The sequence below is a fragment of the Lycium barbarum genome, chromosome 11 (assembly GCF_019175385.1).
Source record: "Lycium barbarum isolate Lr01 chromosome 11, ASM1917538v2, whole genome shotgun sequence".
Lineage (NCBI taxonomy): Eukaryota > Viridiplantae > Streptophyta > Magnoliopsida > Solanales > Solanaceae > Lycium > Lycium barbarum.
Genome location: NC_083347.1, coordinates 24493249 through 24564438, shown reverse-complemented (window position 1 = coordinate 24564438; position 71190 = coordinate 24493249). Strand labels below are relative to the sequence as shown.

Below are 71190 nucleotides of genomic sequence, written 5' to 3'. Positions count from 1 at the left end.
TAACAACTGGATTATTATTATGGTGGAAGCACCCCCTTGTTTTTCATTATCAGAACCTTTAATATCCAGGTCTTTGTATCCCAAGGTCAAATTAGCCACCAAAAATAATTATCAATTGCACCTCCAAGAATGGAGTTCTAATGGAAGCTTAACCATAAGGATCCTTTACGCTATTCTCAAGTACTCAGTTTTTAATTCTCGATATGCTTGAATTCATGTATGTTTAGTGATACATATTGCAGCGGTAAATCTTGATCCTGCTTTTGTGGTATCGCAGATCAACCAAGAAAGGTGGTCCATAGGAGCACGTTCAAAATAGGTATGAAAGACCAATATTACCAAATAATCAGCGGACATGTCACTCCTATGACCTCGCTCTACATAGCGCTCTTTTTCTACATAGCACTTGTTAAATTAAATTAGATATGGTATTCACATATCATCGCAGCCTACAATGTATATTCAAGTAGAAAGACCTGAATTTGAGATAACGAAGGTGGTAGGAGTTATTCAAGAACTATGACATTATTATGTTGTATCATGCTGGCAAGGCCAATGTGGTAGAGGATGTTTTGAGTAGAAATCAGTCAACATGGCTATATCTTTCATTCTTGATAGTTGAGGAGAGTCCTTTAGCTAAGTGTTGAGTAGTTGCTGGCTAAATAATAGATGATGAGCTTATAAAACAAGAACAAGAATATTGTAGAGAAAGAGAGAAGAGAGGGGAGTTCTTTATTTCTCTTAAGGGATTCATTTACAATGAAGGAGAATCTCTATATTTATAGGGAATAGTGACTTGATCCTAAAGTCACTAATCCTAATATTTCTCCTACAGATAGACATCCACAATAATAAATAATATTTATAACACTCCCCCTTGGATGTTTATTTGATAGATAATGTGCCTCGTTAAAACCTTACTAGAAAAAACCCAGTGGGAAAAATTCTAGTGAAGGAAAAGAGTACACATTTCTAATAATACGCTATTTGGTTGCCTCATTAAAAACCTTACAAGGAAAAACCTAGTGGGACAAAAACCTTAAAAGGAAAAAAGAGTACAACACGTATTAACTCCCCCTGATGAAAACTTCAATCCAAAAACTTGAATCTTCACATCTCAATCTTGTGTACCATCTTCTCGAAAGTTGCAGTTGGTAGAGACTTGGTCAATAAATCAGTCATATTATGGCTCGAACAAAGCTCTTGCACGTTGATATCACCATTCTTCTGGAGCTTTTGTGTCAAGAACAACTTTGGTGAAACATGCCTTGTGCTTTTATGAATCCTCTCTTTAGTTGGGCTATGTATGCTGCTGCATCTTCAGTCTTTGGATAGAGTTATAGTGTTGAAATCACTACAAGTGCATTCCTGACTTGCTTTATAAACAGATGTTATTTTTATATGATTTGACTGTCATGTAGAACAACATCATATGACTATAATCCCCCATAGTCATAGCAAAATATATAAATGCATTAATTGTATAAAGATATGGCACTTCAGGACCAAAAAATTCTGCAGTTTCTCATTTCAACTTCTTTCAGCAGATAATCTATTTCTTTCGAAAACTCTTCAAGAGTTTCAATAATTCTCAAGTCATCAACTTGCACTAACAATATGACAGATTTTGATTCATAAAGACGTAAGGATAAATAGATTCATTTGTACCCTTAGCCAGTAAATATTCATTAAGGTGATAAAATCGGGTTCACCTTGCTTAACTTAATTCATATAAAAATTATGAACAAATTTCTACAACTTGTATATGCTTCAGGCATTTAAAATTCTTTAGAAATTTTCATATAATTTTGTCAAGTAATTCATGTAGGCTGTGACAACATCTATTTCTTTTTAATATGTGACATCTTCTGGTGTCTAGACAACAGGTCCAATAAGCTTTACGCTTACCAAGATGAGTCATTTCACTTGATAATAATTTCTACGTTAGTATGCTTTAATAGACGTAGAATTTAGATCCTCACCATCTTTTACAATATTGCGCTATTTTGTACCAAAGATATCGTCGACGATATATCATTTGTATCGGTTCGCAATGTGACATAATTTATTGAGATCTCATCACTTCCATTATTTTTAGGTACCTAAACCTCTCATGAGGTTTCATGAAGTGTTATGTCGTAGGTTCTTCAAGAGCACATTGCCTCTTTATAATGATTATTGATCATTTTCTCCTCTTTCTTTTCAATGATTATTGCGTTTGGAACCGATTAGTCTATCACGCTTCATGCATGCTGTAGACTCTGTCCTTCAGGAACATGAATTTAATAGAGCATTTTCCAGCTGAAATTAAAAATTAATTTTGGGTCAGCAAATGCTTCTAGCATTTGAGTTGAATTATCTTTGAATGAGCATCATACTAATGATAATTCATAACATATTCCTCAGCTGCTTATTCTCTCCCCTAATGTTAGAAAAACTAACATATATCCCATCTTCTTTGGAGGAATCCATCTTTGTACATCATGGCAGATTAATTAATCATATACCACACATAAAAAACTATTAGATGGAAATATCTGGTTCCTAACCCTAAACCAATTGTGAGGGGAGAATTTATCATAATTTATTGGTGTGGAGCATACAAGTGATGTATACAATATATCATGTCTCAGACCAGCACATGAATCATTGTTCTCATAAGCAACGATTTAGCTATTTATTGGAGGCATTCAACACCAAACCAACTTGGATATAAACTAGCATTCACAAGATGAATTATCTTGATTACATAATCTGAAAATTGCACTCTAAACTCAATCATTTTTTAGCAAGTAACTTTGCATATGTCAAACTGCAAGATGACAATAAACGCACATGTGATTGTCTTATCGATGTATCTATTTAAGATATCACATAACAGGTGAATGAGCCCATATCCACCTTTTATATTTTTTCAGAATTTGGGGAATTCAATCTCAATATTTACTAGTATAATCAACTTATCATGGGAACAAGCAAAAAAATAAATACTTAAAGAATCTTCTAGTTCTTCAATATATGTCAAATACTCAATTTGCATATCATATTTGAATCGGAATGGCCAAACCGCTCATGCCGACTAATAAACTAGTAACTTCAAGTTTACCATGCCATGTGCTATTTGTTTTAGTAAACTTCTGGTTTACTATAACATGAATTCATTTTTGTATCAGTAAACTTCTGGTTTATCATGGCATGTGATTTCATCATGCTTATATTTGTGTAGTACAATTTGGAGAATAAAAAGGGTAGCATTTCCCATCTATATTTCTTACCTACTATGATTTTTGAAGATATTTAATCCTCCAAGCATCTATAGCTTCAATATGATAGTCATTTACTTTAGTAAACTTCGAGTTTACTATACTTATGTTTCGATCATAACAACTTCGTATATTACAATCTAGAACGAATGACCTAATACTATCTAATCTCTTCAGGAGCTTTTAATTTATTCTCCATAATCACATATTGTTTGGACACTACTAGTGTCATGGTCTTCCAGATAAATAGTTACCTCTTCTAGAGACCTTGATAATTAATTTTGTACTACCAAATATTGCTTAGATACTGCTGGTATCATAAAAGAGTTTTAGTTAGATACTGCTGGTGTCATGAAATAAACATTAAGTTCTAAAATTCAGTATTTCAAACATCTCCTTCAGGGAGATTTGCTTTTAACGTCTGAATATCTTAGAAATTACCTCCTTGATCAAGAAAAAAAATATGAATTTGTTATTTCCTTCAGGGAAATCAATAACAGCTAATCATACTATATCAATGTGGTTATAATAGAAAATATTCTACGAAATCTAATTCATTTTCCTTGGAATGACACATAATGAAAGTATCCAAAATGATTTGACGTACATCAGGTACGTGCAGCAATAACCTTCATACCACAAAATAACATCTATATCGTTTGCTATTTTATCTCTTCAGGAGATGTGTTGTGGTATTTCTTCATTCACTTCGGGGAATGAAACTTGATCATTTAGATGAGCTTAATACATAATGTTCAATAGCTCAGTATTTCTCTCAAGCATAAGAAGACGCCGCTTCAATATATTTCTCAAAGTTTTTCTGCTTCAAGAGAAGATTTCACTATTTTACTACTTTGCGGTTCAAAGTTCTACTACTTCGAGAATAGATTTCAGAATTTACTACTTCCGGAGTAAATCATATAATTTTTTATATTATTTCTTCTAATTTTTCTACCTCTTCTGGAGATAAATCATGATATTTTCATAATCAAGTGCACGTTCGTATTATAAGTTTTACTAAATATTGTCACATTCACTTCTGGGAATGGATCTATGTTTATAACATTGTCAAAAGTTCTCATTATTAGGGAATGAAATATATCTGAACGTGTCTTAATAATATTAAATAATGATAGCTTCAAGCCTATTCTAAGATATTGCTACTTCAGGAGCAAATTGAGACACATATATATGATATATAAAAGTTTTCTCTAACACATCTTTAATTGTAATCACAACAAACCTATTAATAATATTACCACTTTGAGGGATTATAGGCATAAATGAAAAATTATCATGTAAAAGCATGAAATAAATAATTTAAAGTATTCATGGCATTCTAACCTCCCTGCTACAGAATATTGGTACTATGCTTTTGTCGACTTTGGTATCAAAGCACAAAGGAGATTGAAATGTATAATATACCTTTAATTATCACATTTAAATAGGACACATTGTACCTACGGTGATGTCCATTAATGAAATCTCCTTTATGGACACGTATGAATACAGATAGTAGTTGTACCCAAAAAGCCTTAAAGCAACTCATTGTAATGGAAATCTTGAAGTCCTTGAACGCGTAGTAACATAAGCAATAAAATTTACTATACCGATTTGAGGTACATATAGCAATAAAATTACGAGACACAAACATACTTACTTTTAACAGTAATTCAAACATTATTTAAATTCAAAATCTTACTACTTCAGGAGTAAAGTTCAACGTCTTATTGCTTCAAGAGTGAAGTTTAAAGTCTAGATATTAAAGTTCTACTACTTCAGGAGTAAACTTTAGAATTTTTACTACTTCATCAGTAAATTCAAATTCTTACTACTTCAGGAGTAAATTTCAGAGTTACTACTTCAAGCGTAAATTTCAGATTTACTACTTCAAGAGTAAGTTTAAAGCTTTACTATTTCGGAGTAAAGTCCAAAATTTGCTACTTCGGGATCAGATTTCAGGGTTTGCTACTTCGGGAGCAGATTTTTGAGTTTATTACTTCAGGAATAAAACATAGAATATATATATATATATATATATATATATATATATTCTCAATTATTTTATCTCTTTTGGAGATGAGTCGTTATAACTCCACAACTAACCGCACATCCATAGTTATAAGCTTTACTACATGATCTCACATTCACTTCAGGGAATGAATCTTTATTGTAAGATTTATCAAAAGTTTCCATTATTCAAGAATGAAACATATATAATCATGTGAACGTGCCTTAATCATATTAAATCATAATAGCTTATAACCTCTTTTAAAATATTGCTACTTCGGGAGCAAATCGAAGTATACATATGATGCGAAGAATTTTTCTCTCACATATCATTAATTATAACCATTACAAGATTATATAAATATTACTAATTCTGATGATTAGTGAAGTCTAATTATGCTAAGATATACGAAATATAATATTAAGGACATGATTCCCAAAGCGTTAAAAAAAAAACTTAAAAATCAGTCAGAAGCAAATAGTGATGGCCGTATATATGCTGGTGATATACCCCTTGCACGGGATCATCTTTGTTATAATTCTCAATTTACAAAAGTCTTTTCCTTTTCAAAGCTTGAAAATGGTCATTCACTTTAGAACCAAGATACATGATTAATAATACAAATCATACCTGTAGGTTTAGAGACGACATGAAGACTGACAATCAACTTCAAGAATTATTATTCAATTTCTCAATTGGTTAGAGTCTCGTGCTCATAACGTGTTATAAAATAATAAAACAAGAACAAGAATATTGTAGAGAAAGAGAGAAGAGAGGGGAATTCTTTATTTCTCTTGAGGGATTCATTTACAATGAAGGAGAATCTCTATATTTATAGGGGAAAAGTGACTTGATCTCAAAGTCACTAACCCTAATATTTCTCCTAAAGATAGACATCCACAATAATAAATAAAATTTATAACAGTTTTGATTATTTGACAAACAATGTTCCCAATAAAAACTAAGAGAGATATAAGGAAGACATTTGAAGAATCAGATATCCAAATAGATCTCCAAGGGATTCAGTGAAGCAGTCATATCAAAGGAACAACTCAAAGTAACTGATCCTTATTTACACAACATTGGAGACTGCAAAAGCTATTTCATGCCAATTAGAAGGAAACAGAATATTGAATAATTCCTTAGTTGATGAAAGGTTGGAATTCAAGTTATAGATATATTACCATAATTAAGTTGATCAACAATATATACTCGTACTAACTTTACATACATAAACAACTATTAACTCAGAAACATTTTTTGTGTAAAAGTAACAAATATTAATATTAAAAAACCTTTATAATAAAATTTTCTTGTCATTCATCCTTAATAAATCGTGTTCTCTTTCCTTCCTTTGTTGTTTCTCTTTCCCCAATTTGTTACTTCCTCCATCACCAAGATACACTTTCGATAAATCCTTTTGGGACATCTTCTAACATAAACAAAACAAAAAAAATATTGTATCTAAATCCAGTGGCGGATTCAGGATTTTCATTCAGGGTGTTCGGAAAAAAAAAAAAGCTAAATATACAATATAATTTTTTGCTGAGGGTGTTAAAAGTTAATATATGCACATAAATACAGAAAATTTACCCTATATATACACTGTAATTTTTTGCCAAGGGTGTTCGGGTGACTTAGACGTAGATCCGCCCCTGTCTAAACCAAATTCAAATGGAATTTGTGTATACAAAAATAAACTCTAAATCTCTAAGCGGAAGATGACAATGGTCATGTGGTGAACTCGTACAGGATGGTACTGTCTATAAGAATAAAATCATAATTTTATCGGCAATCTGATGGTATTGAATATAAACAAAACCAAAAGAGCACTGTATCTAAACCAAATTCAAATGGAATGTGTGTAAACAAAAAAAACCCGCAAATCTCTAAGCGGAAGATGAAAATGGTCATGTAGTGTACTCGTACGGGATGGAAATGTATATAAAGCTAGTACAAATTGGATCTTTGAGAACAAAAAAAAAATCTAAATGTCGCGAATTCTGCGAGTAAGGAAATAGCGTTTAAAGGTGGAGGGAACCTGTGGTGGAGAACCTTATCTAATGAAATAGTGCTTGTAAAGCTGCTCAACGTACCTAAAGTTGTAAGATAGTCTAAAGTTGTCACGACCCGTCTAGGGGGCCGCGACGAGCGCCCGGTGCTAGCCCACCCGAGCACCCCCCCCCCCCCCCCCAATTGGCTTACTCTTATGCTTATATCTAGGTGAGCCACATAATTAAACGCATAATTCTATTCATTCATCATACTAGTCCCATTGGACAATAATGCCTTTACATTATCATTGGCATCTATGCCACACCAATGTACATGAGCCGACAAGGCTATCAAAATGATATACAAAATATAGGCCGACAAGGCCAGACATATCTAACCATATACACATGTCTACGAGCCTCTAAGGAGTGTATAACATATCATATAGGCGGGACAGGACCCCGCTATGCCCATAATTATGTACACAAAAGAATAAGTACCCAAAAGCTATGGCTCCGAATGAAATGGAGCTCTGCTATGTAGTCCCTGAGAATGTAGCTATCGATCAAGCCTGTCTCCTTGTGCACCTGCGGGCATGACGCAGCGTCCACAAACAAAAGGACGTCAGTACGAAGAATGTACTGAGTATGTAAAGCATGATCAATATCAATATAGAAGCATAATAAGCAACATAAGAAATAGCATAAGATGAGAGATAGTAATATCATCGTCATGGGCACTTACTTGCCTTTCATAGGGACTTTCCATTTCTAGCACATAATTGTGTACATATATCCGTATCCGTATCTGTACTCATATTCGTACTCTTTTACATTTCGTATCCATAATTGTGTTCATATACATATTCTTAGTCATATTCGTATCATATTCGTATTCATACTCATATCAATATCATATACATAATCATATCATACACACATCGTTTACATAACATACCCGACCTCGAAGGTTCGGTGTTTCATGTACCCGACTATAGCTAGGATCGGTGATCATACATACCCAGCCAACCAAGGCTCAGTGTTATACATACCTGGCCCTACCAAGGCTCAGTATCATACATACCTGGCCCTACCAAGGCTCAATGTCGTCCGTACCCAACTGCAATGGTGTGCGCGCTTTACATAGACATACATACATACTCATTTACATATCCTACCCGGCCTCATAAGCTCGGGGTTCCACAATAATCATACATAGATACATATACATAATAACTCATAAGCGTCTTTACTATTATCATTACTATCATCATCTTCATCGTTATCATTATCATTATTATCGTCATTCATCACATCTATCTTTATAGGCTTACTCGTCATACGAGGAACTTAGTACAATCGTAACATATCGAGAATCATAAGCTTAGTAGCTTTGAAGATAAAGGCATTTGGGGAACATCATGAGCTCGTAGAAGATTTAGATGGTTGGCCAAAGAACCATGCCTTATGAAAGAAGGGTTAGCCTTACATATCTTTCCGTTGAACAATTCTACACTTGCACGTTCTCCTTCAACGCTCGCGTTTCTACCTTCATTAAAGTCATACTATCATTAGAATCGATAGCTAGCATATATGACTAAAACTAGAGAAAATCGGACAGCATCTCCTTCATATATACGACATTCCTCCATAACGTATATCAACTCCCAAACGTCAATGATACATTCACAATACCATAACAATAGTCATTATCCATCCACATTATCCGCATTCCTCAATTTGCTTTCAATTTCTCATATCCATGGCTATAACACACGACTATGTCCATTCACATACATTGCTCATCTCATGTTCTCAATGTCATTTATAACATATTTACATCACAACACATCAAGAATCATGACTCAATTCAAACTATTCCTCAAAATGACACTATTCCACATTCATGACCCATTTTTCTATACCCTTCTACAATCCAAGTATTTCAACTCTCAAATACCTTTAAACAACATAGAAATACCATGAATCTTACCTTAGATGTCGTAGGAACAAGCCTTAGTTAATGATGTGGCGTGATTTTACGCCACAATCGACGCTTTTCGGCTATAAGTTTTACTTGTTTTTAAGCAAGTCTATGTTATTTTACATTATTTTTAGTATGTTTCAGGTAATACGGGGTCCCTAGAGCCAAAGTGTGGAAAACAAGAAAAAAAGTTGCAAAACTGGAAACAATTGGACATTCTGGAAAATTTCGTGGAAAAATACTCTGCGCGTTCGCGCAGGTATGTCACGCGTTCGCGCCCACGCGCGTCTGTGACTATGCGCGTTCGCGTTATAAGATCACGCGTTCGCGCTGAATAACGAACGTGATTCCACGCGTTCACGCAGTATGTGGCGCATTCGCGTAGAAGGATTTTCTGCCCAGTTCGACCAGAACTTGGGATTTGACGATTTTTTGCCATTCCAGTTCCTATAAAAAGCCAACTAGGGTTTTCTAAACACATCTTTGGCAGTTTTTCATCAAGTTTTGGAGGCTAGGGTTTCACCAACACCATTGGAGGAGAAGATTGGAAGCACTTTAATGAGATATTTCTTAATCCTTTCTTCAATTCCTTGTTTTGTATTGAATATTTATGTGTGTAGTATTTCATTTCAATACTCGAACATTGTTTATGGAAGTATATATTGTTTAAGTTTGGATTGAATCTCTTGTTTTGCTTATGTGTTGAATGATTTTATTCCTCATGAAGTGGGTTATTGTTTCTTTAATTAATCTCATTTTGAATGATTCTTAAGGGAGTAGCTAACCCTAAGACTTGCCCATTTATTTCGATTTAAACTTGGAAGAGGCAAACTCGGGATTGGGAAAGATTAATTAACAAGAATTTGGGGCGTTAACCCTCATCTAATGGAAATCGACCTAGGGATAGGTGACACCACTTGTAGCCATATTCGGGTGTTCTTAATGCTCCTAATTGCTTTAGGGATATTCAATTAGGTAGTCTAGTTAGTCTTCGGAAGAAGCTAATTTAGAGTCATTATCCGAGGCTAAGTAATATAAACTCACCATTATTTGTAAATCATGAAGTACATTGGATCGTTACTTGAGCGTAGTTTCCCTTATATCCATGCTTGTGGCCATTGATCATTTTACTTGCTTTCTAGGTTAGTTTACATTTTTGCATTAGTTATAATTTTCTCTCAAACAAAACCAAAATATTATCTATGGTTTGGCTTAGCTATTATTGATGATAATTCCTACTTTTCCTAATCGCCTATATATTGTTCTCTGTGGGATTCGACCCTGACTCATAGTTGGGTAAATTATATTTGCATACGACCGTGCTCATTCTAATTAATAGGGTGAATTTGGACGTTATCAGTTAATAATACTCCACTTGAGCAAAACCCTAGTTCATCTTCATTGGGATTTCTTAACTTGAATGATCTTTGATGGGTTTTCTTACACTTGATTAACTTGATTTATGTTGTTGATCACTAATAATCCTTGAATTCCTGTGGAATAAATGTAGAGAGATGTTTTAGAGAGAAGGGGTGTGATGTAAAAGTGAAATGAAATAAGACTTGGTTCCTTAATTTATTGAGCAAAATCTGCCCCGACCGTATATATAGACCAACATACGGTCCGTATAATTTATACGGGCCGTATGTCTGGCCGTATATTTGGTCCAGAAACTTTTGCCTTTCTGGGCTGATTATACGGTCCCCAACATACGGACCGTATAATTTATACGGCCAGTATGTTTGGCCGTATAACCCCAGTGGTTCCGAAGTTCGTTTCGTCGATTCGTTTGATCTCCAATCCTTATGGAACCTTCTTAACACTTGTTCAACACTTCAATACCAATCTAAGGGACGTTATCACTCCCCTCCAAGACATCATTAAGTCCTCGTTAACTCGTTACTCTTATTTCATTTGCGATACCTATCGCATGCCTCGCCTTCTCTTGGCCAACTTTCTCATCTAACATCGGATGCCTTTGAAATCTCACTTAGGGTCATCAAATGTCATTTCTTACTCATGGAAATATCGTATACTCGTATTCGTCACTAGTTCATTCATTTGTGCAACAACGGAAGATTTTCCGAGGTGTAACAAAAGTGTAAGCGTATCGAGGCCACAAGTATGATTACAGGCCGAGTTTTATCGGCAATCGGAGGGTACAATATATAAACCAAATGCACTTGGAATTTGTGAAAACAAACCAGATGCACATAGAAAGTGTGAATTCAAGAAGAAACGCTAGAAGCCTATAAAGCCAGGGCAAATGGAACACATTCAGAATTTTTTTCGACAATCGGGAAGGAACGGCAGACAGGCTAAAGTGCAAACGTATCAAAGACACAAATATGAATATAGTTAGAGTTTTAACGGCAATCGGCCTGTACAATATATAATCCAAATGCACATGGAATTTGTGAAAACAAACCAGAAACACGCGGAAAGTGTGAATTCAAGAATAAATGCTAAATTCCTATAAAGCCAGGGCAAATGTGTTTACCCCAAATTTGGATAATCAATTAAATTTGTGAGTAGGTATAGGATATGTGGTTAAGCCTCAATCTATTTGGTGGAAAAAGATATGTATGGATATGATATGAAGAAAGTAATAATGATCAGAGATTCTCTATAGATCTTTGTTTCTATTGATATATGAGTATTACTTAATTGAACAACTTAAGAGATGAACACAATGAATCCGGACCAAAATCAGATGTTAGAGAGAGAGATTTTATATATTTTGCTATTACAAAAGTTCTTGATCTGAGGAGCCAACCCTTCAAAAGTGGGGTAATGACCGCTATTTATAGTATTGCCCCATGGGCTTCATACAACAAGTGTTTCTAAAAAATAAAGAAAAACTCTGAAATGGATTAGGTTGGATTAGGTTGGTCATACGGTCTAACACCCGTACGATTGGCAGTTAAACATGGCAGGACGTTATCGACGCGTGGCAATCGCGTAACGGATCTCCCGGACCAACGGCCACGATAAGACGGACTAACGGCCACGATCAACTCGGCTATGGAGAAATCGGACCAAATAATGTTCTTCCCTCTCTTCCTTCGGTCTCTGGTCTCACCGGTTTAACATATATCCGGTTTTTACCGTATACAGACAGTCCCCACACTTTCCGAACCGTAGTTTTATCGGAGTAACGGGAAGTGGATGCACCAAGAAACTGGTGGCTCAATTTATCCGTTGCTATATTTTCATTTTGGCGGGAACAGTTGTGTCACGTCCTTCTGTCATTGGCCACGTGTTCTTATCCCGGATGGTCAACTCTGACAACCGCCGTAACGCACGTCGCTTCAAGTTATTCCTCATTATGGGACACATGGCACTCCCCGGTTGGCTGGGAACTGTATGTTATATCCCGCATTTTGTGCAATCGGATAATTCAAGACAATTGCGGGAAGACAACAAGCAAGGCCATATTTTATTTTGTTTGGCATATGAGTTGCTTATGAAAAATTTAGAAGTGGAAATAATGAGGAAGGTCAAGGGCATAAAGGGAAATTTGCAATATGACTCGTGGATATACGGAGGAAGACGAAGGGTAAATTTGGAATTTGGAAAAAAAAAAAATCATGAAGTGCAAAACACAAAAAAATGGGCTTGGCTAATTGGGCCATGTTTGGCCATCCACCTAGTAGTGGGCTTAAGCCCACATGGGGCTTTAATGAACAAATTTAAAAGATGACTAAGTCATCTTTATTTGTCATAATTCTCTAGAAATTTCAAGAGTCTTGAAGAATAAGAGAGAGGGAGAAACACTTCAAAGGTCATTTCGGCCATAACAAGAGCAACAAGAACTTTGGGAATTTTTTCATCAAAAATCTACCTCTTCTAGATAAACAATTCCTTGAAGGGTTCTTAACATAGTGAAGAGTTCTTTGGAGCAAGGGAAATACAAAGCTTGACAAGTCTTCAATAGTAATCCAAGTGAAGGTTCAAAGTAAAAAGGTGAGGTTTGAACTTTTTCTTATGTGTTGTGGATGCGTAAGTATGTGGTGGTGTATGAAAATGGATGAAATTTATGTGATGGAAGTGTGTATGTGTGTGGCCGTGACTTGCATAGTCAAGCCGTGTGTGTGTGTTGTGTGTTGTGTTGTGTTATGTTGTGTGTTGGTTATTGTTGTAAAGTGTAGAAAATATGGAAATTCATGAAAATATGTATATGGGGTGTGTTGGCCGAATGGTGTGGGTTATGGAAAGGTGTGGTGAATTAATTTTACTTAGTATTGTAATTGTTGTTATGGTAAGTTCCATGATGTAAAATAAGGATTTAATGGTTAAGGAGTGAAATTGTGTTGATTGTGGATTCTAGATTACTAATGAAAAGCTTAATGATCTTAGAGAAATCATGGTAGTTGGAGACTTGCTTTAGAGATTATGTAAATTGAAAATAATGTTCTTGAATGTATGGAAGATAATGTTGTTAGTGTGGTGTTGTTGGTGTATGAATTATAATGTTGTTAATGTTCTTATTGGAGTTGGAAGGTTTTGAAGGAAGTAGTATATTGATTGAGTTGTTACAATGTAACTTGGAATGAATATGGAAATTTTTAGTATGGTCGTTGATATTGTGTTGTTAGTTTGGCCGGGTCGAATTCCCGGATTGTTGTTGATTGAAATTGGCCAAGTTGAACTTGGTGGGATGGAGTAGTTTACAGGGGAAGTGCTGCCGAAATTTCGGTAGCCAAGTATCATTTAAGAATTCAATTCTAAAGGCACAAATCATGTTTGGTAAACTTGACCAATTTGTAGATTTTGGCGGATTTGCGAGTTGAATTCGGGATAGCCAAAGGAGCGGAAAGAGGTATGTAAGGTCTCACTTTCCTTCTTCGGCATGTCTTAGACATAATAGGGTTGAATACAAACTTCGGGGATGATCCTATTCCTAGAAACCCGAGATTGAAATTAACCCTTTTTCATTCAATAGAATTGACTTAAATTTTTCATATCTTGTTGAAACAATGGCCCCTACTTCTATAACTTGCCAAATGAAACCGGATTTTGATAAAACCTTCATAAGTGACTCCATGAACCTTATTATATGCAATTTGGATGCGCCACCCCGGTTGACCCACTATTCCTAAATTCCCTCCTATTGTTCCATTTAGCTTATTTTCGTACTATAATCAAGGGGAACTTTTATATTACTATTCCGACTACTAAACAATAGTTGTTTAACTAATCTATTGACCCTAAGGTATGATCTTCTCCCCAATAGCTCAAAAAGTTTTCCAAACGCCCGCATTTTCCCAAAACAAATTATGTGGCAAAGTAAGTTTTTTTGTCAATTACGATGAGTATGTTCTACAATGACATGGATGATGTCAGGGAAGGAAATGTTCATATGATGAATACGACAATGATGATTCCATGATTAAAGATTCCAAAGTACATGAAACGATACCTTATGATCCTGTTCTATGTTCTCTCATGATGTTATCCTTTATGGATAGTCTCGCCTTATAATTGTTGTTCCCTCAAGGTGAGACCTGACGACCATGACGATTTCATAATGTAATCGGAGGCTATCGACCTTACGTCACTCCGATAACGTTATAGCTTCTTTTTGGGCTCGCTTGCATGCTATGGTATATATGTATATATGTATATGTACACGGGGAAGAAGGGAGCAGGGCAGAGCGCTATAGACGCGGGGTTACACACGGTACATGTAGCCGTATTTGACTTGATATCATCCCGGACGCGGGATGCCCGGACGCGGGATATTTACACACATTCATGGTTAAATGGATCGGCTGCCGACGCCTCGGCAATATATATTATGTTTTATTTTCATATATGAACACGAAATATTTTTTTTAAAAGACAGCTTAGCATGCATGGCATCTGCCCTGGGTGGCACATACATGTACAGGTTACTCTATTATCGCTCTATATGTCCTATGATTTCATTATGTATTGATTGCAATTTATATTCCTCTCTTTACTATTTTCATGCCTTACATACTCGGTACACTATTCGTACTGACGTCCCTTCTTGTGGACGCTGCGTTTCATGCCGCGCAGGTAAGCAGGTAGACGGATCCGGTTCTTAGAAGCTCCACCAGCGGTTCATAGAGAGTGCTCCAGTTGTTCCGGAGCCACTGTTTATTGGTACTATTTTGTGTATATATATATATTCGGGCGTGACAGTGCTTGGCCCTTCTTGTGTATATTATGTCTAGAGGATCGTAGACAGATGTGTACAGTTAAATGTTTTGTACTTTTAGAAGTCCTAGTCGATGTATAATGTGTTAGTAAAGGTTGTTCGCCTAGGTTCATAACTATGCTACTAATGTTAATGTTAAGTAACAAAAAAAAAATAGTATAGGTCATACGACCCACTTAGTAATAAGGATATGAGACAAGATAAGGGGTGCTCGGTACAAGTACCGGGTACTCGTCACGGCCCCTAGTCGGGTCGTGACACTGTAACCGCCTCGACCCCATGTCTATATAACGTCTTCCATACTTCATTTTTTCATTTTACGATCCCTTTAATCTCATCTTCAATCCTTCACTTCATTTTCTTACAGCTTCAGTTCTTCATTTCATCTCCTCACTTACTATCTTCCAATTCACATCTCTCGTTGATTTGTTACTTATAGTACGTAAAAAGGGAACGATTCTGCCAACTTCACCACTGGTCGTTCTTGTGTGTTGCTGCTCCTTCCTTTCGTTCTTTACCATTTTTGAATTCATTGACTGTCCCCTTCACTATTTAACTTCCTTTTCGAAATCACCCAATCTCCCTTTTCCATATTTCAAATGTTTGCCAACACCGAAACTACTTCCCACGACGTCCCCTCGGTTTCTTCTCAAGGAACCGAGCCAACTTCTCCAGCGAAGGGGAAGGTCTCATTCGAACTTACCGCTTCGGACATTGTACCGGCCAAGCCTAATTTCAACAAAGACTTCGAGGTTGAAAAACCTTCTCCGGTATCCGATAGAGGGTTCGATGTGACACAATATCCCTCATCCATTACCGAAGATAAGCTTGACTTAGTCTGGGCTGATTGTGGATGGGACAGCCGTTCAGTCCAAGTTTTTGCCCCCGGGCCGAACGAATCGAGCACCGACCATCGGGAAGGCTTCTTATACGTTTATACTTACCCTTTCACCCTCAAGCTCGACCCCCCGGTCGATCTAGTCATCTTAGACATGTGCCGGACTTACAACGTGACCTTGGTACAGATTGGTCCAATTGTTTGGAGGGTCGTGGCCTGCCTCCGGCTGTTGGCCAATAATGCAGAAAAGGAATTCACGCTGGCCCACTTAATACGGCTATATTCCCCGAGGTTGTTCCGGGGTGGTGTAATAAAACTCACAAAGCGTAGCCAGAATCCAATTTTTTCAAAAATGGATGAAGATAGAGACCGGGGCTGGTTAGAGCGATATGTCTGGGTGCAGACCTCGGACATCATTCCGGATAACTACATGCCTTTCCCAGAATGGTGGAATAATAATCGTAAGTCTTAACTCTTTTAATGATTGCTTTTGTATGTTTTGTCGAACTTCAGTTCTTCCACCTTCTCACTACTTTTCTTATTTATATTAGCCGTGGGTTGGATTCCTCCGGTCGTCCGGGATCTCAACGAATGGGTTACTGCCCTCCTCAGCCAATATGCCCACGACGATTGGACGTGGGGACACCTGTCACGTCGCCGATGGGTCGCCCAGAACCACGGTAATACATTGCTTCTATCTGTATTCATTGCATCTTCTACCCTTCTGTAACATCTTCAATTTTCAGGTTTACCTAAGGGCTAGGTGGATCCAAGGACGGAGTCAGCAGCAGAACCCGCAACGTTGGCACCCGAGTTTGATTCAGCGGGTGCATCTCGTATCCTTGCTGCCGCCGCCAAGAGAAAAAGGCCCTCGGACAAAGGGCAAAAATCGAAGAAGAGGGCGAGGAGCGTCACTACGGCTTTAAGGGATGAAACAGAGCCCGAGCTCCTCGTCCGGAGGATCAGTGCGGCCCCTTCCGTGGCTCCCATTCCGAAGAAGGGTATCACCGTGTCACCACTTCCTTTAGCCGGGGAGGAACCTTCAGCTCCGGCATTACGCACAGGTGGGGAATAAATTCATTACCCGGCTCCTTTAAGGTCAATTGAATTCGTTGATATTTCAGGTGATGCTTCTTCCGAAGAAACCCCTCTTCAAAGGATAAGAAGATCCGGGGAAGCACCTGCTGCCGGGGCCGGCCAAAGGACTGAGCCGGTCCCCGAGACCGAAGTCCCCACGGATGTTGGTCCGACGCCCCACTATGAGATTGCCGCAACTTCGGAGATCCCTGCTTTTGCCGAAGCTGCTGAAGTTCCTCCGAGTTCTCCAACTCCGGCCTCAAGACCGGATGAGTTTGATGAAATGTTCGCGGACACCCCTCCTGCCACCGGCGAAGCTGCTGGTTTCGGACATCTCCCGATCCCTCGAGCCACGAGGGCAGCTAGTCGGACCACCGAGTTCGGTGCCAGAGATAGCTCGGTGTGCACCTTTCCGACCCCAAGTGTGGAACCGATGAGGACGAGATCGGTTGTGATCACCGTTCCCGAGGATTGCAGCTTTCTTTGTCGCCCGGTGGGTGTGGCAAGCTACCTGAGGCTCCTTGTCTCGGATTCGGACAAACGAAAGATGAACGGAGTCCCTTGGCAGTGCCTCATTAACGAGGGTATGCACGCGGGCAATCGAGTAAGTTTATCAGCCATCCTTGCATGATTTCATTGACAATTTTTATCTCGTTTATTCAAAGTGTTTAACTTGCTTCATTTTGCAGAATGTGGTGCTCGTTAATGAAGCCTTCGTCCGTGCCCAGCAAGAGGTGGACGATCTCAAGGGCCAACTGGATGCTCAAGGCCGAGAAACGGAGAAATATCTGCACCTTCTGCGGGTGAAGGAGGATGAGTTGAACCGAGCAGTTACCCTTTCCAACCTCCAACCCGAGCTCGATACAACAAAGGCCGAAAATCATCAATTAAAGGGTGATCTGGCCGAGATGGTTGAATATAATCGACGTCTCGAAGCTAACAAGATCGGCCTTAGCCGAGATAACACCCGTCTTTCCTCAAGGCTTGGTGAACTCGAAACCACCATTTCTCAACTCCAGGAGGAGCTGGACTCTGTCAAGTCCGATGCTACGAGTATGGTCGAGAGGCATCGGCTGCTCGAATCTGAGAATGCCCGGTACAAAGAGCGGATGAGGGTGCTCGAGAAGAAGGCGGAGAAGAGGGCCCAAATATGTGATGATCTAAAAACCGAGCTTGATGAGACGGTTGATGCTAATGACACTCTCAGGGCCGAGCTCGAGTCGGCCACCCAAATGCAAAATGTTCTCGAAGAGGCTCGGGATGTTCTGGTGGCAAAGCTGGCCCAAACCGAGGCTGATTTGGAAGAAGCTCTAAAGAGCGTGGAGGCCGCCGAGGCTCATGCCACTATTGCTGCTGAGTATGAAAAGTGGAAGTCTCGGAGGATCACCCTTGAGCAAGCCTCGCATGGCTTTGTGGATCTTCCGGCCCTAATACTCGAGGCTAAAAGAGTCGAGGAAGAGGCTAAGGCTGCCCTCGGGGCTGACTCCGACGACTCCGAGCGGACAGTGTCCGAACACTCCGGATCCAGCCATACCGGATAGATTAGGGCCTGTACTTAGCCTTTTATTTTTCGCCTTTGTAGGAGTCTCCGATGTAAAATTCTTTGTATAAATAGAACATGTATTTTCCTTGATTCTTTACTTTGTTTGAATATTTGTTATGACTTCCGCCCGAATCGTCGGTCCGTTTTAAGGAGTCATTATTTCTGGCTGTGCCTGAATATAGGCTTTTCTCTTCATCCGGTACATTTTTTCCGGGAATTTTATGGAGTTTTCGTCCGTGGGACTTATCTTATGCTTTTGTGAATTCGGACGTCTCCTAATCACGACGGGCATTTTTAGGGCCGGTATTTTTCGGACACCTGAATCTCAGCCTTAGCTAAATTTCGTTGTAAGAGTCCCCGTTTGTGGGATTAACGATTTTGGCTCGGTTCACTATGACCTTGTTGCCTTTGTCGAATTTCGATCGTAGTGCCCGGAATAGGGTATATGAATGAAGTGATGCCGAAATACAGCGATAATCAATGGGGTAAAGTGTTTTAACTGGAAGACATCCGAGATATCGTTATCCAAACTTTCGATAATTTTTGCATTGCAAGTATTTATATACATGAGAATGAATTTTTTCTTTCTGCCTTTGCCGTAGCAAATACTAAATGGACACGATTCATTCTGATCGTTTGGTCCTTACATCGGAACCTAATGCAGAAGGTCCGGTTCTTAGTTTTGTTGTAGCAAATATTGCGTGGACACGATTCATTTTGATCGTTTGGTCCTTACATCGGAATCTAATGCAGAAGGTCCGGTTCTTAGTTTTGCCATAGCAAATATTGAGTGGACACGATTCATTCTGATCGTTTGGTCCTTACATTGGAACCTAATGCAGAAGGTCCGGTCTTGATTTGTTGAGCTTCTCCGTCTTCCGTTGACCGGGGTAAACTTCGATATGGGCGTAATAGTCCTCTAGCGCTTATCCGAGCTGCAAGATCGGGTAAGCGCTATTAAGTCCCCATTCGTAGGGTCTAACCCCGAGTTTCCGAGCGTTTGTCCTTGTCTTCGTCGAGTAACATGTTGTACTTGTTGCCTCATTAAAAACCTTGTCGGAAAACCCATTTTGGGACAAAACCGTACTAAGGAAAAGAGTGCAACACGTGTTTTCGGACTAGATTCTAACTTTATCCGGTACTTGACCTCCTGCAAAAGAGAGAGGTTAACAGAAAAACACGAGGAGTCCATACCTTAGCAGTAGTGTCTTTTCAGGTGAGCCACATTCCGGTTATTGCGCAACCGTTGCCCGTCCATGGATTCCAACTAGTACGATCCTTTTCCCGTTATCTCTGTTATCTTGTACGGTCCTTCCCAGTTCGGACCCAGTTTTCCTTCGTTGGGATTCTTGGTGTTCAAGGTAACTTTCCGAAGCACCAAGTCCCCAACTTGGAAATGCCAAAAATTGGCTTTCCTATTGTAGTACCTTTCCATTCTCTGTTTTTGGGCTGCAATACGGACCAACGCGTTTTCACGGAGTTCATCCGTGAGGTCGAGTTTTACGGCCATGGCCTCCTCGTTTGACTCCTCGGTAGTATAGCTGAATCGGAGAGTCGGTTCACTAACTTCTACGGGAATAAAGGCTTCGGCCCCGTAGACCAACGAGAAAGGAGTTTCCCCCGTGCTAGATTTTGATGTGGTTCTGTAAGCTCACAATACCTCCGGTAATATTTCCCTCCAGTGATGCTTTGATGCTTCGAGTCTTTTCCTCAGATTTTGGATTATTGTTTTGTTCGTGGATTCCGCCTGTCCGTTCGCACACGGGTGATACGGATTTGACACAATTTTCTTGATCTTCAACCCTTCGAGGAAATCATTGACTTTGCCGCCCACGAACTGGGGGTCGTTATCACAAGTAATCTCGGCAGGGATGCCGAAACGACAGATGATGTGGTCCCATATGAAGTCAATGACCTCCTTTTCTCTGATTTTTTCGAAGGCCTGTGCTTCAACCCATTTGGAGAAATAGTCAGTCATAAACAAAATAAATTGGGCTTTACCTGGTGCCCATGGCAATGGACCAACAATGTCCATTCCCCACTTCATGAAAGGCCACGGTGACACTACCGAATGCAGCAACTCCCCGGGCTGATGAATCATCGATGCATGTCTCTGACACCCGTCACATTTCCGGATAAAATTCTTTGAATCTTTCTCTATCCGGTTCCAATAATAACTGACCCTGATAATCTTACGGACCAGAGCTTCGGCACCGGAGTGGTTGCCGCAGGTTTCTTCGTGCACCTCTCTCATCACATACTCCGTTTCTCCGGGACCCAAACACTTGGCCAGGGGTCCGAAGAAAGACCGTCGATACAATTGGCCGTCTACCAAGCAGAAATGCGCAGCTTTCGTCCTTAATGACCGTGATTCTTTTGGGTCGTTCGGGAGCTTTCCCTCACGCAAATAATCGATGTACTTGTTGCGTCAATCCTAAGTTAAACCCATTGTGTTTATTTCGGCATGTCTGTTTTCTACCGTCGTATTCATCAAGTGTACCGTAGTCCCGGGGTTGATTTCTTCCCCTTCGATCGAAGATCCCAAATTGGCCAATGCATCGGCTTCACTGTTCTGCTCCCTCGGTACATGTTGTATGGTCCACTCTTTAAATCAGTGTAGTATCACTTAGATTTTTTCCAGATACCTCTGCATCCATTTGTCCTTGACCTCGAAGACGCCGTTCACCTAATTTACGACTAAGAGCAAATCGCACTTCGCCTCGATTATTTCGGCCCCCTATACTCCAGGCTAATTCCAAACCTGCAATCATAGCCTCATACTCGGCTTCATTGTTAGTCAATTTAACAGTTCTAATGGATTGTCGAACGGCATCCCCAGCCGGGGTTCTAAGGACGATTCCTAGCCCGGAACCTTTGAGGTTCGAGGGTCCGTCCGTATGTAGCGACCAAATACCCGAGGCTTTCCTCGAGGTTAGCAGAAGTTCTTTCTCAACCTCGGGGACCATAGCCGGGGTGAAATCCGCCACAAAATCGGCCAAGATCTGGGACTTGATGGTCGTTCGAAGCTTGTATTCGATATCATATCCGCTAATTTCTACGGCCCATTTAGTTAGTCTACCCGGTAATTCCGGTTTATGCATGATGTTTTTTAGGGGGTAAGTAGTCACTACACATATCGAATGGCATTGAAAGTAGGGCTTGAGTTTTCTAGAAGCACTTACCAATGCCAATGCCAATTTTTCCAAGTGGGGATAACGGGTCTCCGCATCCCCCAAAGTTCTACTTACATAATAAATAGGGAATTGCGTACCTAATTCATCTTAGATCAAAACGCCACTTACCGCTACCTCGAAGACAGCAAGGTAGAGAAAAAGATGCTCGTCCGCTTTTGGTGTGTACAACAGCGGTGGGCTGGACAAGTATCGCTTTAATTCTTGTAAAGTTCTTTGACACTCCGTTGTCCAAACGAAATCGTTCTTCTTCCTCAGTAAGGAGAAGAAACGATGACTCTTATCCGAGGACCTCGATATGAAGCGACTCAACGTCGTTATCCTTCCGGTGAGCCTCTGCACTCCTTTGACGTTATTCACTACCTCGATGTCCTCGATGGCCTTGATCTTGTTCGGGTTGATTTCAATCCCCCGGTTTGACACCATGAAACCCAAAAATTTGCCAGACCGGACACCGAAGGCACATTTTTCCGGGTTGAGCTTCATGTTATACTTGCGGAGTATATCGAAGGTTTCCTGCAAATTTTTTAAATGGTCCTAGGTTTTCAGGGACTTGACCACCATGTCATCAATATAAACTTCTATTGTTTTCCCTATTTGTTCTTCGAACATCCCATTAACTAGGCGTTGGTAAGTTGCACGGGCATTTTTTAGTCCAAAAGGCGTGACATTATAACAATAAGTCCCATATCGGGTAATAAATGATGTTTTATCTTGATCTTCCGGCTGCATCCGAATTTGGTTATACCTGGAGTAGGCATCGAGAAAGCTTAATATCTCATGCCCGGCCGTCGCATCGATCATTCTATCGATGTGACGCAACGGAAATGAATCCTTCGGGCATGCTTTGTTTAGATCCTTGTAATCAACACACATTCGAAATTTATTACCTTTCTTCGGCACCACTATTACGTTAGCTAGCCAGTCCGGGTACTTTACCTCCCGGATAGAGGCTATGTTCAAAAGCTTTGTTACCTCGTCTTTTACGAAGGCGTGTTTTGCTTCTGCCATGCGCCTTCTCTTCTGCTTTACCTGGGGAAACCTCCCGTCCAAACTGAGCTTGTGAGTTGTTACTTCCGGTGGTATACCTGTCATATCTATGTGGGACCATGCAAAGCAATCGGCATTAGCTCGAAGAAATTCAATTAACTTGTTCCTGAGCTCCGAGATTAACTCTGTATGCCCAGGTATACCTTTCTGTCCGGTAAATATTCGAACAAGATGATCTGCTCCAGCTCCTCTACCGTTGACTTGGTTGCATCCGAGTCATCTGGCATGACGAATGATCTGGGTACACCAAAATCATCCTCTTCATGCCCCGGATCTAACCCCGACCGCTTTGATTGTTATTTGGTGTCCTTTTCCCCGGTTGAATCCTCTTCCTTTTGATCCGATTTTTTGGGCTGAGGTGTCGCTTCCTCGACCGCGAACATCTCCCTTGCAGCGGGTTGTTCGCCTCGAATGGTTTTTATCCCCTCCGGAGTTGGGAATTTTAGCAGCTGATGCAATGTCGACGGCACGGCTCTCATGCTATGTATCCAGGGTCTACCCAGTAATGCATTATACTTCATATCTCCTTCGATTACATAGACTACCGTTTGCTGGATAGTGCCATCGATGTTTACCGGCAATGAGATCTCCCCCTTTGTGGTTTCGCTCACCATGTTGAACCCGCTGAGTACCCGGGCTACCGGTACAATCTGATCGAGTAGCCTTAGCTGTTCGACCACTCTCTACTGGATGATGTTGGCCGAGCTACCTGGGTCAATCAAAATACGTTTAATTTGAGTTTTAAATATAAGAATAGAGATTACCAATGCATCATTGTGCGGTTGAATGATGCCTTCTGCGTCCTCGTTGCTGAAAGAGATGGACCCCTCGGGTATGTAATCCCGGCCACGCTTTTCACGCACAGCAGAGACCTTGGTTCGTTTCATCATCGGTCCTCGTGGGGTAGCGGTGCCTCCAATTATCATGTTAATTATATGTCGGGGTTCTACTGGCTCGGCCCTTTTATGGGTCTCCCTTTCCTTGTAGTGACCTTTGGCTCTCTCACTCAGCAATTCTCGGAGATGGCCATTCTTCAGTAACCGGGCTACCTCCTCTCTTAACTGGCGACAATCCTCAGTTCTGTGCCCATGGATTCCATGATATTTACACATCATGTTCGGGTCTCGTTAGCCCGGATCCGACCTTAGAGGTCTCGGCCATCTTACATCCGGAATATGGCCAATGGCCGATACGAGGTCCGAGGTGTTGACGTTGAAGTTGTACTCCAATATCCTCGGCGAATCTTTGTTACCGACAGAGCTTCCGGCATTACTCCTGCATGAGAGACCTCGACTGTTCGACGGGCGCTCGACCTGTTTATCACACCGACCGGAGAATTGGCTCGGGCCAACCCTGGATTTCTCCGACCTGAAGCTTGGTTTATCCGAATGAGAATATGGCCGATACCTTTCCCTTGATGACCTCGCCTCCGGTTCATAATTTTTCCTTGGTCTCTCAAAACTTTTGTTCATGTTTACTGGCCCCGGGGGAAGCTCGAGTTGGTCATCCTCCACCCGAATCTTTGACTCGTATCGGTTATGGACATCTGCCCATATCACAACCTCGTATTCCAGCAAGATTTCCTTTAATTTAAACGAAGCCGTCGAGCTCCGAACATTGAGCCTCTTTGTGAAAGCTTGTGCAGCCCATTCCTCCGGAACCGGGGGGGGAGCTCTATTCGTTCCCTTTGGAACTGGTTGACAAATTCACGCAGTAACTCATCGTCTCTTTGGGCTATACGAAAAATATCCTCCTTCCGAGCCTGCACCTTTTTGGCTCCGGCGTGTGCTTTTACGAACGCATCGGCGAGCATTTCGAAAGAAGTGATTGAATGCTTGGGCAGATGGTCGTAGCAAGTCAATGCTCCTTTTGACAGAGTTTTCCCGAACTTTTTCAGCAACACGGATTCGATTTCATCTTCTTCCATATCATTGCCTTTTATAGCGCCGGCGTATGAGGTCACGTGTTCGTGAGGGTCCGTTATGCCATCATATTTTTGGATATCCGGCATTTTGAACCTCTTCGGGATCAATTTCGGAGCCGCACTTGGAGGAAAAGGCCTTTGGATGTACCTTTTTGAATTCGGCCCTTTCAAAATAGGCGGAGCCCCCGGGATTTGATCCACCCAAAAGTTGTATATTTCCACCATTTTTTCGGTCGAGTCTACCCGCTTCGCCAACGTTTCGAGCATTCTCAGAACCTCGGTGGATGAACCAGCTCCGGACCCATTGCTTTCAACCATCCGTGCCTCATCTCTTCTGGGTTCAACAACACTCTTCGCCTTCTCCGAGGTCGTTTTATCTCTTCCGTTTTGCAACTGGGCTATTGTGATTCCCTGTTCGGCAATCGCCGCTCTCTGTTCCTGCAACATTTCAAAAATTAAACGTAAGTCAATATTACCATTCGGGGTATCCATTTCTTTCCGACCTTGTGTCCGGGACAAAGTAATTGAATTGTGAGTATTTAAAGGGTCAGTGGTCGGTTGGGCGGCAGTCTCCTGGTCCACGGTGTTTTGTCGGTTGAGGCCCTCCCTCGAATTAACGGGGTTAGGGTTAGCGGGGTTTGGTAATCCTCGTGGCCCGTTGTCTTCATTTCGGCCACGATCTCGTTGTTGTTGACGTGACCAGATTGCCCACTGTTAGCCATTTGGTCCGTTTTTTCAGAGACGACCAGAAGATGTTTTTGATTTTGATGGGTAAGATAGAGATCAAGATCAAAGACCACTATTATCCTAGCCCCACGGTGGGCGCCAAACTGTTTACCCCAAATTTGGATAATCAATTAAATTTGTGAGTAGGTATAGGATATGTGATTAAGCCTCAATCTATTTGGCGGAAAAAGATATGTATGGATATGATATGAAGAAAGTAATAATGATCAGAGATTCGCTATAGATCTTTGTATCTATTGATATATGAGTATTACTTAATTGAACAACTTAAGAGATGAACACAATGAATCTGGACCAAAATTAGATGTTAGAGAGAGAGAGATTTTTATATATTTTGCTATTACAAAAGTTCTTAATATGAGGAGCCAACCCTTCAAAAGTGGGGTAATGACCCCTATTTATAGTATTGCCCCATGGGTTTCATACAACAAGTGTTTCTAAAAAATAAAGAAAAACTCTGAAATGGATTAGGTTGGTCGTACGGTCTGACACCCGTACGATTGACAGTTAAACATGGCAGGACGTTATCGACGCGTGGCAATCGCGTAACGGATCTCCCAGACCAACGGCCACGATCAAACGAACTAACGGCCACGATCAATTCGACTATGGAGAAACCGGACCAAATAATGTTCTTCCCTCTTTTCCTTCGGTCTCTGGTCTCACCGGTTTAACATATATCCAGTTTTTACCCATACAAAATGGAACACATTTAGTCCTCTATTTTAATACTTCTCCAACTGAAATAGATTATTAGACTTTCAGCGACATTCCTTATATACTAACGCTGCCACAGTACTATAGTCTTTCTTTATTTGTTAAATATTCATTCGAATCAACCAAAATATGGAAAAACGGGATCGACCAAAAAGATTAGCTTTGTTTTCCACTTCAAGTTGTATAAATGGGTCCAAGTCCATCCAAGAAGCAGAGTAAATGTACAGTTTATAACTTTAGGAGAATGAAAGCACATCAAAAAAAAAAAAAAATGTTGCATCTAACGGCATGCCTACGGAACGGCACAGTAAAAAATCAAATATAAATGGGGTATGTGGAAAAGATAATAAACTCTAAGCGGTTTAGAATGGGGAAGAAGCAAACCTGGGAAGGGCGAGTTGTGTAGGTCGGAGCACGACGGATGGCTGAAGAAGAGTTGATAAGTTGTGAAGAGAATGATTTGGGGAAGAAGAGGCGGAATAGGGATTTTGATGGGAAAATATGGGAGATCTGGTTTTATAATGCTTGACTATGTTTGAGGGGTTGAAGGGGGCGAAGAGGCGTCTGTAGTTGGGGGGGTTAAATTTTACAGGGCGAGTTTTAATTTTTCCCCTCAAAATTCTGGAAAAAGAGATAAATGCAAATCTTGCGATTCTATGGTGCCACGTTAGTGGGCCCTTTGCCTGCCTATTTATTTATATATATTTATATAAAACTAGGAAAAAGAAGAGTGACGTGGCATCGCTCTTTAGCTAAGAATTCTATTTTTTTTTCATTTTTCTTAATTATTTTATCTAAAAAAAGGAAAAACATTTATGTAACTTCTGATGCCTTGTATAACTGCCATATTGAATTGAGGGTTTCTTAGAAACGTTGGCATCTTTTGGAAAGAGGGAATTCTCACAGACATTCTCCAGTACCTTTTAAACTTCAAACTACATGCAACACTTCATATACTTAACTGCCATATTTAGTTGAAGAATTATAAGAAACGGAGAATTTATTTCATCCATTTGAGTAATTATAAGTTATAACTCAATAATTTCTCCTATTTTTACACCCATGTTCTATTTCCCACTAAACCTCATTAATAATTCATCAATTGTAATGTAATATAATTGCAGCATTGAAAATAAACAGCAAGCCGATAAATATTGTATTCAAGTAGCAATTGATTTCAAATACACATCCTCCCCACTTCAAAACTAACTTTAGCTTTTGGCTTTATGGAATTTCTGTCTCACTTCTTTTTTTGGTGATAATTTTCTTTCTCTGTTATTTGATGTATGTAGCGAGAAGGAAAAAAAAGAGTTGCACAGATATGACGAAGAAGATGACCAAAAACATCTTTTTCTTAACCTTCTTTAATTTTCTCCCCTTGATATTTGAATAACAAAATACTAGAAAGGTGAAACAAAATGCTGGTATTGTGGTGCATGGAATGTGTTTTTGGAACTGCAAGACAATTTTTTCTGATGGGAATGTTGGTTATAGAAGTTATTTGCCCGACGTCAACGAAGTTCCAGGTTCGTCATTTCGCACCAAACTTCAAATTTTTCTTTTATCTGTGGGCGTATATATGTTATCTATTTTCATTTTACGGAAAAGGATAAAAAATATCCCTGAACTATCAGAAATGGATCACATATATCCTCCATTTGCATTTGGTATCAAATATACCCTCGCCGTTACCAAAGAAGGCCACCAATACCCCTCCACTTAACGGCTGACCATTTAAGCTGCATGGCAGTGCTACGTGGAAAAAATTATCCAGGTGGACGGCCACGTCAACCTCTCTCCTCTTCCTCTTTAGTTCAGGTGTATTTTTGACCTTTTTTTTTGTAGTTTTTTTTTTTTCTGGATTTTCTACACCACCACATACCCCCTCCCCCCAAACCCCCCAACCCCAAATTTTTTTCTTTTTTTTTGTAGTTTTTAATTTATTTTTTTCTGGATTTTCTACACCACCACATACAGCCCCCCCCCCCCCCCCTCCCGCCCCCCAAACACCAAAAAAAACTTTTTTTTTGAAGTTTTTAATTTTTTTCTAGATTTTTCTAAAGCACCACATACCCACCCCCACCCCCACCCCCCACACCCCCTCCAAAATTTTTAGGTTTTAACCACACAAATTTTCAATTTTTATAAAAAAAAAAAATTATAAAAGTAAATTAAATATGAAGTAGAAAATTCGGGAGAGGGTAGGGGGGTGTGCGGGGGTGGGGTGTAGAGAATCAAAAAAGAAAACTTTTCAAAACTTTGTTTTAGAGGGGTTGTAAGGGGGGGGGGGAGCGGTAGTGGGGGTGGTGGGGTGAAAATAAAAAAAAAAAATTCTACTTCATAATTAATTTACCTTTTATAAAAAAAATTATAATAATTGAAAGTTTGCATGGTTAAAAATTAATATTTTTGGAGGGGTGGTGTGGGAGGGGGGGTCATGGAGGTGGGTGGTGTAAAAATCCAAAAAAAGTAAAGTTTTAAACTTTTTTTAAGAAATTGTTTTTGGGAGAGGAGGGGGGGTGTCCACTCGAGGGTTGGGGTGGGGGAGTAGGCACGTGGTAGTGTAGAAAATCTAGAAAAAAATTAAAAACTTCAAAAAAAAAAAAGTTTTTTTGGGGTGGTGGGGGGGGGGAGGGTTAGGTATGTGGTGGTGTAGAAAATCAAGAAAAAAATTAAAAAAAAAATACACAAAAAAGGGGTCAAAAATACCCCTGAACTAAAGAGGAAGAGGGAGAGAGGCTGACGTGGCCGTCCACGTGGATAATATTTTCCACGTGGCCTGCCACGTCAGCTTAAATGGCTAGCCGTTAAGTGGAGGTGTATTGATGGCCTCATTTGGTAACAGCGAGGGTGTATTTGATACCAAATGCAAACGGAGGGCACATGTGATCCATTTCTGATAGTTCAGGGGTATTTTTGACCCTTTTCCGTTCATTTTATTAATCAAAGCCTTGAGAGTTCTTTGAGCCTCCCTTTCTCAGAAAATTATACGTTTTCATTTTAATTTATATGTCTTAGTTACTATCGGAAGTCAAAGAATTTTTTTTTCCAAATACTTTTAAATATTTTGAATTCTTAACTATTACGACTTATACATATAATACTTTAGGTAGTTTATAAATATGGTAGATAAATTTTATTTTTTAAAAGTTGAAGATCCTATGTCAAAATTACACCGAACTTTAGTTAGTTTGACCTTTATACACCGAATCAAGCCACGTAAATTGAAACGAAGGGAGTATATTCTTCCAAGTTCCACCTTTGATTAATTTCTCTACACCTAAAAAGATAAAGGGGAAAAGGGCCTGATTTACCCCTCTACTTTAGGAAAAGGTTCATATTTACCCCTCGTTATACTATCAGGCCATTTATACCCCTACCGTTACAATAGTTGAAATATTTGCCCCTATTTTTAACAGAGGGGTAAATATGAACCTTTTCCAAAGTAGAGGGGTAAATCAGGCCCTAAAAAATAAAACACCCTAAAGTTTCCAAACAAAACTTACTTCGGGTACCTTTTCAACCCCTAAAATGACTATCCCAACGTCTACATATCCTTGATGTATTGAGCCTACATTATTGTACGCAGAAAAAATATCAGGTTCTATATAAAATATTGACGTTTCCGAGTCTTGACACACCACTAATCATTGGTCAAAGTAAGAAAAAAAAAACTAAATTTTTTCAACCAAAACTTACTTCGGGTACCTTTTCAACCCCTAAAATGACGATCCGAACGTCTACGAATCCTTGATGTATTGAGCCTACATTATTGTACGCAGAAAAAAATATCAGGTACTATATAAAATATTGACGTTTCGGAGCCTTGACACACGACTAATTATTAGTCAAAGTATGGAAAATAACACTAAGTGTTGCAAAAAATAAAGTTGGCCAATTTTTGGTTTTTATTCATACTTTGACCAATGATTAGTGGTGTGTCAAGACTCCGAAACGTCAATATTTTATATAGAACCTGATATTTTTTTCTGCGTACAATAATGTAGGCTCAATACATCAAGGATTCGTAGACGTTCGGATCGTCATTTTAGGGGTTGAAAAGGTACCCGAAGTAAGTTTTGGTTGAAAAAATTTAGTTTTTTTTTCATACTTTGACCAATGATTAGTGGTGTGTCAAGATTCCGAAACGTCAATATTTTATATAGAACCTGATATTTTTTCTGCGTACAATAATGTAGGCTCAATACATCAAGGATATGTAGACGTTCGGATAGTCATTTTAGGGGTTGAAAAGGTACCCGAAGTAAGTTTTATTTGGAAACTTTAGGGTGTTTTATTTTTTAGGGCCTGATTTACCCCTCTACTTTGGAAAAGGTTCATATTTACCCCTCCGTTAAAAATAGGGGCAAATATTTCAACTATTGTAACGGTAGGGGTATAAATGGCCTGATAGTATAACGAGGGGTAAATATGAACCTTTTCCCAAAGTAGAGGGGTAAATCAGGCCCTTTTCCCAAGATAAAGGGAAAAACACATAATAAAACAAATAAAGGAGTATAAGAGGAGGAGAATGTGAATGCGAGACGACAACCTTTCTTGGGTTGGAACAAGGCATGTTTCAAAGAGAATGGGAAAATAACTGCAAGTCTCCTTAGCAAACCAAAAGATCAAGAGGAAGTAACGATAAGTACGAGGAGAAAAAGAGAAAAAGGAACTATTAACCGAGCATAGAGGAAACATAATGTGGCTTTTTCTAAAATAAAAGCCCATTTAAGGTAAAGTTTAAGAGTAGTAAGTAATTTAGAGGAAGAGGAATAGAAAAAAAGAATATAATAATGAAAGAAAAGGAGAAAGAATAGAAAACGCTATAACGGACATGTAATTCAATGCGTCACCACTTATTTATTTTATTTTCTTCCTAAGTTACGCCACACGTGCATTCATATATACATCTAAAAGTGATAAACCGTATTGTTTTTTTCGTTTTACTTTTAAAAATCTAACAATGCTCCAACTCTAATAATAATACTATATTTGTTATTCCATCGACAAAAAAAGATGAACAAAACAAAGAGCAATGAGAAATGCATATAATGGAGATGCAAATCAGCAATAGCAGTAAAGGTACAGACTACTTATTTCTTTTGTTTCTGTTTTTTTTCGTTTTGTTTACTTTTATATTTGAATAGAAGAAAATGTTTGAAAAGAAGATCTTACATATACTATCTGATGAATGAAAGAAAAACACGGTATACGGTAAAAACTGGTGTAAAATGTTGTGACTTTCCGATGAGAGGTCGGAATAAATTAGGAACGTTGACTTCAAGATGTGACGTTGGTTTGAGTTTGGTGATTCGGATGAAACAAAGTCCTGGGGGTCATTAATCTAGTAAGCCGGAGAGACGTCAGTTTGCACAAACGCGAGAAATCCATTACAGCTCGGATTTCACGCCGCCCATTATGCCAACCGTCACACGACCAGCTGTTAAGGCGCCGTTAATAGAATCAAATTATCAGATTTTAAAGAGCATTAGTATTCTAACTCTTGTACCATAAAAGGAGGTAAACCCTCTCATTGGAAGGCATCTGATTCCAATCTCATGCACTTACTCTGTAAAATTTCATAAAGTTCAAGTTCTTTAGCGATTTGGCTCGGGCACTCAGCTTTAACGCTCTGCACCGGACCAGTTTTCAGTTACAAGCAATAAACGATTTAGGTTATTTCTATCTTTGTTCGTTACATACAATTGATTGTTATTTCACATTTCATTACGTTAACGACTTATTAAACCATGTATCCTTTAAACCGCATACAAATTCAATTGTTATAGCTTTTTAGGGGTAAACAATCACATACTTATTTACATATATTTAAAATATATCTTAGATTAAGAATAATAATAATAATAATAATAATAATAATAATAATATATTGTGTTAATGTGTTTCATCAATATATAGAATTAATTTCGGATAATGTGAAACTTTTTACATCTTCCTTTTCGATCGAATTTATATAAAATTAATTTTAATTTAAGTAATATACCGCGCGAAGCGTGGACTTATTCACTAGTATTGTATAATTGTGTATAAATGTGTATAAGTGCGTGTTTTTGTGTATAACATTCTATAATTATATTTTTTAATGTACGGATAAGGGTTAAATATACCCCTGTACCATCAAAAAAGGGTTAAATATACCCCTTATTATACTTTGGGTCCAAATATACCCTTTTCATTATACTTTGGGTTAAAATATACCCCTTCGTTGTACTTTGGTCCATATATACCCTTCCTCCGTTAAAATTGTCCATGGTGGACATGTGATATGACGTGACAACTGACAACTCGGTGAGGTGGACACCACATGGCAGATAAAAGGCCCAAAATCATACAATATCTCTGGCTTTAGACTCAAATCATACACTATCTTTCACCTGGAGCACTAATAGTCCTTTTTGTTTAATAAAGTGGTGCACTTTTAGTCATAACCCTAACCACCGTTACTTTTTTAACGGATGCCTCCTCACGTGCATATCACACTTCCCTGCTAAAATATTTCTCTACAAACGAATCGATGTTCTCTTGTTTCTCTTCATCCATTCTCTCCTAATTTGCATAACTTCATTCACATATTCGTGAGACCAACTAGAAAATCAGGTGGGTCAAGTTTGTTTTGTTGAAGAATGACAATAAAATGCGATCTTGTACATGAAATTTTAGCAATGGAGTTTTGAAGAAAGCATTTGAATTCATTCTACATGGATGAGAAAGACCCCAAGGTCATGGAAAAGTGATCTAAATAAAGACCCCAACAACAGTATGATTATATTCCCATGTCTGAAAATCATTGTTTTGCTAATGGGACATTACCACCTGCAGTAGTTTTTTAGTTGCTACTGCACTTCACCTGTAGTAGCCAAGTGAAGTGCCCACATTGGCTAAGCCTTCACTGAGCGTTGATTATTTCATGACTCGCTTTTCATTTGGGGATGAAGAATTTATAGAAGAAGAGGAAAAGGAATTTGTGAATGACGTATCCAAGTCGATTCTTGATGATGAAGAAATTACAGAAGAAGAAGAGTTTGAAGTTGACATATCTGAGAATTCGGAAACAAGAACAAGAACAGAGTTTGCTCCTAGTATGGATATTGATCCGCAACAGCCGCCTCATATTCCAAGTGGAACAATCGATGAAGTGTAGCCTACACGAGCTAGGGTTCCTCGAATGCGTGTCATTAATAACTACGTTCGTCACACAATTCAACTCCCATAATCGATTCTTGATAGTGATACGTATGGCTATGGTGATGAAGAAGATGAAGAAATAAATGAAGAGGAGGAGGAAGAGAACTATAATGAGTTGGTGGATCATCAAGACATGTCTGAATACTTGGAAACAAGAACATATTATTATGATCTTGTTATGGATATAGATGTTAATGAAGGTGATCCAAATGTTGATAATGAGGAACAAGAAATATGTGTTATTTGTTTACTTGAATATAAAGATGAAAACACCATTGGCACACTACAATGTGGCCATAAATTTCATGCTGAATGCATCAAGAAGTGGTCACAGAGGAAAAATTCATGTCCCTTTTGTAGAGCTTCAGTTTTGCCCCTACATTAGTCTTAATCTTAAGAATTCAATTAGAGTAATGGTTAGTATTATTATTTTTGTCATGATCATTGTAATCACAATTCTTGTGTGAATTATAGCTTCTTGTAATGTGAATACTGGTCATATACAGTTAAGCATTGACATAAAAAAATTGATACTGAAATAAGAGGATTCAGCAACATTTTGTTTCATTTCAAAAGCAGTTTACAACCCCAAAAAAAAAAAAGTAAAACAACAGCTAATGTCAAATTTCAGCACCATTCACAAAAATCAGCAAAGAACATCAGTCATTTTTCAGCAAAAATAGCAGCAAAAAACCAGCAAAACAGCTGTGAAAAACCACCAAAACAGCATTCTAATTGCAGTCATAAACAACAACCAAATTCCAGCTTAAACAACATGCAAATTGTTGTCATTTTCGACAAAAACAACATGTAAATTACAGCAAAAAATAGCAGCCAAACTCCAGGAAAAACAACATCTAAATTGCCATCATCTTCATAAAAAGCAATAGCCAAACCAACAAACACAACAACTAAACAATTCCCGCACCAGCAGCAAGCAATTCCTGCACCAACTTAATAAATTAGCAAAAACAACAGCAAACTTTCATCACCTGCAATACACAAGAAAACACCATATACTCGCTAGAAAATCATCATAATGGCACAAAAATATACATAAAGAATGAGTCGTTTTTACCCAAAAAACTGTTATAGCTTCAAAAAGTAGGTCCACTTTGTTGTGTATTTGAGAATTTTCCCAAACAAAATATGGTCCAATTTCTACTTCGGCATATCCCATTTGTTCCTGTTCTACTACTCCTTGTACAACTTCATCCTGTCCTCTTCTAACCTGAAAAAGAATAACAAATCATTTTTGTGCTAGTTTAGGATTATTAAATAAAAACCAAATGCTATTATAACAATCGATATTACATGTAGTTTCGGCCGAAATGAAGAGGTAGTTTCTGGTGGCACAACATTATATTTGCAAGTCCTTGTATTGTGGCCAGGTTTGTGACATGTACTACAATCTAGAGATTTTTGCTTTCGTTTCATCTTTGTTCGACTAGATCCAACTTCATCTTGTTCCTTTCTTCTCACTTTTTGTTTTCTTCCTCTCTTATTATCTTTTATAATCCTTGGAGGCAGAGGAGGAACTTTACTTGACTTAGGCCACATTTGTGGTCCATTCATTGGAAGAACTGAATTTTCATAAATTCTTCTATATGTTTCCACCTTGTAACAATCATGAACATAATCAAGAATGTTATCCTTTTTAGCCCAAATTGCTGCAATAGCATGCTTGCAAGGGATCCCAGTGAGACTCCATTTTCTACAACTGCAAGATTTATTCTCCAAGTCAACTGCCCAATTGTCCGTAATTGTAGCTCCTAAAATTTCATAGCTCCAGTGATTAGATTTTCTAGGGATATATTCAGCAGCTGCAATCTGATTGTTGTGTAATATATCCTTGATCCTAGGACAAACATCACCCGATTTCCATTCTAGCCATGAGTAGATGGCGCACTTTCTCCAAAAGTGTCACAATTGGCTTGTCTCGAGCATCAAGTATCATGCTATTAAACACTTCACACACATTATTTAGTAAGATGTCACACTTAGCATCTGAAGAGAAATGCGACCTAGACCCTTCGCTAGGTTCTTCGTCATTTAACCAAGTAGCAGCATCAAGATCTAACTTTGAAATATTTTTCATGCAATCATCAAATTTTCTCACAGTACAAGACTTTGCAGCAGCCCAAAGTGCCTTTTTTAATGTGGAACCGCCAAAGCCAGCCTTTTTAAAATTGTTATGAAGGTGTCTCACACAAAACCTATGGCTCACATGAGGCAAAACATCATTAAAAGCTTCAATAAGACCTTTTTGTTTGTCTGACATAAAGGTCCAACAAATCTCATGTATATGCAAGTCAGCAGCTAAATGATTCAAAAACTAGGCCCATGTCTCTTTGCTTTCCTTTTCTACAATTACGTAGGCAACAAGAAATATATTGTTGTTACCATCGATGCCAACTGCAGATAACAATTGAGTCCCATACATTGGACCCTTCAACCAACATCCATCCACACCTACAATTTTTTTACAACCCGCTCTAAAGTCAAGCTTACAAGAAGCAAAACAAATATATATTCTCTGAAATCTCTGTGGCTCATTGGGGACCTCATTATCAGTGAGCTTTATGTAAATCGTAGTGCCTGGATTTGTTCTATCAATTTCATTGCAATAGTCCCACATCATTTTATATTGATCTTTAATATCACCGTCAATTAATGTAATCGCTTTCATCTTAGCTCGTTTAGCTTGAGATAACGTCACATGAGCTCTTAGTTCAACACTTACCCTATCCCTAAATTCCGCCACTCTCCAATTCCTGTTTGATCCAACTTCTTTGAGGTACTTTCTTGCAATGAAAGATGAAGTGATCGTTCTATTTTCATGATACCACTCCTTACAAGTATGTGTAGGATCGTAAGTTCTAATCTGGAAAGCCTTATCTCTTTGCATTCTAGAAGCCTTGATTTTCCATTTGCACTCTGGATGGTGTATGCAAATTGCCTCCATTCTTATACTATCATTCCTGTCCCATCGGATATACTTTCCATTCTTAATCTCATGAGTTTCTACAGCATTTTTAAAGTCCTTCTTTGTCTCAAAGACATATTCTAGACCTAATACTGGGTTATCTCCATCGGTCTTTGGATTGTACTGAGGAAAGTTGAAACTTTCAGTTTCAGAATCACTATCCAAACTCTCCGTGTCTTCAGAATCAACACAATCAGAACCCCCCTCTATATCAACCATCTTTCTCTTAATTTATTTCAGCACTAAGGAGCTCTCTCTCTCTCTCTTCCAGATAGCTTTGATTCCTCTTCCCATGTGTATCAACTAGAACATCATCAGCTAAATCAGCTTCCGAGTCACTAAAATCATCACATGATGAATTTTCACACAAATTCTGTTGTTTGTCATTTTCTCCAATATTTGATTGATTTACTGAATCCACTTTGTCCATTTGAAAGTAAGAATCCAAATGTTCAAAGTATATTTCAAGCACATTGTCCTTTTGGATGTTTTTGCCAACTGTGTAGTCTTCAAAATCTGTAGAGATCAACTTCCGATTACGAGGCCTTCCAAACCTATGCCAAAAAGTTATCGAATCATTTGCGTAACCACATATCTCTGCCATCTTCTTGAATTCAACAAGATTCAATTCTGTCGTGTTTACATAGTCAATGTAATCCATGTTTCCTCCAACGTAATGCTTATCTGGTGTACGCTTCATAATTCCCCCGTGATAAATCTTCACAGTGACAAGCGAAGACTCGGTTATTGAATCTGAAATTTCAAATAGTAAACTTCATAAGGTGTTGTTGCAGACAAAAATAATACGTATTGGTTGTTTTTTGAAAACGAACTAACGTGATTAACTAAAAGCTAAACGTTAACAATATTAAAAACTAACAGACTAAACTACTTTGCCAGAGAACGAGATGCCAAAAAAATCAACAAATTTCGAAAAATTATTTCATCAAAATAAATAATACAAAACGTGTTCTGCTATGTTGTGCCTTAAATTTAGATGAGAAACACAATACTCAAATTCTAACCCAAAAAGATTCTACAACCTTAAAATAGAGAAAAATTCTCACCATAGAAAAAAGGTGATTGTGTATCACTGTTGCGCCTTAAGAACATTATTACTTCCTGATAATTGTTTGTTGCTATAGATACGATTCAGACTTGATATGCGTTTGGTGTTCCAATTTCAACTTTTGGCTTCAATAGGGCTGAGTGTTATGCTCTTTGGAAGAAAGGAAGACAGAGAGACAGAGCATATGGGAAAATAGTCTAAGTTTGGAGGGAAGTGTGATATACATGTGACGAGGCATCCGTTAAAAAAGTAACGGTGGTTAGGGTTATGACTAAAAGTGCATCACTTTATTAAATAAAAGGGACTATTAGTGCTCCAGGTGAAAGATAATGTATGATTTGGGTTTAAAGCCAAAGATATTGTATGATTTTGGGCCTTTTCTCCCACATGGCATGTCACCTCACCGCCCCAACTCATTTACCCCTCTCTTCCCCTTCTTCTTCACCACTATCATCTCCTCCCCTCCACAACCTTTGCCACCATTAGCACCACCATACCACCATCAAGCCGTGATGCTACTGACTTCCTTTTCTTCTCCATCTGAATTATCTCTTTTAATAATATAACTTATTTATCCTTTTCGGTGATTTCGATTATCTCAAGCGATTATCTATCGTGTAGATTTCGACGAGTTAAGCGGTGAATATTATTATATAGTATTTGTAACCAAAATGTTTGGGTGTGGAAACAGTTGTTAATTGCCATTGTATTAATGAAAATTTTTGGGTTTTCATTTATTAGTTTTCCCGTTTAGAATATTAACGTTTCAAATTCTACCAAATAAGTTTGGATTGGTTTTTTTAAAATTAAATTTTGAATTAATGGTTTAGTCACTTCAAATTTGTAGGCAATTTAAAGTTACAATTTTAATTAGGAGCGTTTTTTTAAGCAATAATTAGGAGTGTTTTTTAAGGAGATGGTGGTGTGGTGGTGCTTATGGAGGCAAAGGTTGTGGAGGGGAGAAGATGATAGTGGTGGAAGAAGAAGGGGAAGAGAGGGGTAAATGGGTTGGGGTGGTGAGGTGGCATGCCATGTGATATCCATCTCACCGAGTTGTCAGTTGTCACGTCATGTCATATCTCATGTCAACCATGGATAATTTTAACGGAGGAGGGGTATATATGGACCAAAGTATAACAAAGGGTTATATTTGAACTCAAAGTATAACGAAAAGGGTATATTTTGACCCAAAGTATAATGAGGGGTATATTTAACCCTTTTCTGATAGTACAAGGGTATATTTGACCCTTTTCCATTTAATGTATATACTTACACAAGTGCAATATTTATATAATTGTGAATAAATGTGTATAAGTGTGTGTTTTCGTGTATAATATTGTATAATTATATTTTTTAGTGTATATACCTACACATTATACACTTTTATATACCTACATACATCATGTACCTGTCTTTGTATTTAAGTGTATAACATTGTATATAAGTGTTTTTGAGCCAAAGCTTTGCAATGTAAGTTTTAGGCTATTTTTTTTTTCAATGTAAGTGAGCAAATTGTATATTTCTGAAATTTCCCTATTTTATCCCGCATTTGATTATGAGTATTAATTAATTTCAGAATATATTTTGCACTAAAATTGTGGGATTAGGTATGCCATTTAGAGCATGAGATAGCTAATCCGATGAGATATTTCAACTTATCCCAACCACCGGGACGTCCTTGTCAATCCCATCTCTGTAACCAAACGACTATTTTTATAACTTAGTTTAAACCGAAAAGTATGTTTATTAATCTCAATAATTGCAATTTGCATGATTCACTAACCAGGTCAACTCTACATTCTTTAATGCTTAATCATTGATTATCAGAATGTTGTCATGCAGTACATGTTGTGCTAAAGGGGAAAAAAGCAATAATTTTCAACTGAAAATTTAATCAGCCGCACGTCAATCTATCTATATATATATACATTACAACGGCAATTATCAAAGCAATTATTGCACCCTCTGACTGGCACATGCCCCTTCAGTTCTTAAAAGCTGTCTTTGATGTATTATTACTTATTAAATATTCTTCTATGAACTGAAAAGAATTAGAGTAGATAACTATTTGAGGATGAATCAATATAATTTGTTTTATCTTGTTTCACGGAACCCGCGTCAAGAGGAGAAGGCCTTCGAAAATAACACATCTATTTTTCAATTAGGATTAACAAAATAAGAAAAACTACAATCAAACTATAACAGCTTTAGTCTAAAAAAAATGCCCTGGAATTAGAGAGGTCGGTTGATCAGATCTAATCAATCTTCCTGGAATTGTCGTGATGGATATTTCGAGGAATGAGCTTGAATTTGTTGTCAAAAAGAAGCAAAATTTATTACTAGCACTATTTAATTAGTACAGATAACTTAATTTGTCGAGGATCGACACATGGTACCTAGGCAGTCATTTTCACAAGAAAATATCTAGTACAATAGTAGGAGGTACATTATACATAGAAGAGGAATGAATAATTGATACCGCCTCCACATAAATTGATACTCTTTCTTTTTTAGTTTGTTCAAATGAGAATAACGCCTTTTTAGTACTCCTTAATTTCTAAGATACCATTTCACCCTTGATGACGTACTCATATAACCATTGCAATGTGAGGTTTGTTTAGAAGTTCTTAATTAAATTTCCTTGGGCAAGTGCAGAAAGCGTTTCTGTTCTTAAACTTTGTGTCCTGTCAAATAACGATCATAAAAAATGAAGTACAGGGAGTATAAAGCTTTCAGCTGGGGTCAATTTTTCTGGTTCAGAAAATATCTTTAACGAACCACAACAAATTGATTAGGAGTATATATCATGCTAACAACTAAAAACACCAAGTGTTATAAAGTCTGTTGGCAAGTTAATATACATTGATATTAAACCACCAAGGATTATAAAGTCTGCTGTTAAGTAAATATATATTGATATAAAAACACCAAGGGTCATAAAGTCTGCTGGCAAGTTAATATATATTGATATAAAATATAAGGACCCTTTGGATATGCGATAAGGTTAGATGCGGCGAACTGGATTCCTTAAGCAGATTTGGGACCATTCGGAATCTCCATTGGGTTACTTAGATTGTCAACGCTTTAATGTCTATATAAACACATCTAAAGTGTCTCCAGTTAAAACATCAGCTTAGCTTCTTCTTTAGCATTTTAATCAAATATTTAATTTTTGTAAAGAAAAAAATGGGTGATATTGAGGGATCACCTGGGAGTTCTATGCATGGAGTCACTGGTAGAGAGCCAGTTCTTGCTTTCTCAGTGGCATCTCCAATGGTGCCAACTGATACCACTGCACATTTTAAAGTGCCAGTTGATTCTGAACACAAGGCAAAGAATTTCAGGTTCTATTCATTTTCCAAGCCTCACGGTCTAACCTTTCAGCTCTCCTGGTTTTCTTTCTTCACCTGCTTTGTTTCAACTTTTGCTGCTGCCCCTTTAGTTCCAATTATCAGGGACAATCTTAACTTGACCAAAGTGGATGTTGGTAATGCTGGAGTTGCTTCTGTTTCTGGAAGTATTCTATCTAGGCTTGCAATGGGTGCAATTTGTGATATGTTGGGTCCTAGATATGGATGTGCGTTTCTCATAATGTTAACAGCCCCACCTGTGTTTTGCATGTCTTTGGTATCTTCAGCTGGTGGCTATGTTGCTGTTAGGTTCATGATTGGGTTCTCACTCGCGACATTTGTGTCTTGTCAATATTGGATGAGTACCATGTTTAACAGCCAAATTATAGGGCTTGTTAATGGAACTGCAGCTGGATGGGGGAACATGGGTGGTGGAGCTACTCAACTCATTATGCCTCTCCTCTATGATTTAATTCAAAGAGCAGGGGCTACTCCCTTTACTGCTTGGAGAATTGCATTCTTCATTCCTGGATGGTGTCATGTCATCATGGGAATCTTGGTCTTAACTCTTGGCCAAGACTTGCCTGATGGTAATCGTGCTTCCCTACAGAAGCAAGGTGGTGTTTCTAAAGATCAATTCTCCAAGGTAAGTCCATTTCTAATACGTATAATTTTGTATTCCCATCTTAGCGAAATATTTAAACTGATTACTCTTTTATTTTACTTAATTATGTCTTCAACATTTGATTCCCAATTTAAATGAAAGAATATGTTTAGCTAACTATTCCGTCTCTATCTTTTCACAGATATTGTGGTATGCTGTAACAAATTACAGGACATGGATATTTGTCCTGCTCTATGGATACTCTATGGGAGTTGAATTGACCACTGATAATGTGATTGCTGAGTACTTCTTTGATAGGTCCGATTTGCATCCATAATTAATTGAGCTTTCCTTTACAAACAATACTACTTAATTTTCGTCGCCAAATTAAGGGAAATAATCTTTGTTTAAAAATTTATGTAGATTTGACTTGAAGCTTCAGATGGCTGGAATCGTAGCTGCTATATTTGGTATGGCTAACCTCTTATCTAGACCTCTCGGAGGATGGTCATCAGACTTTTCAGCCAAACTTTTTGGAATGAGGGGCAGATTATGGAACCTATGGATCTTACAAACACTTGGTGGAGTTTTCTGTATCCTCCTCGGAAAAGCTAACACGCTTCCCCTAGCAATTTTTTGGATGATCATATTCTCCTTAGCCGCTCAAGCAGCAGAGGGAGCTTGCTTTGGTATTATTCCCTTCATTTCACGACGATCATTAGGTATAATCTCAGGTATGACAGGAGCTGGAGGCAATTTTGGTTCTGGACTGACACAGCTCTTGTTTTTCTCAAGCGCAAAATACTCAACAGAAACAGGAATTACTTACATGGGGTTCATGATCATAGCTTGTACACTTCCCGTAGCATTGGTTCATTTCCCACAATGGGGAAGCATGTTCTTGCCTCCAACAAAAGACCCTGTCAAGGGTACCGAAGAGCACTACTTCTCAGCTGAGTACACTGAGGCTGAGAAGCAGAAAGGTATGCACCAAAATAGCATCAAGTTCGCCGAGAACTGTCGGTCGGAACGTGGAAAGCGTGTGACTTCAGCACCTACTCCGATTACTGGAACGCCAAACCATGTTTAAGTCTCTCAGCACAATATGAAAGAATGGGTGCTTTAGAAAAACTTACTCGTATAGTTTTTCGGTGTTTGCACAAACACAAAAAAAGGAGCTTTCACTACCCTATCATATGATTAATCAATGTGTATTTCCATTTAATATTATGAGATTATTAAAATCAAAACAGTTGATTTTGTGTGAAATCCACTACAAGAATGAACACTTTTGTCTATCAATTTTTTTTATTTGTTTTTTTGCCATGTGTTGACGACAAAAAAATTGTTTTATGCGTCGTGGGAACGCTGATGTTTAAAGTCCATGGTGCAGTAATAGGTGTTTTTGGAAAAATTTATTGTTGGAGAACTAGCGTGGTATCTCAAAATTGAGTGCCCCTCATTGGTTTGGAAAAATCTTTCTCCTTCACTTGATTAAAGAATTAGAGGAAATGGGTTGAATTTGCCCTTCAACTTCGCAAAATGGTGTAGAGTTGCCCTTCATTAATTGTTTCGCTCAAATCTATCCTTATAACTAATATGGGCTAGATTTGTCCTTACTGACTAACAATACAAGCTTTCCAATACTTTTTTACGAAGGAAATGGGTCTAAGTTGCCCTTGAACTATTTTGTGTGATTTAAATTTGCTCCTGAACTTTAACAACTGGATTATTATTATGGTGGAAGCACCGCCATGTTTTTCATTATCAGAACCTTTAATATCCAGGTCTTTGTATCCCAAGGTCAAATTAGCCACCAAAAATAATTATCAATTGCACCTCCAAGAATGGAGTTCTAATGGAAGCTTAACCATAAGGATCCTTTACGCTATTCTCAAGTACTCAGTTTTTAATTCTCGATATGCTTGAATTCATGTATGTTTAGTGATACATATTGCAGCGGTAAATCTTGATCCTGCTTCTATGGTATCGCAGATCAACCAAGAAAGGTGTTCCATAGGAGCACGTTCAAAATAGGTATGAAAGACCAATGAGAGGGCAGCCCGGTGCACTAAGCTCCCGCAATACGCGGGGTCCGGGAAAGGGCCGGACCACAAGGGTCTATTGTACGCAGCCTTACCTTGCATTTCTGCAAGAGGCTGTTTCCACGGCTCGAACCCGTGACCTCCTGGTCACATGGCAGCAACTTTACCAGTTACGCCAAGGCTCCCCTTCAGGTATGAAAGACCAATATTACCAAATAATCACTCCTATGACCTCGCTCTACATAGCGCTCTTTTTCTACATAGCACTTGTTGAATTAAATTAGATATGGTATTCACATATCATCGCAGCCTACAATGTATATTCAAGTAGAAAGACCTGAGTTTGAGATAACGAAGGTGGTAGGAGTTATTCAAGAACTATGACATTATTCTGTTGTATCATCCTGGTAAGGCCAATGTGGTAGAGAATGTTTTGAGTAGAAAATCAGTCAACATGGCTATATCATGCATTCCTGATAGTTGAGGAGAGTCCTTTAGCTAAGTGTTTGAGTAGTTGCTGGCTAAATAATATATGATGAGCTTATAATGATGTTTTGATTATTTGACAAACAATGTTCCCAATAAAAACTAAGAGAGATATAAGAAAGACATTTGAAGAACCAAATATCCAAACAGATCTTCAAGGGATTCAGTGAAGCAGTCATATCAAAGAAACTGCTCAAAGTAACTGATCCTTATTTAAAACATAATTGGACTGCAAAAGCTATTTCATGCCAATTAGGAGGAAACAGAATATTGAATAATTCCTTATTTGATGAAAGGTTGGAATTCAAGTTATAGATATATTACCATAATTAAGTTGATCAACAATATATGCTCGTACAAACTTTACATACATAAACAACTATTAACTCGAAACATTTTTTCTGTAAAAGTGTTCTCTTTCCTTTCTTTAGTTGTTTCTCTTTCCCCAATTTGTTACTTTCTCCATCACCAAGATACACTGTTCTTTTTTCTTTTTTTTTTCTTTTTCTAATTCACATTTATAACGGAAATCTGAATAAATATGCATCTCCATCTCACCATTTTCTTCTCTACTCTCATCCTCTTCAATGTTAATGATCTTAACAAAACTGTCCTCCTTCCATGACGATGTAAACTTCCTCAAAATAATATGTCCCGCATGATTCAAATGATCATCTAAAACTCAGCATTAAGGTGAGAATTAGTACATTAGAGTTGTGGAATTGTCTTGTGATTATTAGAGAGAAGATAAGTATTTAAGGATCTTGATGTTATAATGAGCGATGCATGGATTATGATTTGATTTAGTTACTATCATGTTTATTCGTGAATTCTTTTGCTGATATGTGTTACTAACCATTGTCGGCCTATGATGCCTACTCAGTACGCGTTGATTGTACTGATACTGCTCTTGATACACCCTTTTTGGGTGTAGAGTGTTTCAGGTGATTGGTTGCAACCTGTTCGGAGATGTGCGGTGTATAATCTGAAGGCCTCCTCCCATTTAATTCCGGGATAGAGGTTGGGTCTTATAGTGTAATAATCCGTGTCATTTAGTCACTCTTGTACTAATCTAGACCAGGTCATGGGAACTTGAAAAGAGTCTTATTTATTTAACGGTTGTAAATATTTTCAATATTGGAGTTTATTATATATTGATTTCCGTTGTTAATCGAAATTAGTTATTGGAATATTCAAATTGTCTTTACTGATTTCTATGTTATTGATTGAGGGTTCGCCTACCGAGGAGGGAAAGGTAGGTGCCCACGCGATCCTAAATTGGGTCGTGACATACTGGCATAATACACTCATGTAAATATTGGCGTAATTTTGTTGCTTTAGCATAATATTAATATGCCTAGCAGTGATTTACAAAGTATCATTTTCAAATAATTTTGAAAAAGCTGCAAAATGAAGGACCTTATCAATCTTTTTCTATTTGAAAAGATTGTTGTGGAGGGAATATAGTATTAATAATTTCTTCATTAGTCAATCTATATTCTCTTTCTAAAATAGAAATATAATATTCGACATATTTGGCCATAAACCAAGGAACAAAAGAATCTTGTTGACTTGTGAAAGATCTTTACAAAAGTCTTCTTGAAAAATTGTTTGTTCTTTAGTATTAAAATTTTCAAAAAACCATTTTCTAAATGGTTCCCATATGGGTTGGAAAAATTCTTCACTGATTTTTTGTCTTGCGGGTGATTCCCGACTAAAATTCATTTTTTGGTCTTGATCCATTAAAAAATTCTATGGAGACAAGAAAGGTTTTGCAGAGTATAACCCACTACTAGTAACCAATTCATGATCCATGGAATGGAGAATTCTATGAACAAATACATATTAGTTATTCCTTCAAAAAATGTATTATTAGTTTCCAAGTCGATTAACTTGGAAGAAACTTCAACCCATTCTGTGTATAAACTTTTGAAGAGTTCCGGTAATATTTTGACTGATGGACCATAATTAATCCACCATTGACAAAACCAATTTGGTATGCCCTGTTTATAAACATTGGCACATATTTTATAAACCAAGAATGTTTTCTTATTAGCATTCTCATATAAAAAGGCTTTATGAAAGCTTTCAACATAATCCCAATAATTAAATTTAACTGGGACTTTTTGCTCAGGATGGATATAATCTCTTTCCTTGAGTGTGCTCAATCAATCCCCATATAGCTGGAGAAAAAAAAATTATTATCATTTTTGAAAAGTGATAAACTTTTCTGTTATTAGCAGGATAAAAATGTTGAATTTCTCTTGTTCCGGTGGAAGAGAGAATCATCTCATAATGCATTCTATACTTATAAGTAGTGATAGCGTATGACGCTGCATCAAAATACCTCTGCATTATTTGCCAAGGTTTATCTTTCCATTTAAGGTCATCATTTTCAAATAGAAGTATTACTTATCGGCTTTCATTTTGATCATATGAATCTGTGTCCTCATGATCATCCTCATTAAAGGCACCAGAATATGAAGGTGGAGTATTATCATCCTTCTTTTTGGATTTTATGAAATCCATAAATTCTTGATACATAGGGTCTTCTTTATTAATATTAATATTAGAAGATCCTGCAATATTGTCGGCTATTAGCCTCTGGTTACCCATTTGGACAAGAACAGTTCCTCTACCTGTTCCTTTGGTTGATCCTTTTCCTCCCCGTCCTCTATTAGAGTGGGGTTGAAACTGCGGTCTCATCCTGCAAATAATGGAAATAAGAGTCATGAACTCAAATATTCTCTTGTAAGAAAATCAGGGAAACTATTATCTGACTCTTTTTTTATATTGAATTGTAAAATCAAATGGCGCTAATAAAGCTTGCCACCTTGCAAACATTTGTTTAGAAATATACTAATAATAATATAGTAATAGTAATAGTAATAGTAATAATAAAAGAATAGATATGCTGAGGGATTTAAAATAGAGTATAGTAGGAGAGCGAATGCATATGGCGAAAATGGAGATACAATATAAATTCAATTGCTGGTAGAGATGTTGGATCATCTTTGCTATAACCAGCTTTCCATGAAATTTCGTTTACCGTAAATAGTTTTGCCGTTGTGCACACGGTTGTAAAGCTTTATGCCAACAGAGTGGTGCTAGGAGGTAGTATTGTAGGCGGCTTGAAGGAGAAAAGGAAATGCAATACAAACAGTGTAGCAGCTAACTTTGTTCAATGGAAAATAGGATAGGTTTAAGATAACACGGTGGTGAAAGACCTCATTAAGCATAAGTATGAGCATTCCCTAATATAAGTTTAATACAGATAACTTGAAGGCCATTTGGTGTTAAAAGCTGTCATTTTAAGAGCAATAATCTGGATCATAACTTAAGAGATTCGACATTACCACATATCCCATCAATTGGAAGTATTCTAAATAACACATGGGGACATACAAGTTATGAAGAAACATAGTAGTATAGTACAGTCAGCACGTTGTACTTGCAGCTCCTTTGGGTCGCATGTCAATGCTTTGTATGGGTGGTATCATAATTAGAGCAAGCCTTATACAAGCTTTTCTCCAGTAGCGTTCTCACACTCGGGCGGCAACAGATTGCCACAGGTCATCTTTTCGTCTTGAAGCTTGTAGCTTTTGCGACTTGATGTTTTAATACTTTTGCTTTTGATATTATCATTTTACTTGTCGATCGTTAAAACAAAATTTATTGTGTGGCTAGAGACCATGGATTCTTGGTAACACTGTGCTCTTTGATTGTTAAAACTTAATTTATTATGTGCCTGCAGACCATGGATTCTTGGTAACACTGTGCTCTTTGTTTATGAACTCAGGGAAATTGGCACAATAATTTATAATCGTTTAGCAATGCTCAATTTCACAAGAGGGGCATTGAAAACGAATGAAGGCAAAGATCCCTTTGCATCCTAAACAGAGGAGTGCTAGAAGCTAGTATTTTATGCGGTTTAAAGGAGTTTTCCCCCTAAAATTTTTGGAAAAAAGAGAAAAATGCAAATCTTGTGATTCTATGATGCCACATCAGGAGGCCTTTTGCCTGCTTTTATATATATATATATATATATGATAACGACCATCACATACATTACCTTGCATTATATTCGAACAAATATAGAGCCAGAATAGATGGTTTTGTGTCCATTACCGATTCTTATTGTTGAGCCCGTTCAATTGTAGGTTTATTCTTCAAATTACGTATGTCTCATTATGTAACAACAATAGACGATACAATTTATCCGAATATTGTGTTCATCAAAACAATACAATATATGATATATGAAACAATACATAACAATCATCTAAACAAAGGTGTAAGGGGTCCTTTGGAAACAAGTTATCGAGGATAACTTATCTTGGGATTAGTTATCACGGATTAGTTATTTCACCCTCCCACAGGAATAAAATAACACTACAATCCCGGGATAACTAATCTCAGGATTAGTAATAGCACGATTTTATTTCAATCAAATATGAGATAAAATCATCTAAAATATAATTTCGGAATTATTTATCCTCATTCCTCGTACCAAACGAGCCAAATGTCTAAATCCACTCCACGTATAGGTACAAATGATAGCGAGTTCACTCGGATCTATCGAAGCCGAAACGGCACATCCGTATTCTTTTAAGTTCTTGAGTCTTACTAGTATATAGAAAAAGCTAACCGATGATTATATCTGCACTTGATCTGAAGATACACTAAACGGAACAGGCTTTACTATCCTGAGGGGATTCACAATATATGCAGCTTGTTCTAACCAGCACTAGATTTTCGCTAGTTATTGTGGTGACACCTAGAATGAAAACGACACTCAAGAATCACTTATTGCTAACGTAATACTGTAAATATGTGATGATAAGAAGTACAGTTAATCTACAACTCCAAATGATCATTCACCTCGAGAGTTAACAGGGACTTTCACAAACTTATATTGTTTCACTATATTAGTAAGAGAAATAGAATATTTTGTGCAAAGTATTTATACAAGTCATGGAAATAACTGCACATGACCCGTCTTTCAATTCCTAAAATGAGCAAGGGCTGGAAGGATGACAAATGCTCCAATTTTAGTAAAGATATAGAGTCATTTCTCTGAGATACATCGTCCTGGTAGGCTTGCGTTCTGGTGTTTCTGTTCCGTGAAATAGTTATGAACTTGGCATTAACCTTCTTCAGATTCTTACCCAAGGGAATACTGCAGTCATCATCGCAATCTCCAACCAACTTAGCAACAAATTGTAGTTTTATAGAGCTACTATCACTTTCATAACCTGGTCAAGGTTCAAGTGAATGACGGTCAGGAATAACTAAAGGGCAATTCGGGACTCAAAACAATGAAAGCCAAATAGGAGCAAAGATGGCAAGTTTACTTGAACTCTTGCTATAACTTTTGAGCAGAGAGGATAATCGGGATAATGAATGGCCAAGGTCTATGGTTCCAATCCAGATGTTGACTGGATAAACAAAATAGAAACCTTTTTCCTAAAAGATGTTTTTTGGAGAACATGTTCCTTCATACCAAATACACATTTATTATAATACTAGTTATGTGAGGTCCGTGCTAAGCCCGGGCCCAAACTCAAGATATAAAAGTAGATATTTTAACTAAAAAAATATAATCTGTGTTAGTACAAGTGTACAACAACAACAACAACAACAACCATATACCCATTGTAATCCCACAAGTGGGTAATTATATAAAAGCAAAATTTTCATTCCACTGCTTTAATATTTTAACTTCCATTTTGATAAAATTATTTACTTCAAATCAAATGCGGAGCTAGAATTTGACATTTATAACTTATGTATCCTAATTTTCTGAAGTTATTTAGTTCTAAATAAATAATCTATACATAGTTAATGAACTTTTAAGACAAATACATAATTTAACTTGTGCAGCGGATGGAGCTGCTCCTCTCTTAATTAGGGATTAGGGGTTCGAACATGGATACGGAAAAAATCTTTGGAGGAAGCGTTCCCTCCGAATAGGCGCGATACAGTGCTAATTATCTAGATTAATTGGGCTTAAATGCGGATATCGAGCACGAACCAGAAAATCAAAGAACATGAAAAATGAGGTAGAAGGTTCGATAGCTTTTGAAAAGTAGACCTTAAAAATAAAAAATAAAAAAATTGACTTAAATAAATAAGATTAGGACCTAAAAGTAATTAATTAATTTTTTTAAAAAGAATTAGAAATTATTGTGAGGACTACAAAAGTCCCCAGGTTCGATAGCTTTTGAAAAGTAGACCTTAAAAATAAAAAATCAAAAAATTTACTTAAATAAATAAAATTAGGACATAAAAGTAATTAATTAAAAAGTTTTTAAAAATTTGGGAAACTCTTGTGAGGACTACAAAAGTCCTCACATTCCCTCTTATATTATATAGTAAAAAATAACAATTCTTCTTGTTTCTTCTCTTTCCAGCAGCTTTGAGATATCTTTGGATCCAGTCCATGGATCACTGCATCACTTTTTGTAACAATATCTAAGATCCTAGTTGCCCGTGCTTGTATCTACTCTTTACTTGTTTCCAAATTCAGTCCCTTTGTAATACTTCAGTGTGAGGAAGTAGTCATCATCAATTTGGATGTGACAATATAGGATTAAATCTAGAAAGAAAATATAAGATGAATTATGTTTTGGGCTTATGACTTATAAGGAGAAGTTAACAAAGTGAATGCTATTGCAAACATAGGACGAGATATCCGTGCATTACCCATGTTAATTCAAAAAAGAATAAAGACAAGATATTGGTAAAATGAACAAACCTGTCTTATCCCATTTAATCAACTTCACCCCTGTCAGAATTTAATCAGTGCATAAACACTGACAAAATTCTTCTCTTTGCCAAAACATGCTTTTCCTAGAGTGAGAAATTCCAACCAACTCATTCAACATTCTATAAAGTAATTCTGATAAAGAATCTGTCTCCGCATTGAAGGGAACCTACATCTTCATTATTGCCTCTCCTAATGATTGATGATGCAGTTCATCATCCTGCATGATATTGTGCCCATCTGTAATGTAAAACTAGTTGTAGCTATTTGCAGCCTGGACAAGAGGACTCAGTCCTGCACAAGTACAGTACAGAAGTAAAACCTTCTGGTTAATATACACTTTTATCAAACATTTTGAGATGAAGAAGACAAGTTACCAAAGGAAGACATACTGCTCATGAACATTACCTGCCTTTGATCAATAAGTTGGCGTCATTCTCACCCCGCAGTATCTATAGAGTACCTTGGCTGTGTGCTCAGCTAGCACACAAGACAACCCTTCCCATGAAACCACTCCCCTGAGGGATGAGTTCCTTAATCAAAGACTTTATATGATCTGTGGAGTCTGCGCAATGAAATCCTCCAGCAAAACCAAAGGCCTTTATTGTGCAAGACCAACTTCAATACAGTTTACCCAACACATGCAACTTTGGTTTCATGTTGTCATTTGCTGTCACTCTAACCAATTTATGCCATAAAATATCAAACAAATATGGCAATATGGAAAGCAATACAATAAAATACCAGGAGTATGGTACATTTTAGTAACGTCAGGTTGAGGTCGCCACCAGAATAATTAATTCAATCCTTACAAGCTAAATGTTTCCCTTCCCATACTTCATACACGACATGCTGAACCTTTCCCATTGCTTCGTCTGTTTCGAAATGCCCCATTAAGCAACATCTCTTTCTCTAAGTTAGACAGCATTTGATCTATCACCAATAACCATTACATGAACTCTTCCCATCAGCAAAAACAAAGAAGAAATCTGTATTTTTAATAACAATGGTGTCCGGGCCAGCTTGTGCACACCCTGACTAATTTACTTGGTAACTGCTACCTCCCACCAGTACAGGTACATGGGTAACTCTGTCCACACTATTTTTACAAATGGGAAGAAATCACCTAACATCTTGCTGGCTCTGCAGGGATTTGAAGTTTTCAACCCTGGTTTCCCATGGCCCATTCCAACTTCATTGACCGCTGAGCAAGTGCACAAAATGATGAAATCTGCAGGAGCAGTCTCATAATACTTTTTGTCTACCAACAAAGGTTTACATTGGATTTGATATTCTTAATTCTCCATACATTGTCCATACTGCTTTGATTTCATGGTGTCATTTGTTGTCATTCTAGCCAATTCATGTCATAAAATGTTTAAGAAATATGGAAAGTAATTCAAACAACACCAAGATTATGGCACGTTTTAATAACTTCATGTTGGGGTCCTCACCTGCAACACCCTTGCACACTAACTGCTTCTCTCCCCATACTTCAGACATGACATGCTTGAAACTTTTTGATTGCTTTGGTCTGTCAATGCCTCATTAAGTAGCATCCCTATCTCCAAGTTAGACAGCATTTGATCTATCACCAGTAATCGTTACATGAACATTTACCATCAGCAAAATGATGAAATCTGTTGGAGTCTCGTAATACTATTTGTCTACCAACAACTTGTGATATGTATTTGAAGGCAGAGTGACAGTCCCCACAAACTCGAAGGTTTTTCATTATTCTTATCGGCATATCTGATTTCCGTGTAAGAACAAAGGCAACTGCAAGTCTTTCACTATGATAGCTAAGGAGTTCTTCCTTATTCTCCAGTTCAAGATCATACAAGGCATATTTGATTTGTGGTACATACCCTGCGTCCCTAATCCTCTTGTGCAATTCCTTAAGTTTTTCATAAATTGCATGTTTATCTGGATGTGATTGATCACCAGCAACAAAAACATGAACACCATCTCTCATGCTAACCCAGCTGCATCCAACTTCTTTCCTTACCGTTGCTTCTCGCATTGCACGCCGAGCCTCTGCTACATCCTCCCACTTCCCTCCTGAAGCATACATATTTGCGAGAAGCACATAATTCACAGCATTATGAGGTTCCAACTCTATGAGCATGTGGGCAGCTTTCCTACCTAGATCTGTTTTACGACTGCTTGCTCGACCACAGGCTCCAAGCACAGTCCTCAAGATGAGTGCATTGGGCTTTAATGGCATTTTATTGATGAAGTCCTCCAACTTATTCATCTTCCCGGCCCGACCCAGGATATCAACCATGCAAGAGAAATGCTCAATCCGAGGTGTCAGGCCATAGTGTTTGCTCATGGAATCAAAGTAGTCCATGCCTTGCTCGACAAATCCTACATGGCTACAAGCTGATAAGACACCAACGAATGTGACATGGTCGGGTGTTTGACCTTCCAGCTTCATTTTTGTAAAAAGCTCTAGTGATTTATGTCCATGTCCATGCCGTGCATAACCAGATATCATTGAGTTCCATGAATATATATTCCGTACAGGCATTAAATCAAAAAACCTTGAAGCATAATCTATTCTTCCACATTTGGCATACATATCAACAAGAGCACTCCCAACAACGACGTCAGATTCCAAACAGGCTCTAATCGCACAAGCATGAACTTCCATGCCGTGCTCCAATGTTGCGATTGAGGCACATGCACTAAGAACAGAGGCAAATGTGAAGCCATCTAATTTCTGACCCTTTTGCAGCATAAGCCAAACTAAATCCATGGCTTTTGGTAAGACCTCATTGTGTAAATACCCAGAAATCATTAAATTCCAACTCACATCATCCTTCCTGTCAGACATCCCAGAAAATATGTTCTCACAGTCATCCATTTCCCCACACTTACCATAGCAAGCAAGAAATGTGTTTTCAATAGAATTAGCATGCATTGCATTATATTTTAGCACCAGAGCATGGATTTGACGAACAAGACCAATAAGAGAAAGAGGTGATATTGCTGAAAGGATGTTTATAAATGTCACATTGTTAGGACTCCATCCAGAACACATCATCTGTATGAAGTACTCTATAGCATCAGAAATAGATGTCTCAGAATCACCTAATGCGCCGATAATGGTATTCCATGAAACTATATCATGTTCTGGCATCAAGGTAAACAATATCTTGCATTCAGCCACACATCCAGTATCAGCATATAAAGCAAGGAGAGCATTAGACACTGAAACATCAAAATCAAGTCCTAATTTTATCCCTTCACTGTGCAGTTGTTTCCCCAATCCTATCCAATTCAGGCTTCCGCAAGAACTCAAAGCACTTATCAATGAGTAATTTGAAGCCATCAAACCAGTCCTCCTCATAGTTTGGAAGGTCGATAGTGCATTTTCAAAACAATCACTTTGATCTAGAGCAGAGATCATAGAGTTCCATGATACCGACTCCTTATCAACCATGACCTGGAAAACAGAATGGGCAATTTGGATTTCACCAAATTTAGAATACATATTAATCAGAGCATTTCCAATAGCAGCCTTAGAGTTGCACAAACCCGTTCGGAGAACATATGCATGAAGCTCTCTGCCCCTTATTTCCCCTTCTTCCAACGAAGAGAATTCAGGAAATGCACTGAAAAGAACCACAAACGAATCAGAATTTATCTTAACCAAGTCTCTCATCTCCATGAAAATCTTAGCTGCTTCTTCTCCCTGACCAAGTCTCACCAATCCGACCATGAGCCCGTTCAAGGACACTGCATTCCTTGCACCCATCTGCTTAAAAACCTTCATTGCTGTATCGAGAGACCCAAACCTTCCGAAACCACTAAGCAAAGCACTGCCTACATACAAGTCTTCTAAAAGTCCAGACTTTTCAATATTTCCCAAAAGCTGCTCCAGTAAAAGCAAACCACAATTAACAAGATTAGCAGCAGCAGTAATTAAGCTGCCAAAAGTGAACTCAGTTGGTTTAAAAGTAAACCCCAAATCCTCTTTTTGCAGATAAGAGAAGAGCTCAAATGCAGAAACCACGCCTCGCTGAGAGTAAACCGAAATAATAGAATTGCAAGATACTGAATTCTTATTCTCTATCTCTTCAAAAACACGCCAAGCAGAATCACCATTACCTGCAGGGGCGGATGTAACAAATTAGGTAGGGGTTCAATTGAACACATAACTTTCGACGCGGTGCATAAATTTACGTGTAAAAATTTATGAAAATTACAATAAATAGTACACATGAACCCACAATTTTAAAATACAATGAGTTCAATGCTAAGAATCTTAAAGGTTGAATCTGTAGAGTTTAACTACTGGATCCGCCTCTGATTACCTGCACAACTTCCGTACATCGAGATCAATACATTGGACACAACTTCATTAGAAGCATGTCCTGTTTTCAAAAGCAAACCATGAATTTGCATCCCTAACCTCAACCCAAAAACACCTAAACCCTGACAAGACCTCAAAGCACTACCACAAGCATAATGGTTAGGAATAAAACCCGACGAAACCATTTCTTGAAAAACTCGACATGCCTCATCAGGCATCCCATTTTGAGAATAACCCGTAATCAAACACGCCCAAGTGACTAAATTTCGTTCAGGCATTTCATCGAACGCCTCATGAGCAGATATCAAATCAGCATTTTTAACATATAGATTAATAAGGGTGTTACACAAATACAAATCTTGATCAACCCCGTGTTTTATAATATCCAAATGAAGTCTTTGAGCATCGTTTTCAGAATTTGAAAACCTGTATTTTTGCACTAAAAACTCACACGTGTCTTGATTTGTATTGTTATTTAAGAGATTAGTGGAGTCTTTTGATTGAATTACTGGTTCTTGGGTTTGATGAAAAGATATGTTTTTTGTTCTAGTAGAGTGATTATTTGGAAAAGAGTGAAGAATGGAAGATGCAAATGTGCTGAAAAAAAGAGTGGGGTTTGGATTTTGATGGAGTAGTTTGTTTCGGGTTTGTATCATTGCTGTCATAAACATGGCGAGAAATGGTTACCCCTGATTGAGAGGAAAAAAGGCTGTGTTGTGCTTCATGTTTATCTTGGCGCCATTCTCAGCGCTCTAAAAAATTTGGGTCGATGACTTCAAAAAATGCATGACGGTATAAGGTTGTTTGCGGCAGGGTGTGTGAAAATCAGTTTAACCGATAAATAGAATTAAAATTTTATTGATTTATAGATATCGTGTTATTGAGTAATAGGTTGTAAATTTTTTTTTATAGGGTTATTTATGATTTCAACGATTTAATTAATGATTAAATTGATAACCAATAAATTTATATTAAAATTACTTTTATATTCCTAGTTATATAATAGTGGCTTTAAATTATTTACAAACCCTATGTTGCGTTGGCAGTGGAGTGGATCTGCTCAAGTATACAATGCTTTAATTTGTACATTTATTTTGGCTTTATTTTGTTTGAGTTGACAGTAGAGTGGATCTGCCTTGTTATGCATGAGGGCAGTAGACAGTGTATACATGAAGACAAAGAAAGTAAAAAATAATTAGTGGAATATTTTCTTATTGGTTATACCAAAAATAGAACAGTTAAGAATAAAAAATTGATAACGAATATCTTATCGGTTTGATTATCGATTGAAGGTATTTATAAATCGAAAATTGATAAACCGAACCGATCGATAAATACCTTAATTCATGGTCTGGTACAATATTTAAATACTCATTTCAGTTCGATAATATTTGCTCTTTTTTTTTGGGTTGATAATATTCATTTTTTTGCGTGGATTGCCGTCTTTTGGGGTGGTCTTTAATTTTTGCCACTCAAATTGCTGGTCTTTAATTTTTATTCTTCACTTAAAAAGGTAGCCGAAAATATCCTGAAGTTCTGGGTTCAATCCCCGCTCAGTCAAAAAAAAAAAAATTGCAAGACAAGGCTTTTGCAAAAATATCTTAAGGCAAAAATGTCTTAAGGCATAACTAAAAGTTTACCTTATAAGGTAAGGTCTGCCGTCTCCGGCATAGGTTATGTGTAACTTCGCCCGAATAAGCATAGGTTCATAGAAACCTATATCTTTCGAAATTATTATTATTTTTTACTCTACTAGATTTCGAACCAAAAGACCAGCAAATTGAGGAGCAAAAATTAAAGACCAGTCCGTATGAAGGACAATCGCGCAGATTGCCCGATAATATTTGCTCTACTGAAGTGCTACTCGTTCGTTTCCATTTTATTTTTTATTTTTTGGGGGGGGTGCAAGTTCGTTTCTATTTTACTTGCCTGGGGATTTGGTACTTCCTTTGGAAAAAAATGTATTAGGGACTTATTTTCTAAACTATCTTATCAATTATATTTTAGAAATAAGTTTGACTACTACTATTATTTTATATAGTTACTTAATGATAAAAGCAATATTAGAAAAAAAAAATCCATCTTGATTTTTTAAATAGACAAGTAAAAAATATATATTCTTAATATAAGATCCAAGTAAAATGAAAAGGAGGGAATATATCAATATACAACTATTTAACTTGGTCGCATTCATCTTTTTTCTTTTTTCGATTTAAAAAGGTTAGTAATTTGAATTTATTCGGCCTGTAAATAGAATCTTACTAGGTTTCATGAGGTCTTAAATTTATTTTTTAGCGGAGATAATGAAGTTCGGTGATTTCTTTCGTCTGTCTAATTTTACTGGATTGAGTTATTCGATATATGTGTTGGTGAAAGAGGTGAGTAAGAACGAAAAACAATTAGAACTTTGGTCGCACCAAATTGATTATTATACATGAAATGACTCTTTTAAGTAGATAACAATGTTGGGAGAGGAGAGCAGAAGTAGAGCTTCGATACCAAATCAGTTTTACATAAATTGACTCTTTTCTAGATAACAAAAAATTTAATAATATAATAAAGTTTAAATAATAATCAAAATAACTAGAGATAAGGGTTAAAAATGCACCTCAACTATCACTTTTTTTTTTGTATTTCATATCTGAACTATTCGAAATGAGACTTTTCTACGTAAATTATTACCAGATAGTTAGTAAAACATACCTGAACGCTGGCATACTTGGGCTAAATTTAAAGGTTCAATAGAAATCACACTTAATTAAAGTGTCAAAATAAAAAATAAAAAATAAAAAAAGGAGGGATTGCATATGCATTAAGCGTATTTGAATTAATGATGCAACAGTATAGACTGGGTCACGCCCATCCAAACAGTGAACCTCTTTTCCATCTTCAGTATACCTTTGACTTCGTACTAAATTCCCAAAAGAAGAAGAAAAGAAAAACCAAAAACAAAAAAAGAGATTGTGCTGAAAGATTGGACCATGGAGAACCCAAAGCGCCACTACAAAAATATCAGAGAGTTGGGTTCTTCAATGAGTTCAGCATGCTAATTTTATCTACAAAGATTGCAACTTTTTGACACTTGGTAAGCAAATCATTCTCACCATCTTCACTTGTTCACCCCAAAATTTTTGTTTCATCATATTTGAATTGGGCTTTTGTTGTTTCTTTTTAATTTTGCAATTGAAGGTTCATTAAAAACTGATTATTCTACTCAATAGTGCTCATTTTTGTATCTGTGATATTCTTGAATAAATTCTCTATTTTCCCTTGTAATTTATTATTCTCTAGTCATATAGCATAGGTGCCCAATTCAAGATTTATTGGCTTTTCTGTTGTTTTCTTTCTTTGAAATGAAGTGGGGTTTTCTTGATTTGATGATTAGAATATGTTATTGGAAGTTTCTTGAAGAGTTGCTTTGGTTTTGGGAATAAAAAAGTCAGCTTTGAGGAACTTTTATTGGGTTTAGAAAGCTTGTTTGTGTGTATCGTTATAGAGATAATGGCAGCAAAGCCATTGAATGACATTTGGATTAAAAGACAACAATGCCCTTGTGGAGATTGGAAGTGTTACATAAAAGCCGATGGAGATGATCAACCAGCAGATGTTTCTCAAAGGGAAAAGTGTGAAACAATGTCGTCTTCGTCCCAAGATAATTTCTTTACTCCATATGTTGGTCAGATATTTAAAAGTGATGATGAAGCATTTGAATATTATAGCAACTTTGCTAGGAAGAACGGGTTTTCTATTAGAAAAGCGCGTTCAACAGAAAGCCAAAATTTGGGGATTTATAGAAGGGATTTTGTGTGTTACCGATCTGGATTTAATCAACCAAGGAAGAAGGCCAATGTGGAACACCCTAGGGATAGGAAATCAGTACGGTGTGGATGTGATGCAAAGCTGTACTTGACGAAAGAAATTGTTGATGGTGTAGCACAATGGTATGTTTCTCAGTTTAGTAATGTTCATAACCATGAATTATTGGAAGATGATCAAGTTCGACTACTTCCTGCATACCGAAAAATCCAAGAGGCTGACCAGGAACGGATTCTTTTGCTGTCCAAAGCTGGTTTTCCTGTCAATCGGATAGTGAAGGTGCTGGAAGTAGAAAAGGGAGTTCAACCGGGTCAGTTGCCTTTCATAGAAAAAGATGTCAGAAATTTTGTCAGGACGTGTAAGAAAACTGTTCAGGAGAATGATGCTTTGATCACAGAGAAAAGGGAAAATGATCTTTTGGAGCTTCTTGAGGCTTGCAAAGCCTCAGAACAAAAGGATGAGGGGTTCGTTTACAGTTTTACTACCGATGAAAATGGCAGAGTGGAAAACATCGCATGGTCATATGGACACTCACTTCATGCATATTCTTTCTTTGGTGATGCGGCCACTTTTGACACCACATACCGCTCTATCACCTATAATATGCTACTTGGTGTGTGGTTTGGAATTGACAATCATGGGAATGCACTTTTTCTTGGATGTGTTCTTCTGCAAGATGAGACATCACAGTCATTCTCTTGGGCCTTACAGGTTAGGGAAAGAAAGCTTGTGTGTGTTTTTTTTTTTTTTGGGCATCCGCATTCACATTTATTTGACAGTTGGTTTTTCTTCTATGCAGTCCTTTGTTCGATTCATGAGAGGAAGACAACCGCAGACAATTGTGACTGATATAGATTCAGGGTTAAGAGATGCTATAGCACGCGAGATGCCTAACACTAAGCATGTTATATGTATATGGCAAGTTCTCTCAAAATTATCTAGTTGGTTCTCCTTGCCCCTTGGATTACAGTATCCAGATTTTAAATCTGAGTTTGATATGTTGTGTCGACTGGAAAATGTAGAGGACTTTGAGCATCAATGGAATCAACTGGTTGCTCGGTTTGGACTTGGTTCAGATAAGCACATCGCTCTTCTTCTCTCTTATCGAGCATCCTGGCCAATTTCTTACATGCGGAACTTTTTCCTGGCCCGAACAATGACCATTGAGTATTGGAAAATGGTAGAGACATTCATGAAGAATATCTTGAGCCCTCAATCAAGCTTACTCTTATTCTTTGAGCAGGTACAATATAGTTATAATCTGGGGTTCACATGAACCTAGTAGCTTTTGTCCATCCCCTGTATATGTATTAGAAAGATCCATTAAGCATCTATAAATATTTGACTGTGAACCCAGTTATTGTTGTATATTAACTTTAGGTCCTCAAAAAAAAAATTACCTCAAAAAAATTAACTTTAGGTCATTATAGGAACCCATAAGTTTCAAATCCTAGATCCGCCTCTGCACTTATAATTATTTAACTTTGCTTTATTGACATGTCTAGTACATGATTTGATGACAAATTCTGCACACTTTAAACTGTTGCAGGTTGGTTTAGTCACCAACTTTGGGAATCACAAGAAGGAAAAGCAACTTTATATCCCTGCTAAGACTTGCCTACCTCTTGAAGAACATGCTAGGAGCATTCTTACGCCTTATGCTTTCAATGTCATGCAGCATGAGATTATGCTATCCATGCAGTACTCAATAACGGAAATGGCTAATAGCTCATATCTTGTGAGGCATTACAAGAAGATGGAAGCAGAGTGTCTTGTGATTTGGATTCATGAAGATGAGCAAGTTCACTGTTCTTGTAAGGAATTTGAGCATTCTGGCATTTTGTGCCGACATTCAATACGAGTGCTAGTATCTAAGAACTACTTTCAAATCCCAGAAAAATATTATCCACTTCGATGGAGACTAGAGAGTTCCTTAGCTCTGCTGGATGATTCAGTTGTTCAAAGTAGTGCTAATGAGTATTCTCAAGTTTTCCATGATCTTAGTGGAAGTCTATATTCAGAATCATTCATGTCTAAACAGCGTATTAATTATGTTAATAGAGAGCTCAAACAGCTCCTTGAGCATGTACAGAATATGCCTACTGTGGATGAAGTTGCTGTGAGTTCAGCACCTATCAATGTCAGCGGGCTCTAGCGCTTACGATGTATTGCCTGGTGGCTACTTTAGCAATACTAGGGAACTAAAGATTTTGGGAGGAACATTTGAGAAAGAAATTAGGCTGTATGTACTTTTAGTTTGTAGCAAAAAAGTTAACAGTTTCAACGTGGAAAACCACGTAGAGTCGGTAAAAAGCAAATTCTTCTTAATTTTCAGCAGGCTTTCTTTCGATGATTTTTTTGCTCTTTGCTTGCTCTTGGAGTTGACTAATGGCTGAATAGAAACGCATGAGTCATAAAAAGTATCATGTCACCATGTACATTTCCTTTGGAGGTGACTTTCACTAATGGGATTCAGTTGTATTTTAGTTTATCGCTCAACTTAACAAATTATTTATTTATTTATTTTGGTCAAATGTATAAATTTTATTCAACCAAATTGAGCACAATTACACTACTAGTCCTTTTTGACTCCAGGTACCGCTTCAAGTAAAGATCCAAATGTAAACTAACTTGTATTACAAGGATTCCTATCTATATCTATACAATGTAGTTAGGGATATCCTTGCATAGTATTCAATACTCCTGTCCATTTGTACTGTTTTTGTCCAGCAATATGCAGTTTCAGTGCAATTTCCTTCAAGATAGTCACACTGTCCCTCTTTTTTTGTTGGAATCTCCGACCATTTCACTCTATCCAAATATGATAAACAGTTGCAGCATATAAGAAACCCAGTATGTTGTTCTTAGGCAACCTGTTGTTAACCACTTCAGACAGCCACCTGATTTCTTCCTCCCAGGAAAGCGCCTGCCTTTGAACACCTAACCAATTCAACAGTTTTGACCATTTTTGTGTGCCAAAAGAGCACTCATGTAATAAATGAGCAAGAGTCTCTTCAGTTTGAGCATTACACAATACACAATTAGCGTCGACATTTATGCCCCATTTTGCTACCCTGTCAACAGTTGATAGTCTTTTGTGGAGAGCTAACCAAAGAATGAAGCTATGCTTGGGAATGAGTCCTTTTACCAGTGCAAGTTTCTTCCAGGCAACTTTGGGATACTGAGGAAGAAAATACTGGTATGCCTTTTTAATGCTGAAACCAGTTGAGTCTACAAATTTATCCAGCTTATATATACATGATGTACCAGCAACTAACCATGATCTTGCATCAAACACTTTTCGAACCAACCCACTTGATTGCTTAGGTGTCTGAATTGTTTCTACAGACCCTCTTTTGATGTAGAAACTGTGCACCAATTGGACCCATAGCTTGTCTTTCTTTTTTGCCACTGCCCATAACAACTTGAGAAGTGCTGCTTTATACTAGTTGTAGAAGTTCAGGATATTGAGCCCCCCAGTGGATTTAGGCTGACATATTGTATCCCAAGCCACTAGGGCCTTTTTATAATGATCACCCGAGCCTGTACAAAGGAAATTTCTGCAGATGCTTGTGACTATTCCAGTAATTTTCTTAGGCAAGTAAGTTTGCATCTCAAAAAAGCACACTCTTAATCAACCGGACCCTTCCACTATAAGAGAGAAATCTTGAAGTCCAACATCTCACCCTAGCCGCAATTCTCTCAACCAGTGGCATACACTGACTGATGGATAGTTTCCTGGCTAACAATGGCACTCCTAAGTATTTCAATGGCATGGTTCCCAAGGAGAACTCTACTCAACATTTGGTTCCCTGAGTCACCCCAGCCACATAGAACGAGCTTCTTTCCATATTTGCCTTGAGTCAAGATACATTGGAGAAATGATTAAAAGCTGCCAACAAAAGTCGTATGGAAGATCTGTCAGCCCTGCAATACATAAGCAAGTCATCTGCAAAGCGGGCATGCACCAATGCCATTTTTCACATTTGGGATTGAAGTTGAAATCAGGATTCAATTTTAATGTTACTCACTTGAATAATTATTCTCCTTTATAATGTGGATTTCCTAACTGCAAAATAAGCTTCGTTGATGGAAGCCCGGTGATGATGTTGTTGCTATGTCCAGAAATTTCCTCTGTACGGAAAGATTTAAAAGGAGAAGTTCAGAGATTGATGTATTTCTTGGTCAAAGGTTTTCTGTAAATGAGTGGGAGACTTGCAAAGGTAAGTCATATAGAATAGTTGGAGTTTTTCATGTCTTTTCTTTTGCAAGGCAGTTGTTCATTTCCATATTAGGTGGTTGAAAAAAATGAAATTATTTTAAAACTTCGAAATTTGCTTTCAAACTGTCATTACTCATTAGGCAGTTGCTCGCCACATTACTTTTCCTTTTCGTGGCATGTTTCTTATGTGTTTACTTTTCTTGCTTGTGTATTCATATTCATTTCGGATTGTTGAAAGAATTAACAATTTAACGATTCATAAACTTTGGTGACTGTTAATTAGTTGGCTCCATAAATGATCTAACTAAAGCTATTGCTGGATGTGAGGTCAGTCCTCAACCACGCTTAGTTTTAACTTATGTCTCTCTCTTCCTTTTTTTTTTTTTTTTTTTTTTTGAATGATGGAGAATTGTAGTTTCACTATTGAAGTTCAGAAAAAATCATATACTTCCTTAAACTATTTTACATGATCTTCTAAATGTAATCATGTGGTGAACTCGGCAAGTTTCACTATGGAAGTTTGCCTGGCTCAAACAAAAGCCATTGGACAAAGATCTATAATTCAGATATGGCTGTTCATGGGTTCTTGATAATGATGAGAAAAGTTTTATTATTCTTGTTTGTTTCTTTCTCTATTTCTAGAGGCAGTCATGAGAAGTAATTTTGTATACTTGAATTGGATGCGACTATTTCTGGTGCTTACTGGTTTCATGTGCACTGTAGAGTTGGGAGGAACTTTCATAGAGCATAGAGGTGAGGGCCATTACCTATCAGATCTAAGCTGACTGACTACATTAACTAGATCTCATGTATCAAGTACCTTTCAGCATATGCTGATTTAACCGCTGCAACAAACCATTTTTCTTTCTAGTACATGGATGACATTATGCTACTTGCGGTCTTCCGACCCATGAGAATTATATGTATAGCTTAGGAAAATGAAAATAAGCTTTAAATAAGGTGCCAGATCAGGTTATTGGGTTAACATTGAAAGCTTTACAAATGTATAACAAATTAGCCTACTTGTGTACTGATTCTGCCTCTTCTAGCGTTTGATCAGTAAACAGGTGACTGAAAAACCAACTAGTGTTGAGAATGATTTCTTGAATGTTTTGGTTTCTGCAAAATGGTGGAATCAAATACTCTCTCTTCAAAATTTATTCCTCTCCTTCGAATTGTTTTCCGGTGACAATTCTTCCTGTGTAATGTTCTCATTATGTGGTTAATATTATGTATAGCAAGCACTGTTTCATCTCATTTGGACCATAGTTATCTTGTGTCCCAGCTAAGAGACTTTGTTAAAAGATTCTTGTGTATGTATTCACCAAGAAGCTGAAAAAAAGAAGAAAAACTATTTTTTTGATTTACTTTGTATCCTTCTTCTGATTTTATTATAGCCATGCTCTTGTTGATCCGTTGCATTTGGAACTACTTAGCTTTACCGGGTAGAGACACGTTGCTATTTCTACATCATCATGAATCAGATTTGCATGGTTATGAATATGTTCTGTAAGCATTTGGAGTGCTACGTGTGGAACTGCTCGACAATGTGGACTCAAGTTCTGAAGGGATGAGGATGAAATTCTACAAGTTGTTGAGCTACTAGCTAAATGAAGATAGGCTTTTTTTTGCTTTGGATAACGACGGTGTACGAGTCAGCTTGCGTGCACTTCGACTATTCCACGGGGCATGTGTTAAGTCTCACTAATGCAGGTATCAAATAACTCTGCCCACCTGAATTTATCTCTCATTAGCACCGATTTCGAGTAACTCTACCCACTGCCCACTGGGGCTTATCTCTCATTTAGTGCTTATAATTTGATTTGTTTGTCTCCCATTGGTTTTCACTCAAGTCATCGTCGGTTAAGCAACACTCGAGTGTCTGAATGAAAATAATTATATCGACTAGAAACCGAGGGGGTGGAACATCTATTGTTATTTTCCAGCAGTGGTCTAAACTTGGAAATTTGAATGGGAAAAGGGCTTGATTTACCCCTCTACTTTGGAAAAAGGTTCATATTTACCCCCGTTATACTATCAGTCCATTTATACCCCTACCATTACAATAGTTAAAACATTTGTCCCTATTTTTAACCCCCTGTCCACCATGGCCAATGGGCTTTTAAATAAATGCCACGGTGGAAATTCTATGCCACATAAAAGGCCATGTCACCCATAAACCGACCCATTTCTCCACTAAATATAAAAAACCCCTCCGTTTTCTTCACCTAAAAAAACACCCACGAGCTGTGATCCCAAGTCCCATGGGCCGAATCAAAGTCTTATTCAGATCTTCAAAAAATTCAAGATTTGCAAATTCAGTTCTTGATTGTTACTACAGATTTGAGGAGCAATGACAGCTAAAGGGAGACATTCCCGAGTTGGGCCTCGAAAATCCTCAAATTCTACACTAATCTTTGGTGGATTTATTTTGTTGTCATTTGTGGGTCTCATTTTTCTTGCTTTCCGAATTATCTCCATTCCTAGTAGTTCAAAGGGTTCTCAGAAAGCACATGATCTTAGCTCTACAGCACACAACACTGTTCAAAGGTACCATTCAATTGAGTTGAATTTTGCTGATTGTTTTTTGTTTTTTCTTATGGCAATTGGTGTAGGGATCTGATAGCTAATTTTTTTGTTTTGTTTTGGGTGCAGACAAGATGATGATGACGATGGAAAAAAAGATCAGTGGGTTGAAGTGATTTCTTTAGAACCAAGAGCCTATGTTTACCATAACTTCTTGGTATCTCTCTTAAAGATTTCATTATTTGTTTTTTAAGCAGGCATTTTAATGGCATTTAAATAAGAAGAAGAAGGCATCATTTGGTCTTTTAATTTTAAGACTCATTTAATTGGGATTGCTGACATGGCCTCTTATGTGACAATGTAACAGGACACAGTGGACAGGCCTGGCCCACGACATTGGTCACAGTGGACAAGGGTTAAATATAGGGGTAAATATTTGTTATACCTCATTTTAACCGGGTTAAAGTAGAGTACAACATATTGGTGATTCCTATTTTTTGTTTATTTTAAGGAGTCGCCACCTAATTATTTATGGTGAATTAGGACACCTAAAGTTTATTAAAGTTATGTTTAAAGTTAACTCTGTTTAAGGTCTGCGAAACCAAATGATTCTAGGTAAGGGTTCAATTAGTTTAAAGGGAAGGTATTAGGCATCCTTTAAGACTCATTAACAATGGTTAACCGACCGGACTTATGTTAATTATTTAAAGCTAAAATGTAGATGTAATACTTAAATATTTAAGAAAATATCTTGTAAGTATTGCTAAAGTTATTTAAAGTAAAACTTGTAGAAAATAGTAGTTGCATAAAAGAGTTTAGTTAAAATAAACTAAAAGAAGCGGAACATGTAATGTTTATATGTATTTGGAGAAAAGTGAGTTATGCCGACTCACAAATTAAAAAGAGTTATTGTAAGATTAATATTAAATAAATTTTAAAGGTTTCATAGAAAGACTATTAGTTTAATGTATATTGTGTGAAGGTTCTTTTGAACAAATATGTACTTCAAGTGTTAGAAAGGAACTAAAGTGAAAGAGTTATCCGTTGAAACAAATTTGCCTTTTATTTCTTAGAATAAGCTAACATTAGTGTGAAATTTGTGATGTTTTGAAAATTCTAAGATGGTAAGAATGAAAAATGATTCCTTTAAATCAAGAATGTGTAGGCATGCTATTTGAAGATCAATTACTCCAAATAAATGTTATAGATACTATAAATAGTTTAGAATATAAATAGAAGAGAATGTAATTTGTGGAATTAACTACCCATTACTAAACTAACCCCTTAATGTCACTAAGGTTCATCTAAATTAACAAACAAAAATGTTAGCCATACAATACACATTAAATGCGCACAAAACAAAATGGAGGAGTAGATGTAATGTAAATGGGCTCAGCCCATTTTAGATTGTTGTGATCTGTTTGCTGTTGGGCTTCGACCCAAAATCTTTTATATATTGTTGCTGAATGTTGTTCCTGCTTATTGGGCTTTGGCCCAGAAATTTGTTTTCTATTTTTGGCTGCAGACGGGCTGGACACAAAGAGGTCATGTTGGGCTTTAAGCCCAACGCCGAATGTGGAAGAAAACGAGTCCCTCGGACTCGTATGCGGTAGTCATGCATAAAAACGAAAGAAAATGATTAATATACGATCAATGAATAATGTTAAACATATGAAATATGAACTCAAAACAAATTAACAGATTGTATATTCTGTGTATATTTTAAATATACTTCATGTATACACAACTCAGCCACCACACATTTACTACGTATAAATAAGGCGACAACCAAACACGACTGAATCAAACCGTATAACGTCTATTATGCATTAGACGTGTGCCAAAGTTTAGACATATGTAATGACTAATATGTGCACAGTATTCAGGGTATACCTGGTATACCTGAAAGGTATACACTGATACGCGACCCTTATATAAACTTGGTGTATACTGAGGTTCATATATCATGTATACTTCGAGGTATATCGTACCACAAACAGGAAGTCAGAGAGGGAATATGCGAAGGTAAGTCAACATGAGTATTTGGAGCATAAGTGTAACCAATCAGGCATCAAGGCTTGGGTTCTGATGATTAAATGAGTGACCATTTATCAAGAATACATGTGAGATTTCAAACCAATTTGCAATCAGTGTTTCGAATTAATTTTCATGCAATGGCAGCTAAGTGCAAGAAGGAACTATTGCGGACTTGAACATTCAAAGATTTAGGCATTAGTAGGCACACAGAATCAACTGAATAGAATTGAAACTAAGAAAAAGAAAGAAGAACTGAGTTACAATAACAATGCAAAGTCCATGAGATAAAAAAGTAAAACAAGTATAAAGTTGTAACACCCCGCATCATGGAACCAAGTTTAAACTCATATCATTAAAGTTCTAGTGGGTTGACAGGTCTATTTCGGGCAACGATAACTCCTTGATCTGTTGTGAATCTGGAAGAACTTCCTTGTTGAAAGTTGTAGCCCTATTAACAAGATTTCCAACGGTATATTATGGGGATTAAATGGATATATGTGCAAAAAGTTATGCCCCATTGACTGAAGCCTGTTCGCTGGAAAATCGCCTGCGTTACGGTGACGAGTTACGGACCGTAACTCGTGTTACGGACCGTAACAGTGTACCGTAACACAGACGAAATTTCCAGAACCTCACTGGAAATTTTCATCAAGATACGGTCCGTCCCTTCGTGTTACGGATCGTACCTTGTGTTACGGACCGTAACATCGGACCGTAACACAGGGAAAATTTCCAGAAAGTTTCTGGAAATTTTCATCAGGGTACGACGCGACGTTACGGTCCGTACCCTGTGTTACGGTACCGTAACGTGGGCGCGTTTTGGTCCGCATTTGAGATTCGGGTCAACTGACTTCGGGAGGCCATAACCCCATCGTAAGTTGAGAATTTGGGAAAACTCAAAGAATGAAAGTTGTAGATTATTGAAATATCTTTCCAACCATAGGTTGTGGGTTCACAGGCGACGTCGGGATTGGGAGATATGGACGTTTTAAGACAGAACAGTCCCGACCCGTTTTCAAGTTGGGTCAACCCATTTTCCCTTGGTATTTAAAGAAAATGAAACCCTAGAAGCCTCATTTTTTCCCCTCATTTCATATTTTAGAGAGAGGAAAAAGAGAGAGAGAAATTTAGAGAGAAGAAGGAGAAAATCAACCAATTTTAAGGCCCCGAATCCTAAAGCTCGTGAAGGATAAAGTGTAGTACGAGTTGTGGTCGTCATTTTAAGCTAAAGATCGGGCTTGGGAGTGTTGATTTCGTGGTGACTACCCAAAAGGTAATATTTCTACTCCCAAATCATTTATAATTGTGAATTGATGATTTATTGGGAGAATAATGATTGGGTTGTTGAAGATAATTATATGAACTATGTTAGAATTGTTGGGTTGTTGATTTGGGATTGTTGTATTCATATGGATTATGAAGAATGATGTTAATTGCATCTAAATGGGATTGTAGAAATGACTAGAAGTAAGAGAATGGGGATTTGGTGAAGAAAACACCATTAATGAGGGTTATAGAGCTTCATGCCCACTAAGTGTTTGATAAAATGCTTAGATGAACAAAACATGGATATTGTTGCTAATATAGAATCCCTATGACTTGTATGCTATAGATTGAAGTTGAAGGGGGTGAAGGACATTGTGATACGCTCAAAAGCGGAAGGTTAAGGTATGTAGAACTTCCATCCACATGTGGGAACTTCTATGTTCTTCCCCGTGATCCGTTTAGTAAATTCTATGAAGTTCAACTCCTAGGGCATTAAACCCAATGTATTGGTAGCCCGTAATTATGTATGTATGTATGAACATGAATTCCATATGTATGTTCGCTATTGTGTTCCTAAACCTCCATTTCGGACATTAGGAATCCTAGCTTAATCCATGAATCATGAATTCTTTCTCATGTGTTCTCATTATGTTCATATGAAACTGCATGAGTTATTTTTACAAGTTATTTCATGAAAATATGTTTACAAGTCCTTTCGTGAAATCATGATTTCAAGACAAGTACAAGTTAATTCACGAAAGTCATGGGCTTCTTAGCCAACTATATTATTTTCATGTTCGGGAGTTGTAATAATACCGAGAAGGCTCAGATAGCCTGAAACTACGTATGCCAACGTAGGATAAGAATCGCTCCGCCCAGTAGGACGATTCCTTTATATGTTCCCCATTGAGGGATTTGGATCCATTTATGTTATGTTCATGTCTCGTGCCCCGGCAAGGTACGAGATGGCTTAGCTGATCGGGCAGAGATCAGACTCCACGCTTCTCCCCGTGGTGGTTTATGTCGGTATTACAGATTATTACAGATCATTTCAGATTATCTCATGCTTACAGTACTCATGTTTTATGTTCAGTTTCAGTACTCAGTTTCAGTTTCAATTCTATGTTATGTACTCATGCTCATGCTCATGTTCATGTCCCAGTTTTCAGTTTTTAGTTCCTATCATGTTATTCTATGTCCCATGTTGTTCTTCCGGTTGCTTTACATACCGGTACATTCAATGTGCTGACGTCCCCTTTTATTTCCCGGGGGCCTGTATTTCACGATGCAGGTACGGATTTACAGGACGACGCTTCTGATCATTAGGATTTGCTCGTGCTAGCTTATTGGTGAGCCCCATTTCATTCGGGGTTTTAAGCATTGTCTTCTCTATGTAGTTTTGCATGTAAAGGTATGCTGGGGGCCTTATCCCAGTACGTATGACTTCCAGTCCAAACTCAAATAGAGGTTTCATAGACTAGACAAATCAGTTATGTCATGATAGACATTTGAAGTCATATGGACATTTGGGCACACTCATGTTTAAACAAGTACTTTATTATGTAATATGACCTATTATGTTGTACAAAGGTTGATCATGCATTCACGTCATATTCCGCTTATAATATGAAATCATGTTAGTTCAGCAAGTCATGTGGTTCGCTCGGTCACATGTAGTCAGGCACCGAGTGCCGTGTTACGTCCAGGCCATGGTTCGGGGCGTGACAAAAGTGAATGCTCACAATCAATAAATATGTCTAGACTGAAATACGACCCCATAGGATTCCAAAGAGGGAAACCAACTGTGCAAAACTAACATGGATGGGTCTTAAGTACAGAATCTAGACAGTCAAACAACCTCTCCAGGTACTAGTTAACACATAAGCCTAAGTCCAATGCTACTGTATACACGTATGATCCCATATGAGTCAAATTGAGGGAGCAACAAAATCATGATATAC

At 37.6% G+C, this 71190-nt stretch overlaps 6 protein-coding genes across 11 annotated transcripts; 4 read left to right on the top strand and 2 right to left on the bottom strand.

Moving 5' to 3' along the window:
* The first annotated feature begins 33457 nt into the window (after positions 1 to 33457).
* On the top strand, positions 33458 to 34120 carry LOC132619581 (uncharacterized). Its single transcript, XM_060334439.1, has 2 exons — positions 33458 to 33687; positions 33778 to 34120. Exons 1-2 carry the CDS (start codon positions 33458 to 33460, stop codon positions 34118 to 34120), a joined length of 573 nt encoding a protein of 190 aa, XP_060190422.1.
* An 80-nt stretch (positions 34121 to 34200) lies between these two features.
* On the bottom strand, positions 34201 to 37977 carry LOC132617892 (uncharacterized). Of its 3 annotated transcripts, XM_060332961.1 has the most exons (4): positions 37789 to 37977; positions 35050 to 37474; positions 34814 to 34966; positions 34201 to 34679 (listed from the first exon to the last, which is right to left on the bottom strand). In XM_060332961.1, exons 2-4 carry the CDS (start codon positions 35308 to 35310, stop codon positions 34647 to 34649), a joined length of 447 nt encoding a protein of 148 aa, XP_060188944.1. In that variant the 5' UTR covers positions 35311 to 37474; positions 37789 to 37977; the 3' UTR covers positions 34201 to 34646. The 3 variants fall into 3 exon arrangements, 2 of the variants coding, with proteins under 2 accessions (XP_060188944.1, XP_060188943.1); XR_009573862.1 differs by having other exon boundaries at positions 34201 to 34966; XM_060332960.1 differs by lacking the exons at positions 34201 to 34679; positions 34814 to 34966 and having other exon boundaries at positions 34981 to 37474.
* Positions 37978 to 40933: 2956 nt separating this feature from the next.
* Positions 40934 to 43028, top strand: LOC132617887 (high affinity nitrate transporter 2.4-like). Its single transcript, XM_060332955.1, has 3 exons — positions 40934 to 41786; positions 41947 to 42062; positions 42168 to 43028. Exons 1-3 carry the CDS (start codon positions 40977 to 40979, stop codon positions 42832 to 42834), a joined length of 1593 nt encoding a protein of 530 aa, XP_060188938.1. The 5' UTR covers positions 40934 to 40976; the 3' UTR covers positions 42835 to 43028.
* Positions 43029 to 49122: 6094 nt separating this feature from the next.
* LOC132618184 (putative pentatricopeptide repeat-containing protein At5g09950) lies at positions 49123 to 56217 on the bottom strand. 3 transcript variants are annotated; one of them, XM_060333248.1, is made up of 6 exons: positions 55364 to 56217; positions 51450 to 55157; positions 51215 to 51335; positions 51033 to 51127; positions 49630 to 50873; positions 49123 to 49530 (listed from the first exon to the last, which is right to left on the bottom strand). In XM_060333248.1, the coding sequence occupies exons 1-2, from the start codon at positions 56031 to 56033 to the stop codon at positions 52633 to 52635; spliced, it is 3195 nt and encodes a 1064-aa protein (XP_060189231.1). In that variant the 5' UTR covers positions 56034 to 56217; the 3' UTR covers positions 49123 to 49530; positions 49630 to 50873; positions 51033 to 51127; positions 51215 to 51335; positions 51450 to 52632. The 3 variants fall into 3 exon arrangements, with proteins under 3 accessions (XP_060189231.1, XP_060189229.1, XP_060189230.1); XM_060333246.1 differs by having other exon boundaries at positions 51033 to 51335; XM_060333247.1 differs by lacking the exon at positions 49630 to 50873 and having other exon boundaries at positions 51033 to 51335.
* Positions 56218 to 58195: 1978 nt separating this feature from the next.
* On the top strand, positions 58196 to 61669 carry LOC132617317 (putative protein FAR1-RELATED SEQUENCE 10). Of its 2 annotated transcripts, XM_060332294.1 has the most exons (4): positions 58196 to 58447; positions 58748 to 59889; positions 59978 to 60421; positions 60728 to 61669. In XM_060332294.1, exons 2-4 carry the CDS (start codon positions 58864 to 58866, stop codon positions 61331 to 61333), a joined length of 2076 nt encoding a protein of 691 aa, XP_060188277.1. In that variant the 5' UTR covers positions 58196 to 58447; positions 58748 to 58863; the 3' UTR covers positions 61334 to 61669. The 2 variants fall into 2 exon arrangements, with proteins under 2 accessions (XP_060188277.1, XP_060188276.1); XM_060332293.1 differs by having other exon boundaries at positions 58196 to 59889.
* A 3259-nt stretch (positions 61670 to 64928) lies between these two features.
* Positions 64929 to 69242, top strand: LOC132617318 (probable prolyl 4-hydroxylase 10). Its single transcript, XM_060332295.1, has 4 exons — positions 64929 to 65950; positions 66056 to 66143; positions 66294 to 66354; positions 67425 to 69242. The coding sequence occupies exons 1-4, from the start codon at positions 65754 to 65756 to the stop codon at positions 67547 to 67549; spliced, it is 471 nt and encodes a 156-aa protein (XP_060188278.1). The 5' UTR covers positions 64929 to 65753; the 3' UTR covers positions 67550 to 69242.
* Positions 69243 to 71190: the final 1948 nt, after the last annotated feature.

Excerpts from the sequence above, each read along its gene's own strand:
- LOC132619581 (XM_060334439.1), top strand. The coding sequence starts at position 33,458 with ATGACTCGCTTTTCATTTGGGGATGAAGAATTTATAGAAGAAGAGGAA. Across the intron at positions 33,688-33,777 it reads AGTGGAACAATCGATGAAGT|TGATACGTATGGCTATGGTG; the intron begins GTAGCCTACACG and ends GATTCTTGATAG.
- LOC132617892 (XM_060332960.1), bottom strand. The coding sequence starts at position 36,940 with ATGGTTGATATAGAGGGGGGTTCTGATTGTGTTGATTCTGAAGACACG.
- LOC132617887 (XM_060332955.1), top strand. The coding sequence starts at position 40,977 with ATGGGTGATATTGAGGGATCACCTGGGAGTTCTATGCATGGAGTCACT. Across the intron at positions 41,787-41,946 it reads CTAAAGATCAATTCTCCAAG|ATATTGTGGTATGCTGTAAC; the intron begins GTAAGTCCATTT and ends ATCTTTTCACAG. Across the intron at positions 42,063-42,167 it reads GCTGAGTACTTCTTTGATAG|ATTTGACTTGAAGCTTCAGA; the intron begins GTCCGATTTGCA and ends AAATTTATGTAG.
- LOC132618184 (XM_060333246.1), bottom strand. The coding sequence starts at position 56,033 with ATGTTTATGACAGCAATGATACAAACCCGAAACAAACTACTCCATCAA. Across the intron at positions 55,158-55,363 it reads GATGTACGGAAGTTGTGCAG|GTAATGGTGATTCTGCTTGG; the intron begins GTAATCAGAGGC and ends CCGCCCCTGCAG.
- LOC132617317 (XM_060332294.1), top strand. The coding sequence starts at position 58,864 with ATGGCAGCAAAGCCATTGAATGACATTTGGATTAAAAGACAACAATGC. Across the intron at positions 59,890-59,977 it reads CATTCTCTTGGGCCTTACAG|TCCTTTGTTCGATTCATGAG; the intron begins GTTAGGGAAAGA and ends TCTTCTATGCAG. Across the intron at positions 60,422-60,727 it reads TACTCTTATTCTTTGAGCAG|GTTGGTTTAGTCACCAACTT; the intron begins GTACAATATAGT and ends AAACTGTTGCAG.
- LOC132617318 (XM_060332295.1), top strand. The coding sequence starts at position 65,754 with ATGACAGCTAAAGGGAGACATTCCCGAGTTGGGCCTCGAAAATCCTCA. Across the intron at positions 66,144-66,293 it reads ATGTTTACCATAACTTCTTG|GACACAGTGGACAGGCCTGG; the intron begins GTATCTCTCTTA and ends ACAATGTAACAG. Across the intron at positions 66,355-67,424 it reads GACAAGGGTTAAATATAGGG|AAATTTGTTTTCTATTTTTG; the intron begins GTAAATATTTGT and ends GCTTTGGCCCAG.